Source organism: Oncorhynchus mykiss, chromosome 7 (genome assembly GCF_057628025.1).
Source record: "Oncorhynchus mykiss isolate SJ-2025 chromosome 7, ASM5762802v1, whole genome shotgun sequence".
Taxonomy (NCBI): domain Eukaryota; kingdom Metazoa; phylum Chordata; class Actinopteri; order Salmoniformes; family Salmonidae; genus Oncorhynchus; species Oncorhynchus mykiss.
This window is the reverse complement of record NC_143028.1, coordinates 52,224,527-52,296,615: the sequence shown is the minus strand read 5'-3', so window position 1 is coordinate 52,296,615 and position 72,089 is coordinate 52,224,527. Positions and strand designations below refer to the sequence as shown.

General features: G+C 44.0%; 2 protein-coding genes and 1 long non-coding RNA gene across 3 annotated transcripts; 2 read left to right on the top strand and 1 right to left on the bottom strand.

Moving 5' to 3' along the window:
- Positions 1-44,340: 44,340 nt before the first annotated feature.
- On the bottom strand, positions 44,341-45,174 carry LOC149982586 (uncharacterized). Its single transcript, XR_016497312.1, has 2 exons — positions 44,926-45,174; positions 44,341-44,523 (listed from the first exon to the last, which is right to left on the bottom strand). It is a non-coding gene; the product is annotated as an uncharacterized LOC149982586 (long non-coding RNA).
- A 95-nt stretch (positions 45,175-45,269) lies between these two features.
- LOC110528053 (uncharacterized) lies at positions 45,270-56,305 on the top strand. The gene is made up of 8 exons (XM_021609839.3): positions 45,270-45,631; positions 50,899-50,948; positions 51,048-51,144; positions 51,350-51,396; positions 51,576-51,725; positions 51,810-51,956; positions 52,227-52,385; positions 52,548-56,305. The coding sequence occupies exons 1-8, from the start codon at positions 45,615-45,617 to the stop codon at positions 52,829-52,831; spliced, it is 951 nt and encodes a 316-aa protein (XP_021465514.1). The 5' UTR covers positions 45,270-45,614; the 3' UTR covers positions 52,832-56,305.
- Positions 56,306-61,937: 5,632 nt separating this feature from the next.
- On the top strand, positions 61,938-68,793 carry LOC110528052 (solute carrier family 45 member 3). The gene is made up of 8 exons (XM_021609838.3): positions 61,938-62,168; positions 63,827-64,535; positions 64,717-64,958; positions 65,316-65,428; positions 65,617-66,086; positions 66,271-66,536; positions 66,691-66,963; positions 67,078-68,793. The coding sequence occupies exons 2-8, from the start codon at positions 64,394-64,396 to the stop codon at positions 67,267-67,269; spliced, it is 1,698 nt and encodes a 565-aa protein (XP_021465513.2). The 5' UTR covers positions 61,938-62,168; positions 63,827-64,393; the 3' UTR covers positions 67,270-68,793.
- The last annotated feature ends 3,296 nt before the right edge of the window (positions 68,794-72,089 follow it).

The following is a 72,089-nucleotide window of genomic DNA, read 5'->3' as shown; positions in this document are numbered from 1 at the left end:
ATGTGACGGAGGAGGCATGAAAAGAGCACTTCTCAGCCTTCACAAAAAGACAATTCTCTAAAAGGCGCTGGAGGACACGTCGAACGTGCTGAACATGAATCTGGAGTGACGGTGAAAAAATCAGGATATCGTCAAGGTAAACGAAAACAAAGATGTTCAGCATGTCTCTCAGGACATCATTGACTAATGCCTGAAAGACAGCTGGAGCGTTAGCGAGGCCGAAAGGAAGAACCCGGTATTCAAAGTGCCCTAACGGAGTGTTAAACGCCGTCTTCCACTCGTCCCCCTCCCTGATGCGCACGAGATGGTAAGCGTTACGAAGGTCCAACTTAGTGAAAAACCTGGCTCCCTGCAGGATCTCGAAGGCTGAAGACATAAGAGGAAGCGGATAACGATTCTTCACTGTTATGTCATTCAGCCCTCGATAATCTATGCAGGGGCGCAGGGACCCGTCCTTCTTCTTAACAAAAAAAACCCCCGCTCCGGCGGGAGAGGAGGAGGGGACTATGGTACCGGCGGCAAGAGCTACAGACAAATAATCTTCGAGAGCCTTACGTTCGGGAGCCGACAGAGAGTATAGTCTACCCCGGGGGGGAGTGGTTCCCGGAAGGAGATCAATACTACAATCATACGACCGGTGTGGAGGAAGAGAGGTGGCCCTGGACCGACTGAACACCGTGCGCAGATCGTGATATTCCTCCGGCACCCCTGTCAAATCACCAGGCTCCTCCTGTGAAGAAGAGACAGAGGAAACAGGAGGGATAGCAGACATTAAACATTTCACATGACAAGAGATGTTCCAGGAGAGGATAGAATTACTAGACCAATTAATGGAAGGATTATGACAAACTAGCCAGGGATGGCCCAAAACAACAGGTGTAAAAGGTGAACGAAAAATTTAAAAAGAAATGGTTTCGCTATGATTACCAGAAACAGTGAGGGTTAAAGGTAGCGTCTCACGCTGAATCCTGGGGAGAGGACAACCATCCAGGGCGAACAAGGCCGTGGACTCCCTTAACTGTCTGAGAGGAATGTCATGTTCCAGAGCCCAGGTCTCGTCCATAAAACAGCCCTCCGCCCCAGAGTCTATTAAGGCACTGCAGGAAGCTGACGAACCGGTCCAGCGTAGATGGACCGACAAGGTAGTGCAGGATCTTGAAGGAGAGACAGGAGTAGTAGCGCTCACCAGTAGCCCTCCGCTTACTGATGAGCTCTGGCTTTTACTGGACATGAAGTGACAAAATGACCAGCAGAACCGCAATAGAGACAGAGGCGGTTGGTGATTCTCCGTTCCTTCTCCTTAGTCGAGATGCGGATACCTCCCAGCTGCATAGGCTCAGCACCCGAGCCGGCAGAGGAAGATGGTAGTGATGCGGAGAGGGGGGCAACGGAGAACGCGAGCTCCTTTCCACGAGCTCGGTGACGAAGATCAACCCGTCGCTCAATGCGAATAGCGAGTTCAATCAAGGAATCCACGCTGGAAGGAACCTCCCGGGAGAGAATCTCATCCTTTACCTCTGCGCGGAGACCCTCCAGAAAACGAGCGAGCAAAGCCGGCTCGTTCCAGCCACTGGAGGCAGCAAGAGTGCGAAACTCAATAGAGTAGTCTGTTATGGATCGATTACCTTGACATAGGGAAGACAGGACCCTGGAAGCCTCCTCCCCAAAAACAGATCGATCAAAAACCCGTATCATCTCCTCCTTAAAGTCCTGATACTGGTTAGTACACTCAGCCCTTGCCTCCCAGATTGCCGTGCCCCACTCACGAGCCCGTCCAGTAAGGAGAGATATGACGTAGGCGACACGAGCAGTGCTCCTGGAGTAAGTGTTGGGCTGGAGAGAAAACACAATATCACACTGGGTGAGGAACCAGCGGCATTCAGTGGGCTCCCCAGAGTAACACGGCGGGTTATTGATTCTGGGCTCCGGAGATTCGAAAGCCCTGGAAGTGGCCGGTGGATCGAGGCGGAGATGGTGAACCTGTTCTGTGAGGTTGGAGACTTGGGTGGCCAGGGTCTCAACGGCATGTCGAGCAGCAGACAATTCCTGCTCGTGTCTGCCTAGCATCGCTCGCTGGATCTCGACGGCTGAGTGGAGAGGATCCGAAGTCGCTGGGTCCATTCTTGGTCGGATTCTTCTGTTACGGTGCGTGAATGAGGACCCAAAAGCGAATTAACGTAAACAGAGCTTCTTTAATAACAAAACAAACGTAGGCTCAGATGGACCGGCAGATTCCGACAGGACAGGACAAGGTTGCAGCAAACATGACGATAGTCTGGTTCAGGCATGAATAACACAAACAAGAATCCGACAAAGACAGAAACAAAAACAGAGAGAGATATAGAGGACTAATCAGAGGGAAAAAGGGAACAGGTGGGAAAAGGGGTGACGAGGTAGTTAGGAGGAGACAAGGAACAGCTGGGGGAAAGAGGGGGAGAAAAGGTAACCTAATAACGACCAGCAGAGGGAGACAGGGTGAAGGGAAAGGACAGAAACAAGACACAACATGACAATACATGACATAAACAACCCTTTTCAGATCCTACCAGAGTTTTTCAAGTAGATTTAAGTCAAAACTGTAATTCGGCCACATTCACTGTCTTCTTGGCAACCAACTGAGTGTAGATGCGGCCTTGGGTTTTGGGTTATTGTCCTGCTGAAAGTTGAATTAATCTCCCTGTGTCTGTTGAAAAGCAGACTGAGCCAGGTTTTCTTCTAGGATTTTGTCTGTGTTTAGCTCTATTTCCGTTTCTTTTTTGTCCTGGAAAACTCCCCAATCCTTAACGATTACAAGCATACCCATAACATGATGCAGCCACCGCTATTCTTGTGAAAATAAGGAGAGTGATACCCCAAACATAACTCTTTGTATTCAGTACAAGAAGTGAATCGCTTTGCCACATTTTTTGCATTATTACTTTAGTGCCTTGTTGCAAACAGATTGCATGTTTTGGAATGTGTTTATTCTGTAGAGGCTTCCTTCTTTTCACAATGTTGTTGATCCATCCTCAGTTTTCTTCTATCACAGCCATTAAACTCTGTACCTGTTTTAAAGTCACCATTTCTCTCATGGTGAAATCCCTGAGCGGTTTCCTTCCTCTTCGACAACTGAGGAAGGACGCCTGTCTCTTTGTAGTGACTGGGTGTATTGATACACCATCCAAAGTGTAATTAATAACATAACCATACTCAAAGGGATATTCAATGCCTGTTTTTTTTTACCTCCCTGGTCTTTGTGGTTGAACCTGTGTTTGAAATTCACTGCTCTACTGAGGGAAATACAGTACATCATTGTATATGTGGGGTACAGAGATGAGATAGTCATTCAAAAATCATGTTAAACACTACTATTGCACACAGAGTGCGTCCATGCAACTTATTATGTGACTTGTTAAGCAAATGTTTACTCCTGAACCCATTTAGGATTGCCAAAACAAGGATGGTTGAATACTTACTGACCCTAAAAGTTCTATATAGAACGCTTGTGTAGGGTTATTTGATTAGAACCCTAGGGGTTCTCCTTGACTGAACCAAATGTTGAACCCCTAAGGTTTTTCTTCACTGAACCAACATTGGATCCATATAGAACCCTCTATGATGTAATGTATTAATTATGGCTACTACTAATAAAGAGTAATATCTCTAGCAAAGAACAGAAAAAAATAATAGAAAAAAATAATACCGGCATAGTTTCAAGATTTTATTGTCATTACAGTCACACAAACACAAACACAGTAATGCAAGCATACAGCAGATAACTTACTTTCTTGTGTTCTTATTATTTATATTTCTTGTGTGTTTATGTGTGTGTGTGTGTGTGTGTGTGTGTGTGTGTGTGTGTGTGCGTGCGTGCGTGCGTGCGTGCGTGCGTGAGTGCGTGCGTGCGTGTGTGCGCGCGCGCGCGTGGGGGGGGGTTGTTGTGCTAATCCACTTTGACTGGTTTGTTGGGTTGTTGGTTGCTAATTGGATGCTTGCAGCACCTTTTTTTTGCGCTAGAGATGAAGAGTAGAACTTACAGTTACATACAGTGCCTTGCGAAAGTATTCGGCCCCCTTGAACTTTGCGACCTTTTGCCACATTTCAGGCTTCAAACATAAATATATAAAACTGTATTTTTTTGTGAAGAATCAACAACAAGTGGGACACAATCATGAAGTGGAACGACATTTATTGGATATTTAAAACTTTTTTAACAAATCAAAAACTGAAAAATTGGGCGTGCAAAATTATTCAGCCCCCTTAAGTTAATACTTTGTAGCGCCACCTTTTGCTGCGATTACAGCTGTAAGTCGCTTGGGGTATGTCTCTATCAGTTTTGCACATCAAGAGACTGACATTTTTTCCCATTCCTCCTTGCAAAACAGCTCGAGCTCAGTGAGGTTGGATGGAGAGCATTTGTGAACAGCAGTTTTCAGTTCTTTCCACAGATTCTCGATTGGATTCAGGTCTGGACTTTGACTTGGCCATTCTAACACCTGGATATGTTTATTTTTGAAACATTCCATTGTAGATTTTGCTTTATGTTTTGGATCATTGTCTTGTTGGAAGACAAATCTCCGTCCCAGTCTCAGGTCTTTTGCAGACTCCATCAGGTTTTCTTCCAGAATGGTCCTGTATTTGGCTCCATCCATCTTCCCATCAATTTGAACCATCTTCCCTGTCCCTGTTGAAGAAAAGCAGGCCCAAACCATGATGCTGCCACCACCATGTTTGACAGTGGGGATGGTGTGTTCAGCTGTGTTGCTTTTACGCCAAACATAACGTTTTGCATTGTTGCCAAAAAGTTCAATTTTGGTTTCATCTGACCAGAGCACCTTCTTCCACATGTTTGGTGTGTCTCCCAGGTGGCTTGTGGCAAACTTTAAACTACACTTTTTATGGATATCTTTAAGAAATGGCTTTCTTCTTGCCACTCTTCCATAAAGGCCAGATTTGTGCAATATACGACTGATTGTTGTCCTATGGACAGAGTCTCCCACCTCAGCTGTAGATCTCTGCAGTTCATCCAGAGTGATCATGGGCCTCTTGGCTGCATCTCTGATCAGTCTTCTCCTTGTATGAGCTGAAAGTTTAGAGGGACGGCCAGGTCTTGGTAGATTTGCAGTGGTCTGATACTCCTTCCATTTCAATATTATCGCTTGCACAGTGCTCCTTGGGATGTTTAAAGCTTGGGAAATCTTTTTGTATCCAAATCCGGCTTTAAACTTCTTCACAACAGTATCTTGGACCTGCCTGGTGTGTTCCTTGTTCTTCATGATGCTCTCTGCGCTTTTAACGGACCTCTGAGACTATCACAGTGCAGGTGCATTTATACGGAGACTTGATTACACACAGGTGGATTGTATTTATCATCATTAGTCATTTAGGTCAACATTGGATCATTCAGAGATCCTCACTGAACTTCTGGAGAGAGTTTGCTGCACTGAAAGTAAAGGGGCTGAATCATTTTGCACGCCCAATTTTTCAGTTTTTGATTTGTTAAAAAAGTTTGAAATATCCAATAAATGTCATTCCACTTCATGATTGTGTCCCACTTGTTGTTGATTCTTCACAAAAAAATACTGTTTTATATCTTTATGTTTGAAGCCTGAAATGTGGCAAAAGGTCGCAAAGTTCAAGGGGGCCGAATACTTTCGCAAGGCACTGTATATGAGCATGGGAAGTGTAGATACAGTATAAACTCGGTTCCCATAGCTCAGTTGATAGAATGGTGTTTAAACCTACAAAGTGGTAGTTTTAATCCCTCTTGGGCCACATATACTGAATATATGTTTTAGAGTTGCGATGATTATTCTAAATCCCTGGTGTCTGACTGTCTCTGTGGGAGGCTCTGTGAGCAATAGTCTGTTCTGTAATTCCCCTCTAGTCCCTACAGGCTTTCTTTTGGCATGCTATATAAAAACATGTTATATATAAAAGCTCTCTCCATCATTTTATCTTTTATTCTCAAACATTCATGTTTCTTAACGGAGAACTTTGATGAGATGCTTCAGTTTACTCATAGAGATGTCTATTTGGGAGAATCCACTGGTTTTGTAATCATTAGTTTTAAAGCTAGAATCCTTATTTGAAACAATAATAAAGCCTGCCCCCCTGTTTCGCTAAAAAGCTAAGGGATGGGGCTGGAGAAATATAACCACTCAATCAAAATCATAGACAGAACTATGGATTGCACTGACCATCCATGATATCAAATGTAGCCTAGGCTATACACTGTTCACATTTACAATGTTGACAAAAATTGGAGTAAAACAAGCTTACATTGCAACCATCGATTGCCAGCAGATTATCACCATCAATAAGTGCTAAATTCACCTGCAAAGCAAGATTGGGCTCAATTTGAATTTAAGGCAGTCAATTCAGAAAGTAAACTAAAATTATAATTCAATAATAGAAAAAGTGCATTTATTTTCAACGACTTCTCATTAAACTGAAAAGAAGAAGCTATTTATTCAAAGGTTACATTTCTGAATTGTATATTCAGATCACTTAGTGAATTGACTGCCTTCAATGTGAATCGACTGCCTTCAATTCGAATTGAGCCCAACCCTGCTCCACAACTGATTTCAATTGCATCCACTATTGGTCACCTCATTACCACTCCCTAAAAGCTGATGTTTGTGTTACCTTAGTCCTGCTTGCTACCAAAGTCTTTCAAGATATGTTCGCCCTCTGGTAGGTATTATCATCGGTACAGCATAGTCCTACTTTTTGAGCAGACTAAAGGCGATTCATCTACTTGACAATCATTCCGTACAACTGAAATACAGTATTTCCTTGTTTACCACGGCAAATCTACTGTGGTAATTTAACCGACACATTGTATTAATGGAAAACCAACGTTGCGGTACAGTAGCCTGCTCTTATTATTTGATTTGTTTCCAATTGATATAATTAAATACAACTGTCTTTAAAAGAGTATGGTCTGGTGCAATCATTTCTTATCAAGATCGGGGGTAATATATCCCAGGACCAAATCAAGTCAATCGTGATTGAGTTGTATAATCTATATTTTGTTTAATGAAATATCAATGTCGGCTAATAAAGTTATTTCAAATTACATATATTATTTAACCATTTAAGGTGAAATGTTTGAATGAAATATAGGCCTACTACTACTTCCACACTGAGTGGACAAAATATTAAGAACACCTGCTCTTTCCATGACACAGACTGACCAGGTGAATCCAAGTGAAAGATTTGTTCCCTTATTGTTGTCTCTCGTTAAATTCACTTAAATCAGTGTAGATGAAGGGGAGGTTAAATAATCGTTTTTAAGCCTTGAAATAATTGAGACATAGATTGTGTTTGTGTGCCATTCAGAGGGTGAAAGGACAAGACAAAAGATTTGTGCCTTTGAACAGGGTATCATAGTAGGTGCCAGGCACACCGGTTTGTGTCAAGAACTGCAATGCTACTGCGTTTTTCAAGCTCAATAGTTTCCCGTGTGTATCAAGAATGATCCACCACCCGAAGGACATCCAGCCAACTTGACCAGTGGTGGAAAAAGTACCCAATAGTCATACTTCAGTAAAAGTAAAGATACCTTAATAGAAAATGACTCAAGTAAAAGTGGAAGTCACCCAGTAAAATACTACTTGAGTAAAAGTCCAAGTATTTGGTTTTAAATATACTTATGTATCAAAAGTAAATTCCTAAAATATTTGTTAAAATGTATAATTTCAAATTCCTTACATTAAAGGAAACCAGATGGCAACATTTTGATGTATTTAAAAAAAATTGTATTTAATTCAAATTATTTAGGGTACACTCCAATAATCAGACATAATTTACAAATGAAGCGTGTTTAGTGTGTCCGCCAGATCAGGCAGGATGGATGACCATGGATGTTCTCTTGATAAGTGCGTGAATTGGACCATTTTCCTGTCCTGCTAAGCGTTCAAAATGTAACGAGTACTTTAGGGTGTCAGGGAAAATGTACATTATTGCCTCCCGAGTGACGTATTGGTCTAGGTCACTGCATCGCACTGCTAGAGGCATCACTACTGGCCTGGGTTTGATTTCAGGCTGTTTCACAACTGTCTGTGATCAGGAGTCCCATAGGGCGGCGCACAATTTGCCCAGCGTGGTCCGGGTTATAGGAAAGTTAGGCTGGGGGGGCTTTACTTGGCTCATTGTGTACTAGCGCCTCCTTATGGCGGGCCGGGAACCTACAGGCTGACCTCGGTTGTCAGTTGAACGGTGTTTCCTCCGACACATTGGTGTGGCTGGTTTCTGGGTTAAGCGGGCGGATGTTAAGATGCGTGGTTTGGCAGGTCATGTTTCGGAGGATGCATGACTTGACCTTCGACTCCCGAACCCGTTTATAGTTGTAGTGATGAGACAAGATCGAAATAGGGGTAAAATACAATATATATATTTTTTTTTAAGTACATTATTTTAATTAGGAATGTATTGAAGTAACCGTAAAAGTTGTAAAAAAAAAATGTAAATAGTCAATTAAAGTACAGGTAACCCAAAAAAACACTTAAGTAGTACTTTAAAGCATTTTTACTTAAGTACTTTACACCACTGAACTTGACACAACTGTGGGAAGTATTGGAGTCAACATGGAGTCAACAAGAAAAGCAGCGTTACTCTCGGATCAGCTTTTTCCATGAAAATCTTACCTTAACAATAGAATGATTCCACAATACCAACAATGGATCAGCTTCTAGAGAGATATTATCACCTATGGCTGCAAATATTGAGGCAGCTTATTCCAATGCTTATAAGCATTGTCTATTTTTGACTAGTAAACTGACTTCATCTCCCGCCATCTTGTATTTGGGCACACAGAAACAACTCTGCAGTTCAATTAATTAAGGCATTACTTCCGACTTGGTTAAGTTAAGGTTTGGGATAGGGTTAAAACAGAAACAACTCTAGGATCACGTCCAGGCATTAATTCTGATTGGTTAAACTATGGATTAAGGTTCGGGATAGGGTCAATTAAATGCAGGCATTCATTTTGATTGGTTAAATTAAGGATTAAGGTTTGTGATGGGATGAAAACATGAAAACAACTCTGTGCTTAAGTTTAACGATTAATTAAGACTGGCCTTGTCACTTCATTGTGGATGAATGGTGCAGTGGTCTAAGCAGTAACTCATGGTCTATATACTGGGGTTCAATCCCAGCTATGGGCTATATTTTCTTGTTTTTGCCCCTGGTCGATGGTTTTGACAGTGGCTCCTGATGTCCTGGGGACCTGCAAAAATGGAAACATTTAGACTTGAATCTACAGTTATCTCTCTGAAAAATTCACATCATTGTGCACGCATCATGAAATATATTGAGGCCAAATATTAAAGACAGGATGAAATTAACAAAATACAACCCAAATGATTGAACATGAAATTGATATCCTATACTGTAGTATTTATCTTTTAACGCAGTCATCTCGGTTTTCATTTAATATTTTTATCATTAACTTGTTTGTAACAATTGCAAACACATAGGCAACTTTATATTTGTGGTCAACTTCATTCTAAAGTTATCCGCAATCACAGATAAACATGATTCTAAGATTCAGAAGACGCACTTAGCTGTTCTACGAGTGGTCTGAGACATTGATTAAATAACAAGCGTTTTCAAGTGCAACTTTAGCAACTATGGATTTGGGAAACAGCTCTGAGATGTAACAACGCTGCTATGAAGGTTCTAAAGATGAACGCAGCCTTGTGCTGCTTTTGAGAAACTGGGCCCTGCTGATTATTCTTGTTGGTTTTTGTTTGCAAGCACATTCGCTTTAACACACAGGTGCATGTAATCTCCCGTTAGTGGTGTTTTAAGAAATCCAGTGGTAATGCGTAGCACAGCGCTACATTCTGCCTGTTGTTTGCAATGCACCCTTTAGGTTCTGATGGGGTACGACAGTTGAACTAAGCTCATGAGGCGTTTATTGTCACAGATCCCTCCAGAACTTTCATCACGCACACCTGTCCCCTATTCCCACTGATTAGTACTTGTATATATGTGCCCTTTGGTTTCCATTGGGCTGTTGATTATTGTTACGATGTCCGTTGATGCGTGTGAGTACTTGCGCTGTGTGTTTTGGCTTTCATGCCATTGTGGATTGCATCTCCTCCCGTGGGTTAATCATTGGGCGCTTGTGTTATTTATTCGAGGCACTCCTCACTCTTTTGTCTTGGGTTTCTACCCTGTGTTTTGTATAGTGTTTGTTTGGTCTTCGTCCCCTTGCCTTTACACAGCATGCTGTAATTTGGGTAAGAAATCAAATAATAACTAATACGCATTCCTGCAGCTGTCTCCCGAATCATTCATGCCAGCATGACAGAATAATTGACCATTAAGGGAGACAGCGGGAATGGCCCGTCTGACGTCGCCACAATGGGTCCATCTGACAACACAACTTCAGCAACTGGTCCATCCGACACCGCCGCAACTTTGGCAGCTGCATCGGGCCCTGATCGACTCGCACTGCATTCCTGTGATGGCGTTCCTGTGATTTGGGTGAAATAAAGACCCATATTACACATTCCTGCGCCTGTCTCCTGACTAATTTATGCCAGTGGGATATTTATAAGTTATATTATTCAAGAATCAATGGGTATATACCATTAATTTATAAGTCCAAAAATGATGTAACAACTAAGGATTATAGCTTTAATGACACACACATAACAGAGTTTTAAGTGACACACGCATGTGCACACACACAGACTCTGGTGTAATTGCAACACTCACTATTATAGCAAAGCTGTAGTAGTGAAGCTATTTTCAGAATAACCTTGGGTTTCTGATACACCATTGCCAGTGTGTGAGTTCACTTTCTCTCTAACAGCGGAGGCTGGTGTGAGCTATAGGAGGACGAGCTCATTGTGATGGCTGGAATGGTATAAAAGGAACGGGGTTTCCATATGTTTGATGCATTTGATACCATTCCTTTCATTCCATTCTAGCCATTACAATGAACCCATCCTGCTATAGCTCCTCCCACCAGCCTCCACTGCTCTATAACAAATCTGAAATGGGAGAAGAAATTCCCTGAACAATGCTACCTGGAAGGGAAGAGGTTACACACACACATACACATGTACGTACCCTGCGGGGAGGCTGGGCTGGTGGGATGCCAGTGCAGTGTTGATCTCTCCATTCCTCTCCTCTCTCTCTGTTTTATGATATTTCATTCTAACACCTAACCTCAGCATGAACCTGCAGAGAACCTCAGATTTGACAGCTCACACTCCCTCTGTTCACACACACACGCACAGATAGACATACACACATTCACACAGACACACAAAGACACACCACTCATACACACACACACACCCACCTCTCATCTAACTTGCATACACTCTAACACACGAATGTAACACAACACACACTTATCACAGGAGAGTTTGAGAGGGGACACAGCAGGCCTGTGAAAGCAGGAAGGAAGAGGAGGGAAAGGAGGAGAAAAAAATCTGTCACTGTGACCCTTGATTGTGACGTGTGAGAGTGCAGACATAAAGCCGTTGTCTCTCCGTCTCTCCATCATTCCATCACTCTCTCCACCTCTTCTTGAGGATGATTCGTGCTGGTTTTGAGATGAAGGGGCTCTATGTGTGTACGTTTGTGTGTCTGTCATGAGGCTTGATCAGCAGCATGGAGGCTTGTTCCCACACTTATTTTTATCCCCAGATGAGATAGAAGAGGGGGTAGAGGGTTTGGAGGGGGAATTTGACATAAGCACTATAATGAGCGAACGGCCTATCTGGATTGGAAGTGATGCTCAGTGTTATTTAAAGAATAAAGTGCTCTCATAGAAAGGTTCAGGAGGTTTTGGTGTTCAGTAATTGATGCGCCACCCTGTCTCCAATTAGTGTACCTCAGTGGTGGTTGATGCCAGTACCTGCACTCTCTCTCTCTCTCTCTCTCTCTCTCTCTCTCTCTCTCTCTCTCTCTCTCTCTCTCTCTCTCTCTTGCACTCTCGCTCTCTCTTGCACACTCTCTCTCTCTCTCTCTCCCCTTTATCTCTCTCCCTCTCTCCTACTCACTCTCTCTCTTTGTGCTTCTCTCTTCTCTTTCCCACTCTCTCTCTCCATCTCCCACTCTCCTCCGCCTCTGTCTTTCTTTCTTTCTCCATTCTCAGTGGCGTCGTGTGTTTATTTATTTGTATTTATTTTATTTCACCTTTATTTAACCAGGTAGGCCAGTTGAGAACAAGTTCTGATTTACAACTGTGACCTGGCCAAGATAAAGCAAAGCAATGCGACAAAAACAACAACACAGAGTTACACATGGGATAAACAAACATACAGTCAATAACACAATAAAAAAATCTATATACAGTGTGTGCAAATGTAGTAAGATTAGAGAGGTAAGGCAATAAATAGGCCATAGTGGCAAAATAACTACAATTTAACAATTAAACTCTGGAGTGATAGATGTGCAGATGATGATGATGTGCAAGTAGAGATACTGGGGTGCATAATAGCAAAAAAATAACAATATGGGGATAAGGTAGTTGGGTGGGCTATTTACAGATGGGCTGTGTACAGATGCAGTGATCGGTAAGCTGCTCTGACAGCTGATGCTTATAGTTAGTGAGGGAGATATAAGTCTCCAGCTTCAGTGATTTTTGCAATTGTTCCAGTCATTGGCAGCAGAGAACTGGAAGGAAAGGCGGCCAAAGGGGGTGTTGGCATTGGGGATGACCAGTGAAATATACCTGCTGGAGAGCATGCTATGGGTGGGTGTTACTATGGTGACCAGTGAGCTGAGATAAGGTGGGGCTTTACCTAGCAAAGACTATAGATAACCTGGAGCCAGTGGGTTTGGCGATGAATATGTGGCGAGGGCCAGCCAACGCATACAGGTCGCAGTGGTGGGTGGTGTATGGGGCGTTAGTGACAAAACGGATGGCACTGTGATAGACTACATCCAATTTGCTGAGTAGAGTGTTGGAGGCTATTGTGTAAATGACATCGCCAAAGTCAAGGATCGGTAGGATAGTCAGTTTTACGAGTTTATGTTTGGCAACATGAGTGAAGGAGGCTTTGTTGTAAAAAAGGAAGCCAATTCTAGATTTAATTTTGGATTGGAGATGCTTAATGTGAGTCTGGAAGGAGAGTTTACAATCTAACCAGACACCTAGGTATTTGTAGTTGTCCACAAGTCAGAAACGTCCAGAGTAGTGATGCTAGTCGGGCGGGCGGGCGGGTGCGGGCAGCGGTCGGTTGAAGAGCATGCATTTTGTTTTACTTGCATTTACGAGCAGTTGGAGGCCACGGAAGGAGTGTTGCAAGGCATTAAAGCTCGTCTGGAGGTTTGATAACACAGTGTCCAAAGAGGGGCCAGATGTATACAGAATGGTGTAGTCTGCGTAGAGGTGGATCAGAGAATCACCAGCAGCAAGAGCGACATAATTGATATCAAATCAAATCAAATGTATTTATATAGCCCTTTGTACATCAGCTGATATCTCAAAGTGCTGTACAGAAACCCAGCCTAAAACCCCAAACAGCAAGCAATGCAGGTGTAGAAGCACGGTGGCTAGGACAAACTCCCTAGACAGGCCAAAACCTAGACAGGAAGAAACCTAGAGAGGAACCAGGCTATGTGGGGTGGCCAGTTCTCTTCTGGCTGTGCCGGGTGGAGATTATAACAGAACATGGCCAAGATGTTCAAATGTTCATAAATGACCAGCATGGTCAAATAATAATAATCACAGGCAGAACAGTTGAAACTGGAGGTGGACTGGGGACAGCAAGGAGTCATCATGTCAGGTAGTCCTGAGGCATGGTCCTAGGGCTCAGGTCCTCCGAGAGAGAGAAAGAAAGAGAGAAAGAGAGAATTAAAGAGAGCATACATAAATTCACACAGGACACCCGACACATAAACTACTGCAGCATAAATACTGGAGGCTGAGACAGGAGGGGTCAGGAGACACTGTGGCCCCATCCGATGACACCCCCGGACAGGGCCAAACAGGAAGGATATAACCCCACCCACTTTGCCAAAGCACAGCCCCCACACCACTAGAGGGATATTTTCAACCACCAACTTACCATCCTGAGACAAGGCCGAGTATCTCCCACAAAGATCTCCGCCATGGCACAACCCAAGGGGGGGGGGGCGCCAACCCAGACAGGAAGATCCCATCAGTGACCCAACCCACTCAAGTGACGCACCCCTCCTAGGGACGGTATGAAAGAGCCCTAGTAAGCCAGTGCAGTCTCATTGCTATGATGGTGTCTAAAACCAGACTGAAGCATTTCGTATACATTGTTTGTCTTCAGGAAGGCAGTGAGTTGCTGCGCAACAGCCTTTTCTAAAAATTTCGAGAGGAATGGAAGATTCGATATAGGCCGATAGTTTTTTATATTTTCTGGGTCAAGGTTTGGCTTTTTTCAAGAGAGGCTTTATTACTGCCACTATTAGTGAGTTTGGTAGATAGTTTGGTAGTTTGGATAGAGAGACGTTTATTATGTTCAACATAAGAGGGCCAAGCACAGGAAGCAGCTCTTTCAGTAGTTTAGTTGGAATGGGGTCCAGTATTTAGCTTGAAGGTTTAGAGGCCAAGATTATTTTCATCATTGTGTCAAGAGATATAGTACTAAAACACTTGAGTGTCTCTCTTGATCCTAGGTCCTGGAAGAGTTGTGCAGACTCAGGACAGCTGAGCTTTGAAGGAATACGCAGATTTAAAGAGGAGTCCGTAATTTGCTTTCTAATAATCATGATCTTTTCCTCAAAGAAGTTCATGAATGTATTACTGCTGAAGTGAAAGCCATCCTTTCTTGGGGAATGCTGCTTTTTAGTTAGCTTTGCGATAGTATCAAAAAGGAATTTCGTATTGTTCTTATTTTCCTCAATTAAGTTGGAAAAATAGGATGATCGAGCAGCAGTAAGGGCTCTTCGATACTGCACGGTACTGTCTTTCCAAGCTAGTCGGAAGACTTCCAGTTTGGTGTGGCGCCATTTCCGTTCCAATTTTCTGGAAATTGCTTCAGAGCTCGGGTATTTTCTGTATACTAAGGAGCTACAGTGCCTTGCGAAAGTATTCGGCCCCCTTGAACTTTGCGACCTTTTGCCACATTTCAGGCTTCAAACATAAAGATATAAAACTGTATTTTTTTGTGAAGAATCAACAACAAGTGGGACACAATCATGAAGTGGAACGACATTTATTGTATATTTCAAAAATTTTTAACAAATCAAAAACTGAAAAATTGGGCGTGCAAAATTATTCAGCCCCTTTACTTTCAGTGCAGCAAACTCTCTCCAGAAGTTCAGTGAGGATCTCTGAATGATCCAATGTTGACCTAAATGACTAATGATGATAAATACAATCCACCTGTGTGTAATCAAGTCTCCATATGAATGCACCTGCACTGTGATAGTCTCAGAGGTCCGTTAAAAGCGCAGAGAGCATCATGAAGAACAAGGAACACACCAGGCAGGTCCGAGATACTGTTGTGAAGAAGTTTAAAGCCGGATTTGGATACGAAAAGATTTCCCAAGCTTTAAACATCCCAAGGAGCACTGTGCAAGCGATAATATTGAAATGGAAGGAGTATCAGACCACTGCAAATCTACCAAGACCTGGCCGTCCCTCTAAACTTTCAGCTCATACAAGGAGAAGACTGATCAGAGATGCAGCCAAGAGGCCCATGATCACTCTGGATGATCATGATCTACAGCTGAGGTGGGAGACTCTGTCCATAGGACAACAATCAGTCGTATATTGCACAAATCTGGCCTTTATGGAAGAGTGGCAAGAAGAAAGCCATTTCTTAAAGATATCCATAAAACGTGTTGTCTAAAGTTTGCCACAAGCCACCTGGGAGACACACCAAACATGTGGAAGAAGGTGCTCTGGTCAGATGAAACCAAAATTGAACTTTTTGGCAACAATGCAAAACGTTATGTTTGGCGTAAAAGCAACACAGCTGAACACACCATCCCCACTGTCAAACATGGTGGTGGCAGCATCATGGTTTGGGCCTGCTTTTCTTCAGCAGGGACAGGGAAGATGGTTAAAATTGATGGGAAGATGGATGGAGCCAAATACAGGACCATTCTGGAAGAAAACCTGATGGAGTCTGCAAAAGACCTGAGACTGGGACGGAGATTTGTCTTCCAACAAGACAATGATCCAAAACATAAAGCAAAATCTACAATGGAATGGTTCAAAAATAAACATATCCAGGTGTTAGAATGGCCAAGTCAAAGTCCAGACCTGAATCCAATCGAGAATCTGTGGAAAGAACTGAAAACTGCTGTTCACAAATGCTCTCCATCCAACCTCACTGAGCTCGAGCTGTTTTGCAAGGAGGAATGGGAAAAAATGTCAGTCTCTCGATGTGCAAAACTGATAGAGACATACCCCAAGCGACTTACAGCTGTAATCGCAGCAAAAGGTGGCGCTACAAAGTATTAACTTAAGGGGGCTGAATAATTTTGCACGCCCAATTTTTCCGTTTTTGATTTGTTAAAAAAGTTTGAAATATCCAATAAATGTCGTTCCACTTCATGATTGTGTCCCACTTGTTGTTGATTCTTCACAAAAAAAAGTTTTATATCTTTATGTTTGAAGCCTGAAATGTGGCAAAAGGTCGCAAAGTTCAAGGGGGCCGAATACTTTCGCAAGGCACTGTAGTTTCTTATGAGAAATGTTTTTAGGGGTGCAACTGCATCTAGGGTATTGCGCAAGGTTAAATTGAGTTCCTCAGTTAGGTGGTTAACTGATTTTTGTCCTCTGGCGTCCTTGGGTAGACAGAGGGAGTCTGGAAGGACATCAAGGAATCTTTGTGTTGTCTGTGAATTTATAGCACGACTTTTGATGTTCCTTGGTTGGGGTCTGAGCAGATTATTATTTGTTGCAATTGCAAACGTAATAAAATGGTGGTCCAACAGTCCAGAATTATGAGGAAAAACATTAAGATCCACAACATTTATTCCATGGGACAAAACTAGGTCCAGAGTATGACTGTGACAGTGAGTAGGTCCAGAGGCATGTTGGACAAAACCCACTAAGTCGATGATGGCTCCGAAAGCCTTTTGGAGTGGGTCTGTGGACTTTTCCATGTGAATATTAAAGTCACCAAAGATTAGAATATTATCTGCTATGACTACAAGGTCCGATAGGAATTCAGGGAACTCAATGAGGAACGCTGTATATGGCCCAGGAGGCCTGTAAACAGTAGCTATAAAAAGTGATTGCATAGATTTCATGACTAGAAGCTGAAAATGAGCTCACGATGATATAAACAGAGAAATGAGTCGGCCCGAGAATTGAACCCTGTGGCAACCCCATAAAGACTGCCAGAGGTCCGGACAACAGGCCCTCCGATTTCACACACTGAACTCTATCTGAGAAGTAATGGGTGAACCAGGCAAGGCAGTCATTTGAGAAACCAAGGCTATTGAGTTTGCCGATAAGAATGTGGTGATTAACAGAGTCGAAAGCCTTGGCCAGGTTGATGAAGACGGATGCACAGTGTTGTCTTTTATTGATGGTGGTTATGATATCGTTTAGGTCCTTGAGCGTGGCTGAGGTGCACCCATGACCAGCACAGAAACAGATTGCATGGCGGAGAAGGTACGGTGGGATTCAAAATGGTCGGTGATCTGTTTGTTATCTAAGGCTTCGAAGACTTTAGAAAAGCAGGGCAGGATGGATATAGGTCTGTAATAGTTTGGGTCTAGAGTGTCTCCCCCTTTGAAGAGGGGGATGACCGTATCAGCATTCCAATCTTTAGAATCTCAGACGATACGAAAGAGAGTTTGAACAGGCTAGTAATAGGGGTTGCCACAATTGCGATGGATAATTTTAGAAAGAGAGGGTCCAGATTGTCTAGCCCAGCTGATTTGTAGGGGTCCAGATTTTGCAGCTCTTTCAGAACATCAGCTATCTAGATTTGGGTGAAGGAGAAGCAGGGGGGGGCTTGGGCAAGTTGCTGCAGGGCGTGCAGAGCTGTTGCCCAGGGTAGGGGTAGTTGGGAAGAGGTGCTCTAATTCTCTTTGGACTTTACAGTGTCCCAAAACTTTTTGGAATTAGTGCTACAGGATGCACATTACTGTTTGAAAAAGCTAGCCTTTGCTTTCCTAACTGACTGTGTTTATTGGTTCCTGACTTCCCTGAAAAGATGCATATTGCAGGGGCTATTCGATGCTAATGCAGTACGCCACAGGATGTCTTTGTGCTGGTCAAGGGCAGTCAAGTCAGGAGTGAACCAGGGGCTATATCTGTTCTTAGTTCTACATGAAGTGTTTTAGGGAGTGTTTCACAGTGATGAGGGGTGGTTGTTTGACCGTGGACCCATTACGGACGCAGACAATGAGGCAGTGATCGCTGAGATTCTGGTTGAAGACAGTAGAGGTGTATTTGGCGGGCATGTTGGTCAGGATGATATCTATGAGGGTGCCCATGTTTACGGATTTGGGGTTGTACCTGGTAGGTTCCTTGATAATTTGTGTGAGATTGAGGTCATCTGGCCTAGATCGTAGGAATGGTCTCCGTGTTAAGTTTCGGTCACCTAACAGTACAAACTCTGAAGATAGATGGGGGGAAATCAATTCACATATGGTGTGCAGGGCACAGCTGGGGGCTGAGGGGGGTCTATAATAAGCGGCAATGGTGAGAGACTCATTTCTGGAAAGGTGGATTATTAAAAGTAGAAGCTCGAACTGTTTGGGCACAGACCTGATAGTAAGACAGAACTGTGCATGCTATCTCTGCGGTAGATTGCAACTCCGTCTGTCTTTGTTCTGTTCTGTCTGTCTTTGTGTGTCTGCACCAGACAGAACTGTTTCATTGGTTCCGCTTTGTTGTTTTTGTTATTTCTGTGTTCATTTAACAAATAGACACATACCACGCTGCACCTTGGTCCTCTCCTTCCAACAGCCGTTACAGAACTACCCATCAAAAAAAGACCAAGCAGCGGGGTCACCAGGAGCAGCGTGGAATGGACTCATGGACATGGGAGGACATTCTGGATGGGAAGGGTTCCTACACATGTGAGGAGATCCTGGCTGTAAAGGATCGCCTCCCATGGGAACAGGTGGAGGCAGCCAGGAGAGCGGAGGCAGCAGGTAAAGGGAGCCAGCGCTTTGAGGGAACACGGCTGGCAAGGAAGCCTGAGAGGCAGCCCCTCAAATTTCTCGGGTGGAGCGCACGGGGAGTGTGGGGCTAGAGTGGGCATCGAGCCAGGAATTATGAAGCCGGCTCAGCGCATCTGGTCTCCACTGCGTCTCCTCGGTTCGCCAGCACAGCCCAGTGCGGTCTGTTCCACCCCGCCGCACTTGCCGGGCTACAGGGAGTATCCAGCCAGGACAGGTTGTGCAAGCTCTGTGCTCGAGACCTCCAGTGCGCCTCCACGGTCCGGTCCATCCAGTGCCTCCTCCACGCACCAGGCCTCCTGTGGCTGCCCCACGCACCAGGCTGTCTCTCCATGTGTCCTTCTGTGCTCTTGATCACATCCCACTGAGCACACACTGGTTGAATCAACTTTCTTCCATGTCATCTCAATGAAATTGCATTCAACCAACATGGAATAGAGATTGAAGACTGTACCCAGTGGGATAGCATTGTCTGTGAGTTATTTTTGCTCCCTGAGAGAGAAGAGAGAAAGAGAGAGATAAGGTTGTCCCTCCACCAAGATACTGTCAGTGTTATAAATAGCAGTAATCAATGTCTCAGCTGGCTCTGTCTACAGTCCAAATTGATTTCAGTTCTTATAAGTCTACTCTGGAGCTTTTAGGAGAACCTGCTACTGAGCTGCTGCTATGTGTTGATTTTTTTAAACTAGGCAAGTCCGTTAAGAACAAATTCTTATTTTCAATGACAGCCTAGGAACAGTGGTTTAACTGCCTTGTTCAGGGGCAGAACAACAGATTTTTACCTTGTCAGCCGGGAATTTGATCTTGCAACCTTTCGGTTACAAGTCCAACACTCTAAACACTTAGCCAACCACTCGGGACTGGAGCGCTACGCAATGGGCGACTTTTTGTTCCAATCCAGCACTTGATTCCCCTGATTCACCTGATTCACCTGATTCACCTGATTCACCTCATTCAGCAAGGCCAGCAGAGCAATTGATAACTGGTTGATACTGAACCTAACGCTATGTCCTGTCATTATTCTGTTTCCAACTTCAACAAAATAGTATCTGATTTTTCACTCTGACCACAGAAGTGAGATGCATCCACTTTTCCTGATTTCTCTTTTTCTTTCAGTATCTAAGTCTGTGTGGGAGCTTATAACATACAACACAATACTGTAGAGGTGACTTGCCAAAATATATTTTTATACGCCGTATAAAGGGGCGAAGTGGTCTAAGACACTGCAACTCAGTGCTAAAGGTGTCGCTACAGACACCCTGGCTCAAATCCCGTGATTGGGAGTCCCATAGGGCGGCGCGCAATTGGCCCAGTGTATTCCAGGGTAGGCCGTCATTGTAAATAAGAATGTGTTCTTAACTCACTTGCCTAGTTAAATAAAGGTTAAAATAATAATAACAAATAATTCGATGTGTTAGACTGTTTTCCCACCTAACACATTCCAGACTATCAAAAAAGTGACACGGAACCTCTTTGTCTCTGAGAATTACAAAGTGTCATGAAAATAATTTTCTACAATGTGCTCCATAAATAGCGAAAGAAGAGGGAAAGAGAGAGAAGGGGGACAAGAGAGAGAAAGAGGGAAAGAGGGAAGGAGAGGATTGGGGGCAATATGCTGCAATAAAAATGATGTATGAGACGTCACTCAGCGATTGGTTCGATACATCACTCTCTGAGCAAAACACACACACACACACACACACACACACACACACGCATAGAGAGTTATAATGAACTACACGGTAGAGTCCTATCTGCCTATAATAGATCTGCAGATAAAATAAGGGCTGTTCCTCTATGCAAATACAGGCAAGCAGACTTTCTTTATTGCACTATATTAGCTCCATGAGAAAACTCCCTCAGTGCACGCTACACACACACACACACATGCACGCACACACACAATAGTGCTATTTCTCAAACTACTCCAAGCAGTAGAAGCAGAGATGCCTGTAGTGTGAGTTCCAGCACACTGAACATGCCATAACTGAATCTGATCGCTACATTGATGGATGTATCTTGTTATTTAAAGCTAGCTGACGGAACTTGTTCTTCATTAACGTTTCCTGCTTTTGAAGCAGAAGTATGACTTCAACGTTATTAAATGATGGACAGTGTGTCATGTTGACTTGTAATTCCTTTTGGTTTCTACATGACTTCATAATCACAAAAACATTTTGTGACATAGCGAAGGTATGACAGCTGTTCTGACAGGACTTTTTTCTGTACTGAGCAAATGAGAATGTTTCATCTTTTAAATTTCCCCACTCCTCACACTCTCCAATTGAGTAACTGTCAAACCTTCCACATACAATCTATGTGAACTGAAGAGTTTGAGTGCTGTCTCTGTGCATGTGTTTCTACTAAACGCAACACACACACACACACACACACACACACACACACACACAGGGCATTACATTTTTGAGGATTGTTTGTTTTTCTCTGCAATGCTACTAGCCACTTTTATCAAGTTGTCTTTAACCAGCCCAGATAGGTTCCCAACCTCCCAACCTCATAACTAGCTACCAAGAAGCTATTTCAGGGTATCAGTCAAGTTAGAGTAGCTAGCTTGTCTAATTATCTTAGCTGGAATACCTGCTGGCAAGTTTGGTAGACTTTTGAAAAGCAAGCAATAGCTAAATGTACTGAATAAGATCCACATTCTGTTCAATATTTTACCCAGATTTCAGCAGAGATGCAGAGAAGCATATTTAGTTTCTTAAAAAAAAAAGGATCACCAGTCAGGAGGATACAGACAGCTCAAGAGGTAGATATGCTTAGATATGCAGAAAAATATACATATTTTTTTAAATAGAATTAAGCATAATGATTATGGCTCTAGATTGCAGGAAAAAGCTGTTGCAAAATTCTCCAAGTTACGGACAGGGGGCATAGCCCCCCTATGAAACACCCCTCAGCTATCCTCACTTACTTTGTGCCCCCTTGTCACACCCTGACCATAGTTTGTTTTGTATGTTTCTATGTTTTGGTTGGTCAGGGTGTGATCTGAGTGGGCATTCTATGTTACATGTCTAGTTTGTCCAGTTCTATGTTCGGCCTGATATGGTTCTCAATCAGAGGCAGGTGTTCGTCATTGTCTCTGATTGGGAACCATATTTAGGTAGCCTGGTTTTCACTGTGTGTTTGTGGGTGATTGTTCCTGTCTATGTGTTTTCACCAGATAGGGCTGTTTAGGTTTTCGTTGCGTTCTTTATTTTGTAGTGTTTGTATTGATTCGTGGTTTACGTTTGGTTATTAAAACATGGATCGCAATCTATACGCTGCATTTTGGTCCGACTCTCCTTCTCACCTAGAAAACCGTTACAGAATCACCCACCACAAAAGGACCAAGTGGCGTGTCAACAGGCAGGAGCAGCGTAAAGAGGAATGGACATGGGAGGACGTTTTGGATGGCAAGGGTTGTTACACTTGGGAGGAGAAACTAGCTGGAAGAGATCGCCTCCCATGGGAACAGGTGGAGGCACTTAGGAGAGCAGAGGCAGCCGGAGAGAGGAGCCGGCGATATGAGGGAACACGGCTGGCAAGGAAGCCCGAGAGGCAGCCCCAAAAATTTATTGGGGGGGGGGGCTAACAGGGAGTATGGCTACGCCTGCATAGCCCAGTGCGGGCTATTCCACCTCGCCGCACTGGCAGGGCGACCGTGAGCATTCAACCAGGTAAGGTTGGGCAGGCCCGGTGCTCAAGAGCTCCAGTGCGCCTGCACGGTCCGGTCTTTCCAGTACCACCTCCACACCCCAGCCCTCCGGTAGCAGCTCCCCGCACCAGGCTTCCTGTGCGTGTCCTTGGCCCAGTACCACCAGTGCCAGCACCACGCATCAGGCCTACAGTGCGCCTCGCCTGTCTAGCGCTGCTGGAGCCTTCCTCCTCTCCAGCGCTGTCGGAGTCTCCTGCCTGTTTAGCGCTGTCAGAGCTTTCCGCCTCTACAGCGCTGCCGGAGTCTCCCGTCTGTTCAGAACTGCCAGTCTGCAAGGAGCTGCCAGTCTGCAAGGAGCTGCCAGTCTGCAAGGAGCTGCCAGTCTGCAAGGAGCTGCCAGTCTGCATAGAGCTGCCAGTCTGCATAGAGCTGCCAGTCTGCATAGAGCTGCCAGTCTGCATAGAGCTGCCAGTCTGCATAGAGCCGCCAGTCAGCATGGAGCAGCCAGAGCCGCCAGTCTGCATGGAGCAGCCAGAGCCGCCAGTCTGCATGGAGCAGCCAGAGCCGCCAGTCTGCATGGAGCAGCCAGAGCCGCCAGTCTGCATGGAGCAGCCAGAGCCGCCAGTCAGCATGGAGCAGCCAGAGCCGCCAGTCAGCATGGAGCAGCCAGAGCCGCCAGTCAGCATGGAGCAGCCAGAGCCGCCAGTCAGCATGGAGCAGCCAGAGCCGCCAGTCAGCATGGAGCAGCCAGAGCCGCCAGTCAGCATGGAGCAGCCAGAGCCGCCAGTCAGCATGGAGCAGCCAGAGCCGCCAGTCAGCATGGAGCAGCCAGAGCCGCCAGTCAGCATGGAGCAGCCAGAGCCGCCAGTCAGCATGGAGCAGCCAGTCAGCATGGAGCAGCCAGAGCTGCCAGTCAGCATGGAGCAGCCAGAGCTGCCAGTCAACCAGACTCTTCCAGATCTGCCAGTCAACCAGACTCTTCCAGATCTGCCAGTCTACCAGACTCTTCCAGATCTGCCAGTCATACAGACTCTTCCAGATCTGCCAGTCAGCCAGACTCTTCCAGATCTGCCAGTCAGCCAGACTCTTCCAGATCTGCCAGTCAGCCAGACTCTTCCAGATCTGCCAGACAACCAGACTCTTCCAGATCTGCCAGTCAGCCAGACTCTTCCAGATCTGCCAGTCAGCCGGGATCTGCCAGAACTGCCAGTCGGCCAGGATCCGCCAGTCAGCCAGGATCTGCCAGATCTGCCAGTCAGCCAGGATCTGCCAGTCAGCCAGATCTGCTAGATCCAACTACCTGCCTGGGCTTCCTCTCAGTCCCGAGCTACCCATCAGTCCCGAGCTGCCCCTCTGTCCCGAGCTGCCCCTCTGTCCCGAGCTGCCCCTCTGTCCCGAGCTGCCCCTCTGTCCCGAGCTGCCCCTCTGTCCCGAGCTGTCATTAAGGAGGGTAACCTATCTAGGGACGCTAAGGAGGTGGACTAAGACTATTATGGAGTGAGGTCCACGTCCAGCGCCAGAGCCGCCACCACGGACAGATGCCCACCCAGACCCTCCCTTATAGGTTCAGGTTTTGCGGCCGGAGTCCGCACCTTGGGGGGGGGGGTACTGTCACACCCTGACCATAGTTTGCTTTGTATGTTTCTATGTTTTGGTTGGTCAGGGTGTGATCTGAGTGGGCATTCTATGTTACATGTCTAGTTTGTCCAGTTCTATGTTCGGCCTGATATGGTTCTCAATCAGAGGCAGGTGTTCGTTATTGTCTCTGATTGGGAACCATATTTTGGTAGCCTGGTTTTCACTGTGTGTTTGTGGGTGATTGTTCCTGTCTGTGTTTTCACCAGATAGGGCTGTTTAGGTTTTCGTTACGTTCTTTATTTTGTAGTGTTTGTATTGATTCGTGTTTTACGTTTGGTTATTAAAACATGGATCGCAATCTACACGCTGCATTTTGGTCCGACTCTCCTTCTCACCTAGAAAACCGTTACACCCCTTAGTATTTTGGCGTTCATGATGCCCCTGCACACACACACACCATCACACAGTCTAGGTATGCAAGAGACATAATGACAGTGTAACTGCCTAGGTAAACATGCAGAGCAGCTTGATACAGGGCACACACACTCACACAGACTGTCTCTTTAGACATTACTGACTGAGTCTATTTTAGGCAACAAAAAAAAGCTTGAGAGAGAGGAGTTATCCCTTCTTCTTTCCTCCTCACCTCACCCTCTTTAAGACACACAAACACAAGTACACAAACTCACACCGGGATGATGAAATCTGTGGAGGAGGCCATTTATAATTACACACACTGCAGGACAGTGGAGATGGATTGTATCTGAGTCTGTGTGACTCCACAGACACACACACACACAGAGAGAGAGAGCGAGACCTACAGTACAGTGCCTTGCGAAAGTATTCGGCCCCCTTGAACTTTGCGACCTTTTGCCACATTTCAGGCTTCAAGCATGAAGATATAACTGTATTTTTTTGTGAAGAATCAACAAGTGGGACACAATCATGAAGTGGAACGACATTTATTGGATATTTCAAACTTTTTTAACAAATCAAAAACTGAAAAATTGGGCGTGCAAAATTATTCAGCCCCTTTACTTTCAGTGCAGCAAACTCTCTCCAGAAGTTCAGTGAGGATCTCTGAATGATCCAATGTTGACCTAAATGACTATTGATGATAAATACAATCCACCTGTGTGTAATCAAGTCTCCGTATAAATGCACCTGCACTGTGATAGTCTCAGAGATCCGTTAAAAGCGCAGAGAGCATCATGAAGAACAAGGAACACACCAGGCAGGTCCGAGATACTGTTGTGAAGAAGTTTAAAGCCGGATTTGGATACAAAAAGATTTCCCAAGCTTTAAACATCCCAAGGAGCACTGTGCAAGCGATAATATTGAAATGGAAGGAGTATCAGACCACTGCAAATCTACCAAGACCTGGCCGTCCCTCTAAACTTTCAGCTCATACAAGGAGAAGACTGATCAGAGATGCAGCCAAGAGGCCCATGATCACTCTGGATGAACTGCAGAGATCTACAGCTGAGGTGGGAGACTCTGTCCATAGGACAACAATCAGTCATATATTGCACAAATCTGGCCTTTATGGAAGAGTGGCAAGAAGAAAGCCATTTCTTAAAGATATCCATAAAAAGTGTTGTTTAAAGTTTGCCACAAGCCACCTGGGAGACACACCAAACATGTGGAAGAAGGTGCTCTGGTCAGATGAAACCAAAATTGAACTTTTTGGCAATAATGCAAAACGTTATGTTTGGCTTAAAAGCAACACAGCTGAACACACCATCCCCACTGTCAAACATGGTGGTGGCAGCATCATGGTTTGGGCCTGCTTTTCTTCAGCAGGGACAGGGAAGATGGTTAAAATTGATGGGAAGATGGATGGAGCCAAATACAGGACCATTCTGGAAGAAAACCTGATGGAGTCTGCAAAAGACCTGAGACTGGGACGGAGATTTGTCTTCCAACAAGACAATGATCCAAAACATAAAGCAAAATCTACAATGGAATGGTTCAAAAATAAACATATCCAGGTGTTAGAATGGCCAAGTCAAAGTCCAGACCTGAATCCAATCGAGAATCTGTGGAAAGAACTGAAAACTGCTGTTCACAAATGCTCTCCATCCAACCTCACTGAGCTCGAGCTGTTTTGCAAGGAGGAATGGGAAAAAATGTCAGTCTCTCGATGTGCAAAACTGATAGAGACATACCCCAAGCGACTTACAGCTGTAATCACAGCAAAAGGTGGCGCTACAAAGTATTAACTTAAGGGGGCTGAATAATTTTGCACGCCCAATTTTTCCGTTTTTGATTTGTTAAAAAAGTTTGAAATATCCAATAAATGTCGTTCCACTTCATGATTGTGTCCCACTTGTTGTTGATTATTCACAAAAAAATACAGTTTTATATCTTTATGTTTGAAGCCTGAAATGTGGCAAAAGGTCGCAAAGTTCAAGGGGGCCGAATACTTTCGCAAGGCACTGTACATACAGTAGGTGTCTGGGATCCATACTCATCCCCCAGGAGTGAGCAGATGCATGGTACAAGGATATCAGCCAGGATGCACTCACCCTATACATATCCATGGCTTGCTATGGTATACATATCTGTATAGGGATATGAGACACAGTATTCTTATATAGGACACACTGATTTAGACAGTTATACTGTCCTTTTTACATATTTTTTACCCTAGCTCTAGTGTGCTACAGTAGCTGACTGTCAAACTGTGTGAGTTTGTGTAAGGGTAAATGTGACATCTTTGCTAACTCAGTCTTTGAACAGTGAGTCAGCCAGGAAAGAGCTTGGGGCTAACTCTGAACACCAGATTATAGAAAGGATTTTAATTCCTCTTTGTATCTGTTTCCTATTCTATGTTTTGCTAATACAGTGAAAACTTCCTCTATCCCCTTTTAAGTAGATATTGAATAATCATCCTGACCAAGGCACAGCAGTCCAAGTCAGTCAGAAAGGGGTAATGATCCTTTAGTTGCAGTGAACAACTCCAAGGATGACACCTAGTGGCACCAGGGACCACTACACTACACAAACAACATCCCCTCCTCCATCTCACATGCTACCCAAATACACTGAGTGTACAAAACATTAGGAACACCTTCCTAATATTGAATTGCAACCCTTTAACCCTCAGAACAGCCGCAATTCAGCGGCGCATGGACTACAAGGTGTCGAAAGCGTTCCACCGGAATGCTGGCCCATGCTGCCTCCGATGCTTCCCACAAATGTGTAAAGTTGGCTGGATGTCCTTTGAGTGGTGGACCATTCTTGATACACACTGGAAACTGCAGTTCTTGAGACACTCAAACCGGTACGCCTGGCACCTACTATCATATCCCGTTCAAGGCGGGTCACCCAACCGTGACTGTTCTTCTCTTCTCTTCTTCTCTCCTTACTGCCAAAGCAAAATCTCTCTCCTCTGTTCTCATCCACCTAGAGCTATTCGCTGCCTTTGACACTGTGAACCATCCAATCCTCCTCTCCACCCTCTCAGAGCTGGGCGTCTCATGTTCAGCACACTCTTGGATTGCGTCCTACCTGGCAGGCCGCTGCTACCAGGTGACTTGGAGAGGATCTGTGTCAGTATCACGTACTCTCATGACTGGTGTTCCCCAGGGCTCGGTTCTAGGCCCTCTCCTCTCTATACACCAAATCACTTGGCTCTGTCATATCATCACATGGTCTCTACTATCATTGCTTTGCGGTTGACACTCAACTACTTTTCTCGTTCCCCCTTTCTGACACCCAGATGGTGGCCCGCATGCCTGGCAGCTATCTCAACTTGGGTGTCGGCCACCTCCTCAAGCTCAACCTCGACAAGGCCGAGCTGCTCTTCCTCCCCGGGTAGGCCTGCCTCTCCATCACGGTTGAAAACTCCACGGTGTCCCCCTTCCAGAGTGCAAAGAACCTTGGCGTGACCCTGGACAAGACCTTGTTGTTCTCTGCAAACATCAAAGCAGTGACTCACTCCTGAAGGTCCAAGCTCTACAACATCCATAGTATACAACCCTATCTCACACAGGAAGTGGTGCAGGTCCTAATCTAGGCACTTGTCATCTTCCGTCTGGACTACTGCAACTCATTTTTGGCTGGGCTCCCGGCTTGTGCCATCAAACCCCCGCAACTTATCCAGAACAGCCCGCCTGGGGTTCAACCTTCCCAAGTTCTCAGATGTCACCCCACTCCTCCACACACTACTGGCTTCTAGTTGAAGCTCGCATCCACTACAAGACTATGGAACTGCCTATGGAACTGCCCCTCCCTACCTTCAGGCTATGCTCAAACCCTACACCCCAGCCAGTTAAATAAATGTTTAAAAAAATAATAAACCTGTGCACTCCGTTCAGCCACCTCTGATCTCTTAGCTATCCCACCCATATGGGAGGGTCTGCTCCCGCTCAGCCCAGCTCTTCTCTGTCCTGGCACCCCAATGGTGGAACCAGCTTCCCTGCCCATCTTCCGAAAACATCTGAAACCCTACCTCTTCAAAGAGTATCTTAAATAAGCCCACAGCACCACCCTCGCACCCACTTCTCACCCCTTTGGAATGGCTTCGATAGCAACAGTGAAACTATGTATTTGTTAAGTGATAGCACATTGGTTATGACAGCACATTGGTAGTAGTCAGTAACAATTATCAAAGCTAAGCAGGGTTGCGTTAGGTTAAAACCCTCAAAGGGATAGCTGTAGATAGATCAACTCTCCAGTAGGAGGGTCTGCCCAGTCTATAATTTTTTTCTGATATTGGATGTAATATTGAAGATATGACATAGCTTGAAAATTGGTTACCATAATTACATAATCCTGTGGTTTAAATTTCACCCTCAAAATACAAATGTTTACAAATCCAATGTATTGGTGCCGGAACGGATGTCTGCCGTTTTACTTGTTCCTAACCAGCTGTGCTATTTTGTAAAACATTTTGCGTAGTTTGCAACTTAATTTTAAACTTATTCTGTACATAATGTTGCTGCTGCTGTCACTTATGCCTGAAAATAACTTCTGGACATCAGAACAGAGATTACTCACATCGAACTGGACAAAGATTTTTTCTTTAACAACTTCTACCCCCAACTTCTTTAACAACTTTTTTTCGCTGCTGCTACTCTCTGTTTATTATCATGCATAGTCAGTAACCGGTAGTAACCGGTAGCCCCGCACATAGAGTAACCGGTAGCCCCGCACATTTACTTTATTTTTTCTCCTTAATTATTTGTTATATTTAAAAAATTGTTGGTAAAGGGCTTGTAAGTAAGCATTTCACCTGTTGTATTCGGCACATGAGACAAATAACATTTTATTTTATTTTTATTTATTTTCCAAGTAGATTCCATGTCACAATTTGTTGACAAATTACATTGAATCAATGTTGATTCAACCAGTTTGTGCTCAGCAGGTGGGATTTATGGATGGGTGAATTAGCAGCATTTAGGGGAAAAGAGAGAAATGAGATCCATTATCCATCTATGATGGCCCCCCACTGAGGATTGCTGATGCATTGTTTGTTTAGTTAACAGGATTCGTGTTAGTCTGAATCGTTAATGTATCAAAGCTGTATAGTTGAAGGGTGTAACGATTCTCTTCTTGTGAAGTAGAGGCGGACCAAAGCACAGCGTGGTGGTTGTTCATTGTATTTATTGACGACACTATACATGAACAAACTAACGGAAAAAAACAAGAAACGTGAGAACTCAAAACAGCCCTGTCTGGTGCAAACACAAAAACAGGAACAATCACCCACAAACACACAGTGAAACCCAGGCTACCTAAATATGGTTCCCAATCAGAGACAATGACGAACACCTGCCTCTGATTGAGAACCATATCAGGCCGAACATAGAACTAGACCAAAACATAGAAAAACAAACATAGACTGCCCACCCAACTCACGCCCTGACCATACTAAATAAATACAAAAACAAAGGAAATAGAGGTCAGAACGTGACAGTACCCCCCCCCAAAGGTGCGGACTCCGGCCGCAAAACCTTGACCTATAGGGGAGGGTCTGGGTGGGCGTCTGTCCGCGGTGGCGGCTCTGGCGCGGGACGCGGACCCCACTTCGCCATTGTCTCAGTCCGCCTTATTGTCCGCCTCCGTGGCTTACTCACCATGCCCACCCCTCTCAATGACCCCACTGGACAGAGGGGCTGCTTGGGACAGAGGGGCAGCTTCTCGGGACAGAGGGACAGCTGCTCGGGACAGAGGGACAGCTGCTCGGGACAGAGGGACAGCTGCTCGGGACAGAGGGACAGCTGCTCGGGACAGAGGGACAGCTGCTCGGGACAGAGGGACAGCTGCTCCGGGCGGAGGGGCTCTAGCGGCCCCTGGCTGACTGGCGGCACTGGCGGCCCCTGGTTGACTGGCGGCGCTGGCGCTGGGCTGACTGGCGGCACTGGCGGCCCCTGGTTGACTGGCGGCACTGGCGGCCCCTGGCTGACTGGCGGCCCCTGGCTGACTGGCGGCACTGGCGGCCCCTGGCTGACGGGCGGCATTGGCGGCTCCTGGCAGACGGGCGGCACTGGCGGCGCTGGGCAGACGGGCGGCGCTGGGCAGACGGGCGGCGCTGGCGGCGCTGGGCAGACGGGCGGCGCTGGGCAGACGGGCGGCGCTGGCGGCGCCGGGCAGACGGGAAGCTCCGGCGGCGCCGGGCAGACGGGAAGCTCCGATGGCGCCGGGCAGACGCGAAGCTCCGACAGAGGCGCCGGGCAGACGGGAAGCTCCGGCAGAGGCGCCGGACAGGCGGGAGGCTCCGGCAGAGGCGCCGGACAGGCGGGAGGCTCCGGCAGAGGCGCCGGACAGGCGGGAGGCTCCGGCAGAGGCGCCGGACAGGCGGGAGGCTCCGGCAGAGGCGCCGGACAGGCGGGAGGCTCCGGCAGAGGCGCCGGACAGGCGGGAGGCTCCGGCAGAGGCGCCGGACAGGCGGGAGGCTCCGGCAGCGGCGCCGGACAGGCGGGAGGCTCCGGCAGAGGCGCCGGACAGGCGGGAGGCTCCGGCAGAGGCGCCGGACAGGCGGGAGGCTCCGGCAGAGGCGCCGGACAGGCGGGAGGCTCCGGCAGCGCTGGAGAGGAGGAAGGCTCTGGACGGATGGGCCGGAGAGACAGCCTGGTACGGGGAGCTGCCACCGGAGGGCTGGGGTGTGGAGGTGGTGACGGATAGACCGGGCCGTGCAGGCGCACTGGAGCTCTTGAGCACCGAGCCTGCCCAACCTTACCCGGTTGAATGGTCCCGGTCGCCCTGCCAGTGCGGCGAGGTGGAATAGCCCGCACTGGGCTATGCAGGCGAACCGGGGACACCGTGCGCAAGGCTGGTGCCATGTAAGCCGGCCCAAGGAGACGCACTGGAGACCAGATGCGTAGAGCCGGCTTCATGGCACTTGGCTCGATGCCCACTCTAGCCCGGCCGATACGCGGAGCTGGAATGTACCGCACCGGGCTGTGCACCCGCACTGGGGACACCGTGCGCTCCACAGCATAACACGGTGCCTGCCCGGTCTCTCTAGCCCCCCGGTAACCACAGGAAGTTGGCTCAGGTCTCCTACCTGGCGTAGCCATACTCCCTGTTAGCCCCCCCCCCCAAGAAATTTTTGGGGCTGACTCCCGGGCTTCCATCCACGACGCCGCGCTGCCTCCTCGTACCAGCGCCTCTCCGCTTTCGCCGCCTCCCGTTCTTCCTTGGGGCGGCGATATTCTCCTGGCTGAGCCCAAGGTCCTTTACCGTCTAATTCGTCCTCCCATGTCCATACCTCCTCGCGCTGCTCCTGCTGCTGCTTTCTCCTTTGCCCATTACCACACCGCTTGGTCCTGTTGTGGTGGGTGATTCTGTAACGATTCTCTTCTTGTGAAGTAGAGGCGGACCAAAGCGCAGCGTGGTGGTTGTTCATTGTATTTATTGACGACACTATACATGAACAAACTAACGGAAAAAAACAAGAAACGTGAGAACTCAAAACAGCCCTGTCTGGTGCAAACACAAAAACAGGAACAATCACCCACAAACACACAGTGAAACCCAGGCTACCTAAATATGGTTCCCAATCAGAGACAATGACGAACACCTGCCTCTGATTGAGAACCATATCAGGCCGAACATAGAACTAGACCAAAACATAGAAAAACAAACATAGACTGCCCACCCAACTCACGCCCTGACCATACTAAATAAATACAAAAACAAAGGAAATAGAGGTCAGAACGTGACAAAGGGTCCCCCTCCTCTCCATCTCCTCCCGCTGTACTCTCTCTCTCTCTCTCTCTCTCTCTCTCTCTCTCTCTCTCTCTACTGTCTATTCCCCTTCTTCTTCCCCAGTTCACTATAGATTATGCTTTTATCTTTTTAAGCGCTGTTCTGTTTTTAACACTCAACACTGTTTTTAACAAAGACCATACTTGTGTGGTTATTGAATGTTATTTAAAGTTTCTCAATAAAGAACTGTTGAAATGGAGTTCAGTGTTTTATCCCAAACCTCTATACATCCATAAGGACATGGGTTAGCTTCCCACTGTCATAAATCAAGATCAATCGGAACACTCAACAACAGACAGCGTTATGTGGTTGGTTCTCCTGATGGGAATTTTTCTGCTGATGAGTATTTTTCGAGGGGGGGGTGTGGTACTTTGCTCCCCGCTCTGCTGACTATTATTTTCCATCGCTCATGCAGGAATAATAAAGGCCTAGTGCACTAATTTGGTGACATAAAAAATATATATATATATTATTTATCTTTGTATTGTAATTTAGGCGGTGCTGCAGCCCCCTCAGCACCCCTACTTCCCCTGGCCACGACCCCATTTTGATATTAAAAACAAATTCTGACCCCACCATGTAAAAATAACTATGCAATACCTTTTGATTTTAGTCACTTCAAACCATACTTTCTTCAGATTTAAATACTATTTTTTTTAATTGGAGCTATGACAGTCTATTACAAATCAGTCTGACAATACTTTTGAAAGTATTTCAATCTGAAGGAAGTATGGTTTTAAGTGACTGAAATTATTGGGAATTTTCCATTACATGTGTGCACATTATACATCTTAGAGTAAGTAGTAAGCAGAATAAGTGCAGTCTATATGTGTGTCTAGGTCATTGGGCTAAGGAAGCCATTACCTAGTCCAGTGAGGTTCATTAGACGTGCATTAGGAGCATAGGTTTGTATTACTTAAGCACCATTAGACATGCACCTGCCTTGGGAGTGTGCATGTCTGTTTATTTTTGTACCCTTGCTATGGCCTGTTTACTGTTGCTATGGTTACACCACCAATGGAATCTATGCCCTAATGTGAAACCAAACTAAAAATTGGTGCAAGACAAAAAGATAATGGTGGCTAAATGCCAGAGAAGATGAATCAATAACATAAAGAGGAGTTACTGTGTGTGTGATGTAAGGATGAAAACTGTATAAAAAGTGTGTTCCGAGGCTGGAGAGGCAGTTGCTTCATGTTACTTTGTAATAAAGTCTATTTGAACTCACAAACGCCGGTATTTGGGAAATATTATTGACTGAATATTTCCACGACAAAATCAGAATCAGAAAGGTATTGGGAAGTTCAGAAGATCATTTTGTATGATCTTCTGAGATGTTCTTTTTCCCTCAGTCTGATTTAGTGCCTGGTCTTTTCCACTCTGTTCTAATAGGCCCTGTGCAACTTGTGGACATTATAAAGGGAAACAGAACACACATGCGTATTCCTGAGAGTCCTATCTTTCAGTGATGAGGTCATAATATTTTGTAGCTTAAACCATTCAACAGATAGAGCCATATCTGTAGGAAGAAAACAGAAACCACTCTGTTTAATACAACCGCTTCTAGCAGCTACCTGAGGTTTCTGACGTAACAAGGGTCTATGAACCAAGCACGACCCCATTTTTTGCGACCCCATTTTTAAATCAAGTGTTCCCTTAGTTTGGGATACGAAGGTACAAAGGAACAGGTTTATAGAAGCTGAAGCTACTCTTCAATACACATCTGCTGTTGAGATTTGAACCTGTGTTAGAGAGACACCGTGTCCTCTCTTTTATCCCAAAACAGACACACTTCCTCTCCCTCTCTCTCTCTCCACCTGCCCCTCTTTGATCCGCCCCTGCAGATGCGCGGGAAAGATGACAGCTCCTCAACAATCTGGGGCGATGGAGAAGAGAGAAGAGGGAGACGAGAGTATATGGAAACAGAAGAGAGAGGGGAAAGAGGAGAGGGGGAAGAGAGATATTTTGAGGTGCTTATCATAAGGTGAGACGTGTGGCATCAAACAGTGCTGGAGCTGGGTTAAACGCAACACATCCTCCAGAATACACAGGCACACACATACCTAACCACCCACGCACCCTACCGCGTACACAGACACACACACATTCCTCTACAACAGTGGTCACCAACCTTTTCTGAGTCAAGATTACTGTCAAAACGCAAACCGAGATCTAAAGTTCATATTTTCATTAAATATTATTTAAAACGTAAGCCTATGCAACATTAAAACCCTTTCTTGCAGTCAAATTACCGAATCGCCATCTAGCGGCCTCATGGATGGAATATTGTTCATATTTTTCATAATTTCATAATGAATCAACATATTGCTTTTCTACGACAAACATTTTTGTTATGTGTCATTTTTCTGTGATGCATATAAAGTGTAATATTGGGATGCAAAATCAAAATTGAATACATTTCAACTCAATATCTGACATGGTGCCTTTTTTTCCGTCCTTAACCATGTGTGTGAGGTGTATACTTTGTTTCAAAATGGATCTGTTTAAGACTACCAAGAAACACTGTGTGACACTGATTTACTGCCCAATGCAGTTGAATGTTAACCAACTAAAACAGTTCTGTAGGAATGAGGTTTGTGCAGTAGGCTATAGGCCCAATACATTGTCACTGCATATTGGCTATGCTTGAATTGCCCTGCCAATGATGTTCTTCTACAGCCATTTTGAAAGTATATTTAATAAGTGTTTGGTATATGATCACAGTGGTAATAGATACATTTTTTTATTACTTGTGTGGCACAGCTGACTGAGCATAATAATTTGCTTTTTAGTTTTTTTTATTGGACTAATGGTCTTGGAGGCTGCCATTTTATGGACTCCTAATCAACTGTGCTATTTTGTTTGTTTTTTTGCATTGTTTGTAACTCATTTTGTACATAATGTTGCTGCTACCATCTTTTATGACCGAAAAGAGCTTCTGGACATCAGAACAGCGATTACTCACCTCAAACTGGACAAAGATGTTTTATTTATTGAGCGACGCAAAGGATATACCACTTCGTCGAGACAAGGCCTAAATCCCCATAATCCGCATGAAGAATAGACGGAGAAAAAGGGGGCTGAGGGCGGGGCGCCTTGTAAGAACTCGCAGACTAGTAGGCAAACCACCACTACCCTCCGCATTATTGGCCAACATGTAATCATTGGTAAACAAACTGGATGATCTACGATTAAGAATATCCTACCAACGGGACATAAAAAACTGTAATATCTTATGTTTCACCGAAACGTGGATAAACGACGACACGGATAATATAGAGTTGGCTGGCTTTAACCTGTTGTGACAACGTAGGCAAACTTAAGTCCGTTTTACCTCGTTTCTATCAGCATGTCACATGTGCAACCAAAGGAAATAAAACTTAAGACCACCATTACTCCACACACAGAGACACATACAAAGCTCTCCCTCACCCTCCATTTGGCAAATCTGAACATAATTATATCCTCTTGATTCCTGCTTACAAGCAAAAACTAAAGCAGGAAGTACCAGTGACTAGCTCGATACGGAAGTGGTCAGATCACGTGGATGCTACGCTACAGGACTGTTTTGCTAGCACAGACTGGAATAAGTTCCGGGATTCATCCAAGGGCATTGAGGAGTACACCACCTCAGTCAACGGCTTTATCAATAAGTGTATCAACGACGTCATCTCCACAGTGACCATACATACATATGCCACCAGAAGGTGGTCCCTGACTAGTCTCTCAAAGCACTTCATGATGACGGAAGTGAGTGCTACGGGGCGGTAGTCGTTTAGTTCAGTTACCTTAGCTTTCTTGGGAACAGGGACCATGGTGGCCCTCTTGAAGCATGTGGGAACAGCAGACTGGGATAAGGATTGATTGAATATGTCCGTAAACACACCAGCCAGCTGGTCTGCGCATGCTCTGAGGGCGCGGCTGGGGATGCCGTCTGGGCCTGCAGCCTTGCGAGGGTTAACACGTTTAAATGTTTTACTCACGTTGGCTGCAGTGAAGGAGAGTCTGCAGGTTTTGGTTGCAGGCCGTGTCAGTGGCACTGTATTGTCCTCAAAGCGGGCAAAAAAAGTTATTTAGTCTGCCTGGGAGCAAGACATCCTGGTCCGTGACGGGGCTGGTTTTCTTTTTGTAATCCGTGATTGACTGTAGACCCTGCCACATACCTCTTGTGTCTGAGCCGTTGAATTGTGACTCTACTTTGTCTCTATACTGACGCTTAGCTTGTTTGATTGCCTTGCGGAGGGAATAGCTACACTGTTTGTATTCGGTCATGTTTCAGGTCACCTGGTTAATAGCAGTGGTTTGCGCTTTCAGTTTCACGCAAATGCTGCCATCAATCCACGGTTTCTGGTTTGGGAATATTTTAATCGTTTTAATCGTTGCTATGGGAATGACATCTTCAATGCACTTTCTAATGAACTCGCTCACCGAATCAGCGTATTTGTTAATGTTGTTGTTGGAAGCAATGCTGGTCATTTATGAACATTTGAACATCTTTTTTTTATTTATTTTTTTTATTTTACCCCTTTTTCTCCCCAATTTCGTGGTATCCAATTGTTGTAGTAGCTACTATCTTGTCTCATTGCTACAACTCCCGTACGGGCTCGGGAGAGACAAAGGCTGAATGTCATGCGTCCTCCGATACACAACCCAACCAGCAGTACTGCTTCTTAACACAGCGCGCATCCAACCCGGAAGCCAGCCGCACCAATGTGTCGGAGGCTACACCGTTCACCTGGCAACCTTGGCTAGCGCGCACTGCGCCCGACCCGCCACAGGAGTCGCTGGTGCGCGATAAGACAAGGAGATCCCTACCGACCAATCCCTCCCTAATCCGGACGACACTAGGCCAGTTGTGCGTCGCCCCACGGACCTCCCGGTCGCGGCCGGTTACGACAGAGCCATGGCACAGAGTCCCTGGGCCCTTAACCACTGCGCCACCCGGGAGGCCTCGAACATTTGAACATCTTGGCCATGTTCTGTTATAATCTCCACCCGGCACCCCACATAGCCTGGTTCCTCTCTAGGTTTCTTCCTAGGTTTTGGCCTTTCTAGGGAGTTTTTCCTAGCCACCGTGCTTCTACACCTGCATTGCTTGCTGTTTGGGGTTTTAGGCTGGGTTTCTGTAGAGCACTTTGAGATATCAGCTGATGTACGAAGGGCTATATAAATACATTTGATATATTTTTTTTTTTAGGCAGTCTTGTTTTCAGATTAGCCTTGTTAAAATCCCCAGCTACAGTGAATGCAGCCTCAGGATATGTGGTTTCCAGTTTGCAAAGAGTCAAATAAAGTTTATTCAGGGCCATCGATGTGTCTGCTTGGGGGGGAATATATATGGCTGTGATTATAATCGAAGAGAATTCCCTTGGTAGATAATGCGGTCAACATTTGATTGTGAGGAATTCTAAATCAGGTGAACAGAAGGACTTGAGTTCCTGTATGTTGTTGTGATCACACCACGTCTCGTTAACCATAAGGCATACGCCCCCGCCCCTCTTCTTACAGAAAGATGTTTGTTTCTGTTGGCGCGATGTGTGAAGAAACCAGCTGGCTGTACCGATTCCGTTAGCGTTTCCGTGAAGCACAGAACGTTACAGTCTCTGATGTCCCTCTGGAGACTGTAACGTTCTTTGCTTCACGGAAACAAGGCTCACTCGCCTTGTGTTATGATATATGTATGAAAATACCCTCAACTGACCTTTTGTACTGTTGCATCATATGAAACCTTTTATATCAAATATAAAATGCTGGACTATAGAGCCAAATTTAAAAAATGTTGCTTCACTCCAAATAAATACTGAATGGAGTGTACACATCCATTCTCTACAGAAAGTGAATGGGCCTCATCCTCATACTGGAGTCAAACTCACACAGTGATTCATTAGAAAAGTTTTTTGAAAGTTTAACAAAGGACATCACATGCTATACTGAACAAAAATATAAACGCAACATGCATCAATTTCAAAGATTTTACTGAGTTACAGTTCCTATAAGTAAATCAGTATATAAAAAAAATTAGAGGAGAAATGCTCACTATAAACAAATTTGTGCACAAAATTGTAGAGAAATAGGATTTTTGTGCGTATGGAACACTTCTGGGATATTTTATTTCAGCTCATGAAACATGGGACCAACACTTTACATGTTGTGTTTACATTTTTGTCCAGTATATTTATTATTGGTACTAGAATATGAATGGAAGGGTTAAATGGAGAGCTGGTGACATGATGAGTATAGCAATTCTCAGCAGGGGATGCAATCCCTGTCATAACACTGGTAAGCTGAATTCATAAAACTGCAGAGTTCTCATTGTGACAGAAACAAACACACAGACTCTATCTCTGTCTCTGTCTCGCTCTCTTCGTGTCCCTCGCTCCCCCACTATCTCTTCTGAAGTAGGGTCCACTCGTCCAATAAACCCCCCAGAGCAACTAATTTAGAGAAAGAACTGAGAAAGTAAGGGATGAAACAGAAAAAGCAAGGGATAAAAAAATGACTTCTCTGCCAGAAGAAATGACATACAGTTTACGTCGGAAGTTTACATACACCTTAGCCAAATACATTTAAACTCAGATTTTCACAATTTCTGTCATTTAAACTTAGTACAAATTCCCTGTTTTAGGTCAGTTAGGATCACCACTTTATTTTAAGAATCTGAAATGTCTGAATAATAGTAGAGAGAATGATTTATTTCAGCTTTTATTTCATTCATCACATTCCCAGTGGGTCAGAAGTTTACATGCACTCAATTAGTATTTGGTAGCATTGCCTTTAAATTGTTTAACTTGGGTCAAACGTTTCGGGGAGCCTTCCACAAGCGTCCCACAATAAGTTGGGTAAATTTTGACCCATTCCTCCTGACAGAGCTGGTGTAACTGAGTCAGGTTTGTAGGCCTCCTTGCTCGCAAACAATTTTTCAGTTCTGCCCACACATTTTCTATAGGATTGAGGTCAAAGCTCAATGTGATGGCGACTCCAATACCTTGAAATTGTTGTCCTTAAGCCATTTTGCCATAACTTTGGAAGTAGGCTTGGGGTCGTTGTCCATTTGAAAGACCCATTTGCAACCAAGCTTTAACTTCCTGAAAGATGTCTTGAGATGTTGCTTCAACATATCCACATAATTTTCCTGCCTCATTATGCAATCTTTTTTCTGAAGTGCACCAGTCCCTCCTACAGCAAAGCACCCCCACACCATGATGCTGCCACCCCCGTGCTTCACGGTTGGGATGGTGTTCTTCGGCTTGCCGGCCTACCCCTTTTTCTTCCAAACATAACAATGGTCATTATGGCCAAACAGGTCTATTTTTGTTTCATCAGACCAGAGGACATTTCTCCAAAAAGTACGATCTTTGACCCCATGTGCAGTTGCAAACCGTAGTCTGGCTTTTTTAAGGGCGGTTTTGGAGCAGTGGCTTCTTCCTTGCTGAGCGGCCTTTCAGGTAATGTCGATATAGGACTCGTTTAAATGAGGATATAGACACTTTTGTACCTGTTTCCTCCAGCATCTTCACAAGGTCCTTTGCTGTTATTCTGGGATTGATTTGCACTTTTTTCACCAAAATACATTTATCTCTAGGAGACAGAACGCATCTCCTTCCTGAGCGGTATGACGGATGAGTGGTCCCATGGTGTTTATACGTGCATACTTTTGTTTGTACAGATGAACGTGGTACCTTCAGGCGTTTGGAAATTGCTCCCAAGGATGAACATGACTTGTGGAGGTCTTGGCTGATTTCTTTTGATTTTCCCGTGATGTCAAGCAAAGAGGCACTGAGTTTGAAGGTAGGCCTTGAAATACATCCACAGGTACACCTCCAATTGAATCAAATTATGTAATTTAGCCTATCAGAAGCTTCTAAAGCCATGACATATTTTTCTGGAATTTTCCAAGCTGTTTAAAGGACCAGTCAACTTAGTGTATGTAAACTACTGACCCACTGGAATTGTGATACAGTGAAATAATCTGTCTGTAAACAATTATTGGAAAAATCTATTGTGTCATGCACAAAGTAGATGTCCTTAGCGACTTTCCAAAACTATAGTTTGTTAACAAGAAATGTGTGACTCCAACCTAAGTGTATGTAAACTTCTGACTTCAACTGTAAGTCTTTAAATAGCAAATTCATTCATGGAAATTAATTTAGCCCTGAGCATTTTCTTTCTTTCATTCTCTCTCTCTCTCTCTCTCTCTCTCGCTCTCTCTCTTTCTAACTCTACCAGGAGGACACAGACATAAGCTTTTGAAAGACAAGTTGAAGCTTATCAACAGATAACCCTGATTTTATTTATTTATTTAACCTTTATTTAACTAGGCAAGTCAGTTAAGAACAAATTCTTATTAACAATGACGGCCTACCAGAAAGCAAAATGCCTCCTGCAGGGATGGGGCTGAGATTAAAAATAAAATTAATGTACAATATAAGACAAAACACACATCACGACAAGACCACACTACAAAAAGAGAGACCTAGGATGACAACATGGCAGCAACACATGAAAACACAGCATGATAGGAACACAACATGACAACAACATGGTAGCATTACAACATAGCAGCAGCGCAACATGGTAGCAGCACAAAACATGGTGCAAAAATGATTGGGCACAGATAACCCAGAATCTTCTCAGATCAGCTATCATGTGAGTCAGGCTTCACAGTAGGCTATGCCCTCGTGTAATTTCAGTGTGATTTCATTGTTATGTGCGTTCATCTTGAAAAAAGAACATTCACGTACAAGATCGGACAGTTTCTATGGATGGTTTGTAATATCATTCTCTAACCAGTAGATAGCAGTACAACACCGGCAGATGTATTACTGATCCAGCAACTGCTGTGGCTGGCCTGGTTCTATTTCTGCCCCTAGCCACTTTACATAGCTCTTAGTCCAGGGGTAGGAAATTCCTGGTGTTGGGAACTGGCTTTCATCCATTAATGTCACAAATTGCCACAGTTCCCTGGCCTAAATTTGTAACTGATTTGAGGCAGAAGGAATGTGAGGGTATTAGTGCATCGTGAAATGGAGTAGCTGTTCCCTGTAGTTCAAGAATTCATAAAGGCTGAAGTTTGAAATGGCTCTGGATGCAAGGCATGATGGCAGAGAGGATCAACTACTTTTTCTATGTACCTGAGGTTTACAGAAAGCTGAAACAATGAAATATCTCTGCTCTGGCATGTTGGGTAAATGACAAAATGTTTATTTTTTTGGCAACCTTGGAAACAACCTTTAGCAACCTTACACCCCAAAATCAATGTTTATTTTTCCCCCTGAGAAATCAGAAGACCTTTAGAAAGATTGGCATCTAATTCCATCAATTTTAGGTAAGCTTAAACTCAGATGCTGGATCATTGCGGAATGGACAAAAAGCATAATAAGGTGATGATGTCGAGGGGAGAAACTATCTCACCTGGTTACCATGGAAACATGTCTTCTCCTTATTCCAGTATCATCCCTAAACCCAGAGAGACAGAGGTCCATCTGATCTCACACAGAAGACAGACAGCATACATTTTTTAAGCTGCTTCACCTGATACATTTACAACCCAGAGGTAGCATGCACACACCTTCCATACACACCACACAATGCTTCTGACTACTCTGAAACACCCCTCAATGTTTGTCATGTATAAGTTAATTCATTGTTTATTCAATACTATGTTTAAATCCCTGTGTTTCAACATTATTTTCTACAACTGTATCTTGATCATGGATCTATTCTTCACTGTTACTCAGTGCACTACATATAGCAGTTATAATAATATTGGTCATCCCTGCAACAGTGTCGCCCAGTTCTAAGCTCTACACAACTTCAAACTCTTATTGAAAACATTTCACACACACACACACACACACAGACACACACACACTGCTCGTTGACAACACTTCCCTTTCCAAACCAGCACTGAACATAATCTACAATTTGAGCAAATCCCTACTCTTCGGTACTACACGTGTACTACACTTTAAATTAGATCAGCTTCAAAATGTTATCACACAGAGGGAATGTGCTGTTGGAACTACGCAAGAACTATGTACAGTTTCTTATTTGGTGAATTATAGTAGTTGTATCAAAAGCTCAAATAAAGATGTTTGACCCTTGGGACCAGCTTGGAAGGATTCACTTCCCTTTTTGGCAATGTACTATATTCATATTATTTTTCCAGGTCCTGTGTTACATCTAGCTGTGGGTAATGTATTGCTATTTGACATAATTCATAGCATATCTCAGATTCATCCATGACTGGTGCACAACAATGATTGACACCAGAGGTTAGAGAAATTAAAGGTGAGAGAGCAGAGGTCCATTTGCCCTTATAATGGTATGACTTTACAACAAATCAAATCAAATCAAAGTGTCTTGGTCAAGTATAAAGTTTAGCAGATGTTGTAGCGGGTCCTGCTAAATGCATGTTACTTGCTCCTAATGGTAAAGTAAAATGGCTGGCCCTCTATTCTTCCACTGATTCCTGGGGCTGTTATTGGGAACATTCGTGCTCAACAATTGAGCTTATTCATTTTACACACAAGCAAAATTCAACCAAATCTGGCATGGGACAAATCAAATAGAACAACTAGGTCTGTGTTTAGTGATGTGGAACGTAAAAGATGCAGATAGAAATAGAATGAATGGAGCTGACATGATTCCCTATTCTATGAGAAATACCCATATTTGTTCTACATCTGAATGACATTGTGCAATGTTACATCCCCCTGAACAGGTCCTTGACCCTGAGTTATCGAAACCTCTACTACATAGCCCTTTGTGACATTCCCACTGGACACAAAATTATTAAATCAACATTGTTTCTATGCAATTGGTCAATGTCAACGTATTGTGATGTGGAATCTATGTGGAAAATACATTTGATTTGAAAAATGTCCTCAACTGTTGTTTTGAGGGTAAAATTTAAACCATAGGATTACGTCATCATGGTAACCAATTTTCAGCATAGACAAACCTTGTATAAAATATGCTGAATTTGTACCTTTGAAACAACGTCAGATTGTACGGCAATTGCACTAGCGCTAGTTAGCAACTTCCTTCAAACTGCACGCAGAGACATAAATACTGCATCTCATAGTTCATCTTACTCTGGGGAAGTAGATAAAGGGCCTTATTGACAAAATCCCGAAGTATACCTTTAAGGCTGTCTTAGAAACTAATGTAACAGTATTTATTTAACCTTAAAATGAGTAGCAAATCATTGGCCACATTTTGAGGATACTGGAAAAATAAATAACTTCTTATGTAATCATAGATAGTGTGCATGTTCAGGGTCGCAGGGGTGTGAAAATCTTCACAATTGCTATAATAATCTGCACAGAATCTCAAATGGCATTGAGAACCTGCACCATGTACTTTAATAATCTCAATTGCAATCCAGGCCATTTGGTTGAGCTATAATTTGAAGCACAGTGACAACACATTAAATTGTTGTATAAATTAACAAAATATCTGACATTATACTCCCATCTGAACTTTGGTGTGCTTTTAAATGGTTGAAAGCACAGTGGTAACACATTTTGCTGACAACTAAACCAAAAATCCGACATAGATTTTCCATTCCAATTTGTGTGTGCTGTTAGATGGTTCAAAGCATAGCGATAACACATTGGGAATTCAACAAACTTTAGGCAGTTTTTTTGAGTGGGTAAAAATAAGTTGAAATCTCATTGATCAACCTATCTACCAAATATTACCCAATTCTCCACATTGAAAAAACGTGGTGTGCCCATTGGGTTGTTAGTGATGGACATCGGTTATTTAAAATCCCCTTTTCCCAGAAAACAACTCTCAGTCCATTCTACTTGTGCATCCTCCGTGGAGTTCTCTTTATTCAAATTCTAAATGTTCTCTATTGAAATACATTATCATTTCTAGTGCTCTGTGGCTGTGTAGCGGAGGCTAAATGCAGGTAATGGAGGCCTTCAAGCAATTAGTGGATTCATGTCCTTGGAGATCCACAATAATTCCAGCTCCTCACTTTGCTATGGAGGGAGAAAAACATATACGTGAAATAGATACTACACATATTCTAACAATCAAACAGTCTCAGCACAATCCTCTCATTCATCACGAGACAATCTCTTCAAATGTCAAGGATATTTGTCAACAAAAGCTATGAATAAAGACAGTATCAGAATACCCCCCTCCAAGCTGTATTGTCATCAGTATAAAATTAACGCATTTATTGTAGGGACAGTCCATGTCCCTCACCTTCAAATACTGACATGGAAAAGCTATACTGTTGATGTAGCCTAAAACCTGATGTATATTTTTCTGTTTCAAATTCTTTGCATTTAACATCAGATAGTTGTTTGGAAATTCTGATACTGGCGAGGAGGGTATTACTCTGCACTATTTTTCAAACAGTAGAACCAAATTTATACCTGACTGTCTTCTGTGCAATTAAGCTTACTATTTAGTGCCTGGGGATACAGTGTCAGCACCCCAAGCCCTCCTCAGTGGAAAATAAAATAATTACAAATGCATAGCCTTCTATAGACACTCATGTAACTAACTACATGCTGGCAGGCCGCGCATATCTCCCAATAGAAAGTTACATTGTGGTCATTTCGAACACAAATTCGGGCAACTTGCATCCACACTGAGGGCCTCTTTTTGTTTTCTTAGCAGTGCATTCTCAACCTATCTTTGAAAGGGGGGAGGGTAAATGGGTTGAACCACTAGGTTTGATGAGCAACTTAAACATCCAACCAAAAAGTAAATTATCATTCAAACTGCCCAATGGAAGCTTTGGAGTGTTGATGCTCTCCTCTCAGCGGCGACGATGGGCGGTCTTTTATGCCAAGGGCCACTAGGTTAGGTTGCGCATAGGCTGCAGTTTCAGTTTGTTTTATTCACCATTTTGAGTAGCTGAAGGTAAAAAATTAAACTAAAATCGCGTTTGGAAGACAAATCGTTGCCTTAGATTTAGTTTTACGCTGTAGCCGGGGCGTTGGAGTTGGAAGGTCTCGTTGCGCCCTTTGGAGTTGCAGAGCGGGACGATTTTGTTTTTATTTTTCTAGATTTCCTTTCCCCTTTCTTACATTCTTAACCTCTACAGTATTTCTGCAAAATGTCAAGACCAGTGAGGTAGGTTTTTCCTAATATGTCCTCCGCTGAGGCTGCACGGTGTGCACGTTGCCTTTCGCAGGCAACACGCACGTCGCTACCATGTTGTGCATTTTAGTCACCGTTGCGTTTATTTGATTAAACATTTATGTAAATGTTTTTTTTCTTCTTGTCGTGCACGCACTTGATAGCATGATTCCTTACTATGTGGAATGTTCGCCATGGTTAGGTTGAAATGTCTGTATTGCGCGTACCTTGGCGTGTGTGCGTGCATCTGGTGCAAATCATGCCTAAAAAACGATCCAACGCGAACATCATTTGGTGCACTAACCATATGTTTTGTCTGATTTACCATTGTTTTATATGTCCCTGGACTGTGGCATGGCCTGGTATTTTGCGTGAAAGGGGAAGGAGACAGACTGGGGAATATGGCTACCCATTCATCCACGGGAGACTCTGAAAAGCTTATAAAAACCAGGGCTAGAGGTAGACATCAGCTCATGGGATGTGCTATTGTTAGCGCGCAGCCTTGCGACGTCTGCACTAACTCCATTTAAAATGCAATTGTCGTATATTTTGATAGTCTTTATTACTAGGGAACAATTACATTTAAAAAGGCCGAAGACAGCCCTGTTGGTTTTCAGTGAAAACGCGGTAGGAGAAGGAGAGAGCGGAGGAACTACATTTTCACTGATGGCAGTAAATGAACACTGGAAGTGTGTCAGAGGGGGCGGAGTGGCTTTAGAAGTCACCACACCCCCCATGCCTAGCTCTTCACTGCCTGAAAAGACCGAAAGGGTCGCATTTGAGCGAATAAAAAAATTCGTCTTTGTATCTCAAGAAAACCACCAACAAATGGACGATACTTGTTGATACAATGTAGCATGCTATCGGAAACGAAGCACGCGCCAGCCGAATGTTGCAACACTGTAACCGCAAAGAGCCGATTTAACTCAACGGTTTATGATGATTTGTGCGGCGACTAGTGTGGACGGCAGAGGTCACATAAAATTACGTTTTAATATATATAAAATACATATTTCAGGCCCCAATTACACTGAACAATGTCGTGTGTAACTGCGGGCTATTTTGGGTGCTGAAATCAGTCGTTTGTACATTTGTGACACCGGTCCAGTCTGCCCACACTAGTCGCCGCTCAATTCAGTCGTAAATCGTGGAGTTTATTTGGTTTCCACAAACAATGAAACCGATATTGCGCCCACTGATATGCAAAAAAAAAAGTAGCAATGTGGCGTCGCAGGCAACCCAGGCTCTATTCCTTCCAGGTAATTCGCGGGTCCCAGTCCCTCGATATTTTGTCTCATTACGGTCACTGTTCTAGTGGTGGTCAGCTTTCGGCCTGTCTGTCTGTTGCAAGGTGGCGACAGGGCCTGGCCTTACAATCTAACCGCTTGTAGAATTACTTATTGCCCTGAGTACTCTTCCTCGCTCCCGTTAGCTAATTTAACCATGTGTGGGACTGTTAGCCTATACTACTACAATAAGGGTGCTTCCAGTCACTATTGTGTGTTGGGAGGTCAGGGTGGCAACAAAATATTAAGCATGGCCTGTGGTCAGCAGTGCAGATGCAAAACTTTGGTTTTAGAAGTGGGGGGTATAACCTGACAGGGGTCCTCCCTCAGAATGTTCTTGGGCATCTAAGACCATCTATGACCATTTTGCAGTCACTTTAATTGTAATTAAGCGTATAATATGTTTCTGAACACTTCAACATGAATGTGGATTCTACCATGATTACAGATAATCTGAGTGGTGCAGCTGTCTAAGGCACTGCATCTCAGTGCAAGAGGTGTCACTACAGTCCCTGGTTCGAATCCAGGCTGTCACATCTGGCCATGATTGGGATTCCCATAGGGTGGTGCACAATTGGCCCAGCGCTGTCTGGGGTAGGCCGTTATTGTAAATAAGAATTTGTTCTTAACTGACTTGCCTAGTTAAATAAAGGTTACATTTATTTATTTTTAATACCTCCTGTAGAGCTGTTTTTCTCACCATCACAATAACAGGGGAGGTTAGAATTTGAAGGGGTATGATATTTGTGCATCTAACTTTCTCACTAATTATCATTCACAATTCATTCAGGATTACCGGGTAATCATGGTAGCATCCACATTCGTGTAGAAGTGTTTAGGAACATTCTATTCTTATTTACAATAGACATGACTCCAAAATGACTACATTATTTACCATTCATTTCAATTGGGCACAAAATAATCTGAAACAACCAAAAACAAACAGCAAATGCATCCAACAAATGTGTGGAGTCTCAAGCTTGATGTAGTCATTGTGTGCTATGAATGTGGGACCAAATACTTTTTACTACTTTTAATACACATACAAGTGAATTTGGCCCAATACTTTTGGTCCCTTAAAATGGGTGGGGACTATGTACAACAAGTGCTCTAATTTCTAAAGGGTCTCCCAATACAGATGAAAATACACCCTCAAATTAAAGCGAACAGTCTGCACTTAAACGTCATTGTTTGATTTCAAATCCAGACTTGGGAGTATAGAGCCAAAAGAAGAAAAAATGATTAGCTGTCCCAATAATTGAGGGTACTGTAATTCATTATAGGCCTAATAGTACTGTAGAGCTGTTTTTACTTGTGCACACTATATAGCTGGATTGCCCTGTCCTGCCCCTAGGGATCCACCACCCTGCAGCGCCCCAACTCAGCACACCCCACTCAGCTATAGGATCTTAGTGAAACATTCATTAACCAACAGTACGGCAAACCCCCAGGGCCATGACTGGGCAGCCCAGCAGTTAGGGATTGCCTGAATAGGTATCTCCACTTAAGTGGGCATGTTTTCTAAATGGACTCCTTTTGTTGTACAGTATTTCATATAAGGCATCCAGAACTTATGAAAGTTGCACAGTATACCTTTAATCTTGTAATGAATCAAATCTAGTGATACATGACATTTCTGCCATCCATTGTGGGAGGATAACCAACCTTCCAATTAATGGTAATGAATTTCTGAGCCACTATAAATGCTAGATTACACTTCTGATAAGTCTCCAGTATCATCATTTCCAAGCAAACAAAAATGGCGGGAAGGGAGAATCTGTAAACATGCTGAATTCAGCAATCCTTCACAAGAGCATAACATATGCAGATATGTCCCCTTTTTGTGTTTTACACCTCCAGCAGAGGAATTACGTTTGAGTCCATGATATTCAGTTTCATTGGCATATATGAATCAAGTCCAATTTTATTGGTCACATGCGCTGAATACAACAGGTAGACCTGTTGGCCTGTAGACCTTACAGTAAAATGTTTACTTACGAGCCCTTAACCAACAATGCAGTTTTAAGAAAAATACAAACAACAAAAAATAAATAAAAGTAAAAAAAATATTAAAGAGCTGCAGTAAAATACCAATGCCCAGGCTTTATACAGGGGGTACCGGTTAGTCGAGGTAATGGATGGTCTTATAAGCTCAGATATAAATGACTGCAGTTTATGAACATAACTGGGCATTCCAACATGTCTGTATCCATTCATTATCATTAATAGTGTCTTCCTCACATTGTTGTTTTGTGTCATTGGAAAAAGCCTATCAACCATTGAAACAGTTTGGAAATCAACTTTTGTCAGACTGCCTGAAACTATTTTAAATATTTAAATCTTCTGGCTTGTCCAGTGTTAGACGCAAAGAGAGAATAAAGTGGCGGGGTGGTCTAAGGAACTGCATCTCAGTGCTAGAGGCGTCACTACAGACACCCTGGTTCGAATTCAGGCTGTATCACAACTGGCCATGATTGGGAGTCCCATAGGGTGGCGCACAATTTGCCCAGCGTTGTCAGGGTTTAGCCGGGGTAGGCCGTCATTGTACATAAGAATTTGTTCTTAACTGACTTGCCTAGTTAAATGGAAATGTAACCTGCAAAAGTTTGCCTCGGCGCAGTTTGACTGGTTACCTGACCCTGCTGTTTCTAATAAAACCTCACACTGCTCTGTCAAATGTCAGAATGTCGGTCTTCAATCATTTGGCTGCAGGTTTCATTGTTTGATTCAGGTCTAGTGTGATTGAGGCAAAAATAATAGCTAAAGTTAGTGAGCTAGCTCGCTAACATTAGCCAACTTTTGTCTAGCTCTAATGGTACACCAGCTGGTGAAAACTAGCCAAGTTAATTTACTTCTGTTGAAACAAAAACAAAAATTTACATGCACAGCTAGCTACATCAGTCAAATAAAAGTAGCCAGTTTTTGTTCTGCTTGCTTTTACAAGTCAGAGAAAACACACACAGACAACAGCTGCCATTCACACATTCTGTGGTGTCCATCTTAAATCCAGGCAGCTCATACTGCCAAACAGCCTATCCGACCACTCTTAAGGCACAGATGTCACTTTTTGTATCACAGTGCAATGATAAAACTGTGTGGGGGGGGAGGGGGGCAGCAAACATTTAATTTCAGTGTGCGTGCGTGCGTTCAACCATTCCACTTATCCACATTCCCAAACGAGCCCTTGAAACTGGAGAAGTGGGACACCAGTTTACTAAAACTCCCTGTCTGTGTGAGGGAGCTTGATTATTAAAACGCATGCAACACATGCTGCTGATACATGGTTGACCGCTGAGTGTGGTAGAATAGAGGGAGCTGAGATTTGATAACCCTGTTGCTCCTGAAATCTTTGGCTGCATTCTGACACATATTATCCTCTTACTGGAGATAAGAACCGTATAGAGTTGGGCATTTTATATGAACCGGATTGGGTTCATAGTGTTATGTTTGTCTAATCTCTCATCTGAAGACTTCTGTTTGTTTCTAGGGCCAGTGCCGATCACACAATCAGTGGGATAGCATGGTCTTGAGTCACCACCACAAGATATTATCAGGCCAATATTCCAGCTTGCAGGGTATTGTTCAGAGCAGCATGATTTTGTGAAAAGCGTATTTGTGAATTAGTAGAAATAGGTAGGCCTACATAGCTAACATTATATAATTGGGCCCATCTGGACTCACATAAAGCATTGGACATTCAAAAGACATGTATCTTTAATCTACCCTGTGTGTTGAGATTGGTGCAGATTAATAGCCACCTTAGATTATTAATTTGTACCCTTTAGCCTTAGTGTGTCCTCTGTGAGGAGAGGGCTGAGTAAGATGACTGGGTCACTCTGACAGCATGTAACCTGTACGGTAGGGAACGGCTGTGATGATGATTATTCCTGCATGTTTTGTCCTACAACGACAGTCTTCCTAACTGACTAGAAACAGGAAAGGGAATTTCTGATTGGCTGTTTGTTTACTTCACAGGAACAAGAAGGTGGTGAATTACTCCCAATTCCAAGAGTCTGATGATGCAGGTGGGAGGGCAAGAGTGTGTGTGTGTGTGTGTGCAACTGCAACCCCTCTCCCCTGTAGCTAAACTGTGAGTGTGTAACCCCCTTTCCCTTCCCTTGTAGATGAGGAGTATGGGAGGAACTCAGACAAGCCTAAGAAGCCTCGTGCGGCTCCTCGTGAGGTGAAGCGCAAGCGGTCAAAGAACTCTCAGGAGGACAGGTAAGTCCAGAGAACAGCAGCACAAGGCTGAATCCTAACTCGCACTTCAGTGAACATCTCACGTTGTCGTCAAGCATTATTTCGAAATACGAGTTGAGGGCTCAACTCAAGATTAAGCGGTTCTATAATATCCGGCCTTGATGTGTAGAGGAACTGTATCTGCCTCCTTTGGTGCTTGTTGCTCAGTTGTTGTTTTTGGTTTCAGTGAGGATTCTGATGAAAAACTCTCAAAATCCCAAAATGATTCAGCAGGTAAGCCATTCTGGGTGATTAACAATATTATGTTTGTTAAATCTTCATTTCTGATAAATGTATGACGCTAAGGTTATATGGGTTTGGGTCTAACTCAGTGTGTGGGCTATTGAAAGGGGACTAGGGATAGGAGATGTTTTGGGACCGTGCTAGTGGTGAATGTTTCTGTTTGGGTGCAGATGACTTTGGCAGTGAGGAAGGCAACGACTTTGGAGAGGAGGATGACGAGGATGGAGGGAGTGACTTTGAAGCTAAACGAGGGAAAAAGGGAAAAACAGCCAAGGTGGCAAAGCCCACTAAGAGGACACCCAAGAGAAAACGGCCTGCAGGTAAGACTCATGCACTGAGGTGTGTGTGTGTGTACCAGTTATAATGACTGTGTTATAACCTGACCTACGTCTTTCTGTGTGTAGATGACAGTGATGAGGAGGTGAGCCGTAAGGTGCGTACGGTGCGCCAGGCTGCCACCAAGGCCGTGTCCAAACAGAGAGAGATCCTGCTGGGAGACGGGGGCAGCGAGGACGAGGAACGTGAAGACAAAGAGGAGGCCTTCCCAGACCGTAAGTCAACCACTACACTATAGTCCTACTGACACAACCACAAAAATGTACACTGAAACTTTAAGTTATCCACACAGCACTGAGCAGGCCTACATGGATCGTAAGTCAACCACTCTGTATTACATTGAGCGTATATCAACCACAGTGCTTTACAAACTATAAATAAACCACATGAATGACTTTCATGGAGCGTAAATTAAACCAATATGGAAAGCGACATTTGTCAGGTGAAATGACCAATAATCACTAGCTAGTCCCCCTCTCCTCTAGCTGATGAGTCGGGCAGTGATGAAGACTTCATGGTTGAGGATGATGATGATAGTGACTACGGCCGCTCCAAGAGCAAGAGGAGCAGCAAGAAGGTGATCAGACGGAGCAGGCCGGAGAGGAAGGAGAAGAAATCCCCCAAACCAAGACTAAAGGCCACCGGTAGGACTGCTCACTATGAATCAATCACCCATATCCTTCAGAACTAAAAGCATAGGTTGTTGTACAGGCTGTTTTTCGATAAAGTTTTTGTATTCTCCCAGCCTCAACATAATTGAATGAATGTGTATCCCTAACTGTGTGTGTGCGCCTCTCCTCTCCCAGTGACCCCGAGCCCAATGAAAGGAAAGGGTAAAGGTCGCTCAAGCGCCGCCAAGGCCCCGGAGAAGAGCTCGCCCAAAGAGGAGGAAGAGGAGGAGCCAGAGAGCCCTCTGGAAGAGGAGGAAGAAGAAGAGGAGGAGGAGGTGGTGAAGAAAGACTCCTCCCCCGCTCCCAAGAAAACTAAGGAGGTACCTGGGAAGGAGAAGAAGGAAAAGGAAGACGCAGAGGAGGAGGAGGAGGAAGAAGAGGACGGTTCGGAAGAGGACGCGCCCTCTGGGGAAGACTAGCCCCACAGAAGTTCCACCTCTCTCCCCTTCCACATCCTTCTCTCTTAACCTTACGTTTTTTGTTTTGTTTCTCTTGGTTTAGAGGGTTTTATTTCGGTTTCCGTGGTGGCCTGGCTCAATGGTTTGAACCTCGTGGTGTTGTTGTTTAGTGTTAGTTTTTATCTTCCCCTAATGAATGACTGACTGACTGACTTAGGACAATGTCTGTGCATGAGAACATGTATACCACCATATGGCTGTGAGGGATGGAAGGAAAGAACATGTGAGATTTGACTCTCTGTCCCATCCACTCCATCACTGTCCACTCTGCTCAGCTACACCTCCACTGGCTCACCTTTCCTCGCATTTCTCATCTCCTTCTCTGCAGTGACTGCATTAGTCTTTCCTATACAAGTCTGTGTGAATATCAGAAAACAGTTTCTTTCGGCTTTGTTAGTTTGCCTTTCTGAGAGCTCAGTGCTAGTATGGATCCGTCCTCGACAGTCGCTTGGTGTGTAGAGTCATTAGTTTTCTCTCTGCAGGTGTGTGTGTGCAAGTGGGCCTTCTATAAAAAATACACTTTCTACAGCCATTTTCTTTCTACTCCTGTCTCCGTCCCCTTCTCCTCAAGTAATCTCTGGTCTGACATGACTGGATAGGTGCAAGCAATGTAGTGTAACCCTTGCTTTTGCCTATCCAGTAGTGTTAGATCAGGGATTACTAACTGAGCCCTGGGTTTGTTCAGTCAGTCTGGGTTAGGGTCTCCCTCTCCATCCTGGTTTGTCAGTGGACTGCTGGTGTTCAATCAAAGCACTTTATTCACTGTGCAACAGAACCCATTGGTTCAGTCGGAACCCACCGCTGACGAATCAGAGAGGGCCACACTGGAGACTCTTGAGGGAGGATATGATGTCTGTGTTTCCTGTCTATTTCCCTGTATCTAGATTGCCCTCACTGAGGTACTCGGCCAACTAACCCCATAGCACTGTGCAGACAGACACTGTGCTTTTGAAACTCTCTCAAACACAACACGTTTTAGCAGGAAGGTTTTATGGTTGTTATTTTAATGTTAATTTAGTTGAATTAATGCTCTGTTATATTTCCCCCTACTCTGAGGTTATGCCCTGGTCCTGTGTCAAGGACCGTCAGTTTAACACATACACAAAGCTTGTTTTGTTATTGAATATGTAACGGTTCAGTAATGTGCTAGAAGGAACAGAGTTGAAGATCACTGCTTTGCAGTAGCAGTGTGTTATTGTGCTTTAGACAGAGTGAGGGCTCTGAGCTTCTGCTATGAGCTGTAAACGGTTAATGATGTGGTGATTGAGGGGGTCATGGAAGCAGATCCTGGATCAACCCTCAGAGACCCTCTTCTTCGTGTGTCTTTACCGTGTGCTGGTATTACTACAGTGCAAGGGTGTGATGGAGCACACGCTTAAGGGGTTTGGTGTTTCCTCACCCTTAGCCCTCTACCTTTTGGTTTGTGGTTCAGAGATGTTAGATGCTTTGAATGCCTCTGCTGGGCATGATACATACACACAGAACATCCTCTCTTGTTCAACCCTTTGTGCCAGGCATCCCGAAGCTTTTTTAAATTGACTTGAGAGTGGGGGTTTTTTTGAGTCCCCAAATTGATTTTTTTTTTTTTTTTTTTTTTTTGGTTTGCTCTACTTCTCTATTCAGATTTTTTTGTAATGTTTGTTTTTTAAGAAAAGAAATAAAATTTATCTTGATTTTAAAGAAAAGTTGACCCTATCCATCTGTTTTTCTGCTGTGTTATAACTGTCTGGGAGAGCAGACCCAGCAATCCCTCCTTTCTGTTCCACTCACTTCCTTTCTCTCATTCTATTCTCATCTCCTGCTCCTTCACTCAGTTCATACTCACTCCCTCTTTCACAGAAGCTTGATGCCAGCTAATGTTTTGCTCCACACCTCTGCTCTCCTCCACAACCAAGAAACACTAGCTGTATTTCCCCTACTCTGCCCTGCAGAGATCTGATATGACTGGATAGGTGACAACAATATGAAGGAATATAGGTCAAACCACTGCTTATGCCTTCCTTGTTGTTTCTGATCTGCAAATGGTGCAGAGGTGAGAGACAGCATGAAATGAGTGCTGTTTTTCAACTCCTCCCTGGGTTGAAAAACTTTTGAGCCAAACCTATGGTATCAAAAAGTGTTCTTGGTCTATATGGATTCATTATTGTTTTAGCTGAGAATGAACTCTACCAGTTATTAAAACGAGTTTGGATGCTTAAAGATTGAATCTGTTTCTTCTTGCCTTATTTTCCCTTGGTCCTGCTGAACTAGAGGAGGCACTGTATGGTGTGATACATGTGGATTGGAGGGGATTTTATTGTGTTTAGGGTGAATACTAAACCAATCCCTAGCCCCCTAATCCTCAGACAATCCTGTAGATCTGAAATGATTCCACCCAGTCTGCAGTACTGCCTAGGGCATTAGGGGTCACTTTGAACTTCAGCAAATGACTGCTCTGCCTCTTTGGTGATGACCAACCGAAGCCATAGATCTGACATAGAAAAAGATGAGGGGGGGTGTCTGACATGTAATCAAATAAAATACCTAGCTGACCAAGATCGACGCTTTCATACCAGGGGAGGACTGTATGTATATATTTTGTTAGCCTATCCTTCAGGCCCAATGATGTGTTCTGACCAATACCAAATCACTCAAGACCCCAAGACTGCAAACACATGCCCTAGAAGCTGTTTGAGCAGACCCAAACTGACCCTGGTTCTGGTGCACTTTCACTGTTACCCTCCTGACTGCAGTGGATACGTTTATTTGCCTAATTCCAAACTGACCCCTAGCCCTTTGACCATATTGAGTATACCTATTCAATCCTTTTCTACATAAAGGCCTTGGGGTTAGGAGTTCATTTAGTGTGGTCATCTTAGTATAGGGCTTCTATCATATTCCTGAATGTCACTGAATGCTTGTACTGTATGGGGTTTCTGTGTTCAGGCAGCAGGGGCTCCAACACAGGAATATGAGATCCATACTGCTGGGCTTTTTTATGCTCGATAACCGAATGACTGTCACTGGTGTCCCAGGTCTGAATCAGGCCCTTAGTAGAGGGGAAAGATGAAAACAAGCAGTGCTCTGGACCTCCAGGCCCAGATTTGAATCCCCCTGTTTAACATGAAGACATGGATTTGCTCTTACTTTCCTATGCTTTCTTCAGTATCCCTGCATTTCTATTTCTTTTCATTAATATTTTCTATTTAGCTTACATTTACATTGCTAGTACAATTTAAGCAAAATTGTGATTCTTACAGGTGATAGCGCCGAGAAGCTTTTGTCAGTGGTGTGGAAAGGGAACGTTGAACTGTTGAATCTTTTGCATGTTGTGGAAAAGTGAGCAGTGATGATGATGAAGAAAACAATATTGTGGTCTTACAAAATATTAATGACAACAATGATGTTGACGATGTTTTGGTTTCCCGGCTTCTAATAAAGGCAACCTACTTTTTATATGGATTTAACTAGTTGTTTTCTGATGTCGACCTCTGTGTTTTATGTGTGAGTGATGTGGGGCTCATACAGTCATAATACCCACAAAACCTAGCGGTCAAACAAGGAAATGGTTCCAATCATTTTTCCACCATTCATTTTTCCCATAGGGGATTTTAGAAATACTTACAATAAGGCCTGTGTTTTGTGTAGGCTTACCCTGGTGTGACATTTTGATAACCATGTACATGTCTCACGGACAAGGTGACTTTTAGTAATATATTTGCCTGTATTTACCCGACACAAATTAAATGCTAATTAGCTGCTAATGTGGCTATCATAAAGAACTACAAATGTCATGATGATCTGGACGAGACTGCCAAATCGAGCCAAAGGTAAGATTCTCTGGATTAACTATTTTATTTTCGCTAAATTTAGTAATTAATACATTTTGCTACATTTCTTTAAATGGACTATTCTGTGAAATGCCTTATGGAACTTTTACATTGAAACAATACCTCTTTGCAAAGGTCTCAGCTAGAGATGCTGTGCTGGAGGGAGCTTGCTGGGATTTGTAGTCTTGCATGCCTACTTTTATGCTAATTAGAATGTTTGAATCTGAGAGTAAATAGTGCCGAATATTTTCATAAAAGTCACCTTGTCTGAGAGATTTACACGGTTATCAAAACATCACACCATGGTAAGCCTACAGGAAACACTGCCCTTATTTAAATGTTTTCTAAATGCCCTATAGGATAAATGAATGGTGGAAAAACGATTGGAACCATTTCCCTGTTTGACCGCTAGGTTTTATGGGTATTATGAACCTTCACTGCAGGGTTCTATTCCAGGGGACTTTTCCTCCAAGGGCCCAACCTCGGAACTAGACACTGTTAGCCACAAAGTGGCACTGTTTCCATACAGTCTGTGGGTGCATCACAGTAATCTAGTCTAGTGGCCTCATCCCCTTCTTTAACACTCATTTGTAGTCACAGAATAGGTAAAAACAATATGGTAGATTCCCACTGGAAATATCACCTGTCTAGTCATCAGTACAGATGAAGGGAAGGAGAGGAGACAAGAAGAGCAAACCACTGTTGAGTAGACTATTGAGATGCACCCTATCAATAGACTAGAATCCTCTATGCCCTGCCAATCTGAATCATTCAACTTGATTGAACAATAATGAAACACAAACATCTGATTGGCAGCTGCAAATTCGTTGGTGGACATTTCACATCAATAGGACTGGACATAAAGAGGGCATTCCACTATACAGAAGCTCTGCCTTTGGAGACAATGTACCGGTATGTCAATCATTCTGTTATCATGGCCTATCAATATCAAATGGTTTGTGCATATTGATATGGAAAGTATTTTGTTATCTAACTTACTTTTCCCCCCCAATGCAATTGCAGTAGACAGTCAGGCAGACTGTTACATATTAATTTGACTCAGCTACAAAACTTGGAAACATCTCCAAGTACGCACACTGTCTCCACGACCTCTGCAGAATGAAGCTGCAGGTTCAACCACTGGAGTTTAAAAGGTACAGTAACCTTAAACGCATCTCTAATGTTGTAGAGTTTGATGCGGTGTGGATATACTGCACTTCAGTCAGTCAGTTAACCTAGAGCTCAAACAGTCTATTATCATTTTACTGGCAGCGATTTTGTTCTCATTAGTTTTGATGTATTGTTTGCGATCTTGGTTTATTAGGCACGGTTTTATAATGCTTTAGCCTATACACTGTCGAAAACATTAAGAACATCCCACTTTTGTAGGCCCGTGGACCTTATTTTTTTAGGGGAGGGGGACTCAGTTGTGTTCTCAACTTACTGTTGAGAGCTAGAATAATAGAATATACAAGGTGCAATTTCAAAAATGTGGTTGTACATCAGAAGTCACTCAATTAGTCCATGTCAGCAGAACATTTTTAGATTGGTAACATTTTTTTTACTGGATGTGGGTACGCAGACCCACGAGCCACTGTGGCCCCTCAGGATGAGTTGTGTTTTTTTGTTGCACCCACCCCCATCAAAGTTGCCCTCCCCTTCATCTACACTGATTGAAGTGGATTTAACAAATTACATCAATAAGGGATCATAGCTTTTACCTGGATTCACCTGGTCAGTCTGTCACGCGAAGAGCAGTATATGAGAGCAGTGTATAATGTCTTGACATTACGATTTCCAGAATGAGCTCTTGGCTGTGAATGAGGAACTAAAAACAGGTGTTTTATAACAACTTTGTGAGCAGACAATTTGGGCTAGTATTCAAAATGAATGTGAGTTGTGCTCATTTCACACACAGGCTACAGAAAGTAGGCTATACAGTGCCTTGCGAAAGTATTCGGCCCCCTTGAACTTTGCGACCTTTTGCCACATTTCAGGCTTCAAACATAAAGATATAAAACTGTATTGTTTTGTGAAGAATCAACAACAAGTGGGACACAATCATGAAGTGGAACGACATTTATTGGATATTTCAAACTTTTTTAACAAATCAAAAACTGAAAAATTGAGCGTGCAAAATTATTCAGCCCCCTTAAGTTAATACTTTGTAGCGCCACCTTTTGCTTTGATTACAGCTGTAAGTCGCTTGGGGTATGTCTCTATCAGTTTTGCACATCGAGAGACTGAAATGTTTTCCCATTCCTACTTGCAAAACAGCTCGAGCTCAGTGAGGTTGGATGGAGAGCATTTGTGAACAGCAGTTTTCAGTTCTTTCCACAGATTCTCGATTGGATTCAGGTCTGGACTTTGACTTGGCCATTCTAACACCTGGATATGTTTATTTTTGAACCATTCCATTGTAGATTTTGCTTTATGTTTTGGATCATTGTCTTGATGGAAGACAAATCTCAGGTTTTCTTCCAGAATGGTCCTGTATTTGGCTCCATCCATCTTCCCATCAATTTTAACCATCTTCCCTGTCCCTGCTGAAGAAAAGCAGGCCCAAACCATGATGCTGCCACCACCATGTTTGACAGTGGGGATGGTGTGTTCAGGGTGATGAGCTGTGTTGCTTTTACGCCAAACATAACGTTTTGCATTGTTGCCAAAAAGTTCAATTTTGGTTTCATCTGACCAGAGCATCTTCTTCCACATGTTTGGTGTGTCTCCCAGGTGGCTTGTGGCAAACTTTAAACAACACTTTTTATGGATATCTTTAAGAAATGGCTTTCTTCTTGCCACTCTTCCATAAAGGCCAGATGTGTGCAATATACGACTGATTGTTGTCCTATGGACAGAGTCTCCCACCTCAGCTGTAGATCTCTGCAGTTCATCCAGAGTGATCATGGGCCTCTTGGCTGCATCTCTGATCAGTCTTCTCCTTGTATGAGCTGAAAGTTTAGAGGGACGGCCAGGTCTTGGTAGATTTGCAGTGGTCTGATACTCCTTCCATTTCAATATTATCGCTTGCACAGTGCTCCTTGGGATGTTTCAAGCTTGGGAAATCTTTTTGTATCCAAATCCGGCTTTAAACTTCTTCACAACAGTATCTCGGACCTGCCTGGTGTGTTCCTTGTTCTTCATGATGCTCTCTGCGCTTTTAACGGACCTCTGAGACTATCACAGTGCAGGTGCATTTATACGGAGACTTGATTACACACAGGTGGATTGTATTTATCATCATTAGTCATTTAGGTCAACATTGGATCATTCAGAGATCCTCACTGAACTTCTGGAGAGAGTTTGCTGCACTTTCAGCTGCACTGAAAGCTGAATAATTTTGCACGCCCAATTTTTCAGTTTTTGATTTGTTAAAAAGGTTTGAAATATCCAATAAATGTCGTTCCACTTCATTATTGTGTCCCACTTGTTGTTGATTCTTCACAAAAAAATACAGTTTTATATCTTTATGTTTGAAGCCTGAAATGTGGCAAAAGGTCGCAAAGTTCAAGGGGGCCGAATACTTTCGCAAGGCACTGTAACTACAGTCATGTGGACTATTATAGGCTGTACAATTTTTCCATATGAATGTTGGCAAATTTCAGTCTGTCTTGATTTAATGGTATTTGTAGCTAGTGTAACAGTATAGCTTCCGTCCCTCTCCTCGCCCCAAGCTGGGCTCGAACCAGGGACCTGGTTCTGCACACATCAACTGACACCCACGAACCACCGTTACCCATCACTCCACAAAAGCTGCTGCCCTTGCAGAGCAGGGGGAACCACTACTTCAAGGTCTCAGTGCAATTGATGTCACCGGTTGAAACGCTATTAGCGCGCACCATCGCTAACTAGCTAGCCATTTCACATCGGTTACACTCACCCCCCTTTTGATCTCCTCCTTTTCCGCAGCAACCATTGATCCGGGTCAACAGCATCAATGTAACAGTATCACTTTAGTCCGTCCCTCGCCCATACTCTATTAGCGTGCACCATCGCTAACTAGCTAGCCATTTCACATTGGTTACACTAGAGAGTGCCAGACCTCTGTCCTTTCTCATATAGCCAGAATGTCACAACTCAGAAGATGCACTTTGGACTACAGTGGTGTATCTAAACACTTCACTGCACATTGGGGGCTGATATACTGGCCTACGTTCACACTGATGAAACCTCAGGGTGCTGTGAACAAGACTTATCCCTCTTTCCTTTTTGTGTGGATGGGGTAAACACACACACGCAGACATGAAGAAGCCTGCTTTGCTACACCCATGGTTCCAGTTAACTGACTTTGTTTGTTTGTGTGACTGACCTCATGTGCTGTTTCCCCTTCTCCTCTTTAACACTGTAAATGCCTAATTCAGCACTTTTAATTGCTGGCGTATGAACACTTTGATGTGTTTTTCTCCTTCAAAGTGCTTGTTTCAGCTTGAGCACTGTCATGATTTGCCCTACTACATGACTCATTTCTCTGCTCATGTTAAGCATTTCTTGATTATCCTGACATGAACATTATTCATGTCCATCTGGGATTTCTGTGCCAGTCAAAGGTAGTTGTGGCTCAGAGCTGTGTTTCTTTTGTAACATAATAACTATTAAATCCCTCTCATTTTGGATTTATTGAAGCAGTGACCTCCGACTGACTGTCCTAGTGGTTTAGGTTACTTACCTGTTGTTGTCACTGATACGCTTCGCTGGCAGGTGTGGGACCGGGATGTGATTCTCAGCTTTATGGCTGCCTCAGTAAACATTCACTCCTGGCATGCTGTGTAGTGACTGACTGACAACTGCTTTACCTCTCTGCTGGGATATAATCAGGTCTTTAAACTGAGAGTCAGACACAAAGAGTCTGTCTGTTTTTACAACAGTGGTCACCAACCCTGGTCCTGGAGAGCTACAGGGTGTGTAGGCCGTTGTTACAGCCTAGCACTAGTCAAACAATCATTATGACCTTGATTCTTTGAGTCAATTGTGTTGGGCTGGAACAGAAGTTGTGTTGGGCTGGAACAGAAGTCTGCACACCCTAAAGCTCTCCAGGACTAGGGTTGGAAACCATTGTCCTAAGCAATGTGTTCCTAGGAGTATGTGTCCTGAGAAGTGTGTTTTCTACTATTAGTGACAGCCGCTGTTCTGCTTTTGGCTGACACTGACTTGGTGGTTAGCCCAGCCCCTACAAGTCAATTCTCCAGGATATGTAATGGGAATGCTGATATTCCAGTTCCCAACCTGAGCCTGAGCCTGGCACTCCTGACAGCTCCCACGTCAGCTGAAGACAGGTGTGTTACAGGTGTGTTACCTCACCACAGGTGCGACACACATCACAACAGGTGTGTTACCTAGGTCAATTTCTGATTACGCCTATAATTGCGTGGCTTATCGGAAACGACACGCACACACACACAGGACTTACTTCCTTCTGAGAGTTGACAGACATAGGCACATGAGGAGTGGACAGAAACAGCTCTACGAGTGACCCAGAGGAACGTTAGACTGTGAGTTTTGTAGTGATGGATTAGGCCATACTTAACAGAATTGAAGAAGTGTTAGCTATAAAATGTCTTTATTCATTTAATCATTTAAGTGTGGGAATTAGAAATGTCAAGATGTTTTTTAATAAATAATTGATTTACCTGTATAAAAATAATGAAATGACAGAGAGCTTACTGTGAAATCTTATTATATATACGCTACCGTTTAAAAGTTTGGGGTCACTTAGAAAACATAGAAAATGTTTTTGAGAGTAAAGCAAAACATTTTGTCCATTTAAAATAGCATCAAATTGATCAGTGTAGACATTGTTCATGTTGTAAATGATTATTGTAGCTGGAAACGGCTGATTTTTTATGGAATATCTACATAGGCTTATACAGGGGGCCATTATCGGCAACCATCACTCCTGTGTTCCAACGTGCCGTTGGACATGACAGGACTATGTATATTCCTCATTTAATTTGTCAAGTTGTCTCAATTGTGATGCCAAGTCTTTATATGTCAGTTTCTTGTTCCTGATATAAGTCCGATAGCTTTATCTAGGCACAGTACACTAGGTATCCACGTATTGTGTCAGGGTTTGATTGCATTGTGTGTGAGGTGAGCTGGCAGCCAGGCTGAAAGAGGAGGACACACCTCAGTGTACACACTGTAGGATATCTCACACAAACAATCTTATCTCTGTGAAATGTCAACGGCGCATTGAGCATACCTGCAAGCTTTTTATTTTCAAAGCGTTTTATATTTAATTCAGCTTGTGTCATGCTGATTTAGCTTTTTTGTGACCCTCAGAAACAACTTTGCAGATGACCATGTAAAACCCTTAAATGTTACTTTGAAAAAGCAGCACCGCACTGTCAACAGGGCTCCCGAGGGCCCCCCGAGTGGCGCAGCGGTCTAAGACATTTTAGTGCAAGAGGCATCACTGCAGTCCCTGGTTCGAGCTCAGTGCTTATTATTGAAAAAATCTAAATCTGACTTTTGGCATATAATGTTAATGATATGTTAGAGAAAGGCCATACTGAATGAATCAGAACATGAAGCATCCTATTTGTCTTGGTAAAATGCATTTTATAACATAAGGAAGTGAAATTTAATCTACTGATGAAATGACTGAGCTGATCCACAGAAGTATCTCACACACACACACACACACATGTGACGCTCCCACATTGGATCAACTGTGAATCCTGTCCCTCAGTTCTTTAAAGCAGACATTTCTATCTGCACAATGTGTTGAATGTTAATGGTCGGATGACTGAAGGTACATAAAACTGGCAGGGTGTATGTACACAGTGATTTATTTGATTCCTTCCTGGAAAGGTACAGTATATTCCAGCTCACCTGAAGTGTCTTATTTGAATATATCACATCTTGGAATCTTAATCAATCGTTTTCCATCCTGTTTTCCCTGCGAGTTACAGGATGAGGCAGATAGATAAATGGAACCCTGCTTTCCCCCCTCTTCTCTGTCATAAGTGATAACCCATCTAAAGCCCACCAATGAGTCCCAAGTCCAGGCCCACCAGTAGGGAAACACATGTATAAATGATTGTAGAAATCATTTGGAAGCTTGTTGCGTCCAGTATGACTTATGATATTTTATCCTTTATCATGTTGTGACTATTCATGTTAGCCTGTTTTCCCTTACTTCTCTCAGGGCCCATGTTTCCATATGTGGATTTCTCTGTCGATTGGCAGAGTTGAGTTAACTACACCTACACTCACCAGGCATGACCACAAGACTGGAACCCTTTATCTTCACTGACCCTTCTCTACTACCTCCATAGGACAGAGAGAAATAGACGGAGCTAGACATACAACTCTCCCACTATCTGTCTGCCAGAAGTGCAATGTGAGTACAGACAACACTATACATGGGGAAGCCATCCAGTCAGCTATCTTGTCTGTTATCCACTATCTTGAGTAAAGAGACATTGGGACCTCCGGACAGCAGCATGGGACACAAACACCAGCCTCCTTTCACTCTGCCCCACATACTCATTTACATACGCAGGTCACTCAAGGACTACCCCCTGTAAGCCTAGACCCTTAGATTACATGGATAGAGAAGAGCATTCTGTCCTGTCCACACAGTCACTATAAACTCCTGTATCACAGTTGTCTCAGAAACTGTGTGGGAGAGAGACAGAAAGTAGGGAATAGACCAGAGAGCGAGATAGATAGATAGATATAGAGGTATAGACAGAGGAAGCATCTTTGAGTCATGCAGGGCCGTGTGTGTCAGCTGTTGCTGGTGAATGCTTTGACCTGTGGTCTGGAGGTGTGTATGGCTGCAGGGACCTTCTACATCCCCCCTCTACTGCTGCAGGCCGGCATGGAGGAACGCTACATGACCATGGTGCTGGGTGAGGCAACACTCTATGACCATATTGTCATTCTTGAATGGCTGTAGTGTGAACACTGTATGACCATGGTTTGAATAAATTATTTGTTCTTCAGCTCTGAAGTAGATCTCCTTCTCTTCCTTCCTGTTCTCTCTCTCTCTCTCTCTCTCTCTCTCTCTCTCTCTCTCTCTCTCTCTCTCAGGAGTGGGTCCAGTTCTGGGTTTGATCTTCGTGCCCATGATCGGCTTGTATAGTGACTCGTGGCGTGGACGTTTCGGTCGGCGGCGGCCATTCATCTGGCTCCTTTGTGTGGGGATTCTGCTGGGCCTGCAGGTGATGCCCCAGGCCTCTCACCTAGCTGCCTTGCTCTACCCACAGCACCCCCGCTGGCTGGAGAGGGTCCTGCTGGCAGGGTCAGCCTGTCTGCTGGAGTTCTCTGGGCAGGTAGAGCAGAAAATATATTGTTAAATAGTATAAATACACTAGTTCTGTATCTGGGTTAGGCCATTATTGTAAATATAAATTTGTTCTTAACTGACTTGCCTAGTTAAAAAAAGGTTAAATAAAAAAACAAATCTGATTGAGTTGGAGTGAAGTAGTTTATGGGCTTGTAATTGCTGTAGTTTACCTGAATTTTGCTTAGATAGCATTGTGATATAGATGTTTCTGACTATATTTGAATTCTTTATTTGAATTCAAACTGTCTTTTTTGCTCCTTACTGTGTGTGTGTGTGTGTGTGTGACTGCGTGCGTGCGTGCGTGCGGTGTTTATAGAAGCTAAATGACTGTTGTGATCCACAGGCCTGTTTCACTCCACTGGAAGCTCTGATCTCAGACCAGTTTCCAGGAGAGGAGGAGAGCAGAAGGGCCTTCTCTGTCTACTCACTGATGATCAGCCTGGGAGGATGCCTGGGGTAAGGGACCTCTCTGTCTCTATCTATTGCTCTCACTCGCTCTCTCTCTCTATTCCCTAAAGATCAGCCCCAGGTGCTGCCTGGGGCAGGGTAACTCTCTCCATCTCTCTGAGATAGTGAATTGGACAGAGATCATATCATAACAGAGACCAAGTCCTCCTGTGATATCCCTCTCTGTCTCATCCTAGGTACCTGCTGCCAGCCCTGGACTGGAGCCATGCCCCGACAGCAGCCTACCTGGGCGGCCAGGAGGCCTTCATCTATGCCCTGCTCACCCTCATCTTCCTCACCTGCCTCCTCAGCACAGTCTTCATCTCAGAGGAAAGATACACCAGAGGGGGAGAGACAACTAGGAAGGATCTTAGTGTTAGCTCCGGCCTGAGCCGATACTGTGCACACTCCTTGCTGCCGCGGCCTCAGTGTGTGCGGCTGGCGGTGGGGCGGAGTGTGTCGCTGTGTGTGTCGGCGCTGCCACGCATGTACAGTGTGTGTATGCACGTGCCGGCAGTCATACGCAGGCTGTTTGTAGCCGAACTGTTCAGCTGGATGGCTCTGATGAGCTTCATGCTGTTCTACACAGACTTTATGGGAGTGGGGCTGTACCGGGGAGTACCCAACGCTACACCTGGAACACAGGAGAGACTACGATACGATGAAGGTAGGATGGACAGACTTTTACTTGATTATTATCTTTTCATTCACCGCAATGTTTGCAGCAAATTTGTCTTCTCCTTTTTTCCTTTTCACTCCTTATCTTAAACCCTTTTAACATTTTCATATTAGATTGTCAATGCATCCATTTCAATACACTCATACACCTACTTTCCCCCGTATCTCCCCAGGTGTGCGCATGGCGAGTGTGGGTCTATTCCTGCTGTGCCTGACCTCAGTGGTCTGCTCCATCCTGATGGAGCATTGGATAGTGTTGCTAGGCACCCGAGCTGTGTATGTTAGCAGTGTGGTCCTGCTAGCGTTAGCTACAGCTGTGATGAGTTTCTCAAAGAGTGTAGTGATGATCACTGTCATGGCCGCAGCTACTGGATATACCTTCTGTGTGCTGCAGGTCCTGCCCTACACCCTGCTGTGTCTGTACCACTCTGACAGACAGGTGAGACAGATTACCACTACATGTTCTGACGGGGAAGTGATCACAGTAGATAAACCCAATCCCACCCTCTTCTCTCTATCGCTCTCTCTTCTCCATCTCTCTGTCTTTTACTCCCATCTCTCTCTCTCTTTCTTTCTTTCTTTCTTCCTTTCAGGTCTTCTTCTCCAGTTCCAAATCCAGACCTTCTCACCCAGGAGATAGTGATGACCACATTCACTCCAAGCCCCTTGTTCCCCCTGACTCCGTCCACATCCATGGCAACAGGTATCCAGAGGGGGTCAATCTCCCCGGGGCTCCCCTTCTCTCTTCCTCCTCCACCTCCCCCCACGTGTCCCTTCCCCTGGAGAGAGGAGAGCCCATACCCCTGCCTCAGAGAGGGATGTGTCTAGACATGGCTATCCTAGACAGTGCCTACCTGCTTTCACAGGTAAACACTAAAGCTAGGTTCTACAGGTTAGACCAGTTGACCAGTGAACAGACGAGTGTGTGTTATTTGCCTCAACAATAATGGTTATTCTATTGTGCTCTGTTCTCTGGCCAGGTGCTGCCTGCTCTGTGTCTGGGCTCCATAGTGCAGCAGTCTCACAGTGTCAGTGCCTATATGGCCTCAGCCTGCTCCCTCAGCATCATGGCCATGCTCTGCTCCACCTGTGTCATCTTCACACGCAGTGACCTCCACAAGCTCACAGGGTCAAAGGACAGCGCTCCAACACTGACGGGGCTAAAGAGTTAACCCATTGTGGATGTATCTGTGTTGTGAAATTGCAGATTGGAGATTCTATTGGATTTTGTCTGTCCATTATCATCGAATGGAATCCGGAATCCTGTAGAATCCGGTATGGAATCCTGTAGATTGCAAAATATGCCATCTGACTCCTCAAATGCATCAGGGGTTAAAGAACCAAGGGTGGATGATTGCAGTCCTGATATCAGCACCTCTAAGACTGACTGAAAGGACAGGTACTTCTTGTTTAGTGTGCTGGCACAACCAAGAGAGTAGGTCAATCCTGGGAAACACTGTAATGGACAGTAAAATAGTTTTCCTTCCTAGATTGGTCACCACAGATGCTTCAAGATATCAGGGGGAATACTGAGACAGGCTACTATTCCTCTGACACAATAAAGGAGGATAAAGTGATACTGCTTATTGCCATGTCTGAAATGTATTATGTTTGCTATTGGTTACTGCAATCTAACATGTTTCAAAGTACACTTTGTTCACTGCTATAACTAAAATGTTGCATGATTGCTATCTAAGGCCATGAAAGTATTCTGAAGTCTGTTGTGCATTTGTGTACAGTAAGTTTACTAGATGTATATATGGACATATGTATTTATGTGAGCCCCAGGGCCAGAGGGAAAGTTGGGGTATGACTCCCACTCTGCTATTTGCATTGGGGTTGAGGGGTAAGGAGGAGAGGTGATGTGTTTTTGTGTGTGTTTTCCCCCCCATGTTTCCATTGTAATGACAAATCCTAGTGTGTGTGTGTTTGGGGGGTCAGGGGACTCCTCTCAGTGTGTCTGATCCAATGACGTATATAAATCCTCGACTGACGATGCTATGTATTGGCCATTGAGAGGCTTTGAAGCCAGTAGGCCATATTGGCATTCCCCAGTAGGAGCAGTCCTCCATAGAGATGAATGGAATTCTACAGTATTTCAATTAAATGTTTCAAGGACAAAATTACATTACATTTAAGTATTTTGTTGTCGTACTGGGGACAGTAATATTAGTACCAAAAAAAACTTTACGGTAAATGTTTTATATATTTTTTCATTTTTTATCTTTGTTTAATGCACATAATATATTTAAAAGTATGCATTCAGGTGTCTGTAATAGAATAAACATGTCAATTGAGGAGTGCCATGATGGCTGCCCGGTGGCTTCTATACAGCACCAGGGTTTTTAAACATCATTGGTCTGATCTGATCCTGCTGTGCTCTGTTGCTAGGGAAGCTATCTGGATCCACTCTCATAAGGAGTGCCATATGTAACACAGTACAGTTAAATACAGTACAATATGAAGATAGGCTAAAACTGCTTCTCTAATAGAAATCACCAATCACACTTGTGGGTGACTTTGGCTAGCGTAAAAACAAGTCATCGGGTCTAACGGTTGTCTCGCACCAAACTGTTTGTCACTTTCATGAGGTTGGAGGAATAACGTGTAACTATTTAAGACATTGGCTCGACTCTGTTGTGGCTTTAGATTTTTTTTTAAATGAACAACTAAGAAATTACCTCTACCTTTTCAAACCCCTGCCTAGTCTCTTGTCTGTTTTGCAAGTGTTCCCGGAAGTCTCTTGATGTTGAGCTTCTGGGTTTAAAATCTCTGTGGTACAGTACTAGCAGAGACTCCTCTTCAATCTCACTTGTCTGTCATGTACAGTTGAAGTCGGAAATTTACATACACCTTATCCAAATACATTTAAACTCAGTTTTTCACAATTCCTGACATTTAATCCTAGAAAAAAATACCTGTCTTAGGTCAGTCACCACTTTATTTTAAGAATGTGAAATGTCAGAATAATAGTAGAGATTGATTTATTTCAGCTTCTATTTCTTTCATCACATTCCCAGTGGGTCAGAAGTTTACATACACTGTAACGGCCGTTGGTGGAAGAAGGTGAGGACCAAGGTGCAGCGTGGTACAGTATGTGTCCATATTTATTCAAATGAACACGGAAATAACAAAAATATCAAAGAGAAATGACCGAAAACAGAAAATAATCACCCACCAAACACAATAGAAAACAGGCTACCTAAATATGGTTCTCAATCAGGGACAACGATTGACAGCTGCCTCTGATTGAGAACCATACCAGGCCAAACACAGAAATAGCAAACCATAGAAAAACTAACATAGACAACCCACTCAACTCACGCCCTGACCATACTAAAACAAAGACATAACAAAAGAACTAAGGTCAGAACGTGACAGAACGTGACCCCCCCCCGCGCAAAGGTGCGGACTCCGGCCGCAAAACCTGAACCTATAGGGGAGGGTCTGGGTGGGTGTCTGTCCGCGGTGGCGGCTCTGGCGCGGGACGTGGACCCCACTCCACCATAGTCTTTCTCCGCCTCTTTACCCGCCTCCGTGGCCTCTTAAGAGTGGCGACCCTCGCCGCCGACCTCGGACTGGGGACCCAAGCCACGGGTCCCGACTGGACGGGAGACTCCGGCAGCACCGGACAGGCGGGAGACTCCGGCAGCTCCGGAGAGAAGGGCAATTCCGGCAGCTCCTGGCTGACTGACGGCTCTGGCAGTTCCTGGCTGACGGGAGACTCTGGCAGCTCCTGGCTGACGGGAGACTGGCAGCTCCGGACAGACGGGAGACTCTGGCAGCTCCGGACAGACGGAAGACTCTGGCAGCTCCGGACAGACGGGAGCTCCGTAAAGATTTTCTACTGAGTTAGGCCTCTCTTCCTTTTCCTCTCTGCTGTCATTCAGAAACTCATTCCAGAGTCTGCCCGCCAGCTGGAAATCTTTGCCAATGGGTGTACGTGTGTGTGTAGGTTACCTGCCACCCCCATCTGAAGCATAGGTTACTGTAGCCTACTGATGACATTACAAGTGTAGACAAAATCAGAAATTAGGGAAAGATGTTTAAATAGAATGGATTGACCTTATCGACGCTAGGTAAGGATACTATAGGTATCATGTTTCATATTCGATTTTTTAACTACAAAAATATATATTTTTTTATTCTAGTGCTGCTCTGCACACACAAGCTTCCCAGCTAGCACAGAACGTTATTGTAGCATTACCTAAAGGTTCTTCTTTGCATTTTTGAAAAATAAGCCCCCCAACAATAAACCAAAATTCTGGGAAAGTTATTTTTACTAAGAACCAAAGGAGAAACTTAAGGGAATGTTGCTTTTTTTTTTTGAATGTTAGTAACAAATTGTTTTCTGAGAAAGTTCAAATAACCTCATTAAATAACGTTATTATTTTGGTGAATTAGAACTTTTATGTAGGTCAAATGGGATTTGTGGTTCCCGTTTGGTCTTTGGAAGAAAAAAAGTTCTGGGAACGTTCTGGGAATGTTCCGTATCGAAGTTCCATTGGATCAAACTGCTGAAAGAGGAGATAAAGTGTGTGGAGGTGAGTGTCCAGCTAGTTTTTTATTTCCCCCCCCCCCCCCAAAAAAAAAACATGATTTGAACTCTACTTTACAATTTATTTACAATACAAACGGTCATGTGACACCTTGGTCACCATAGCAAATGTTGACGGTTGGGGAAATGGCTGCTAGGCAGTTGAGCTTGTTTCAAGTACTGCTAATATTAGTATTTGTACAGATAAGGAGTCAGAGAAACATACAAATCTACCACGTGTTTATATTAACATGTTAGGGGATAATACAGTTATTTTTGAACGTGTATGTAGATTTCTTTTTTTTATGCATAAGTTAGCTAGCTTAGCTAGCATGTTCTCCAGCTGCATTGGCTGCTAGCTAGGTCTGACCATAAAACTATTTTCAAAACTTATTTCCATGGAGAGTGACAATTGAGGTCTGATAAACCTCTTGCTATGTCATAAAGTGGGTTATAATTTGAGTATTTTGAAATGGATGGCAATAGATTTGACCTGTTGTTTGACTAGGCTACATGGCTAGTACCTGACGATGGTAACCAAGTCACATGACCCATCATGTAAATACAGTGCATTTGGAGAGTATTCAGACCCCTTGATTTTTTCCACATTTTGTAACGTTACAGCCTTATTCTAAAATGTATTACATTGTTTTTTCCCCTTATTAATCTACATACAATACCCCATAGTGAGAAAAGCAAAAATAAGTTTTATACATTTTGCCAATTTATTATAAAATAAAACTGAAATTTGTTCCTACAATCCGGTCTCTATAACTACCCTTATGTATGTTTTCTACAGAAGAGTGCCAACTTAACTTTTAAAAAGTTAATACAAATCAAATCTAATGGATTTGTCGCATGCGCCGAATACAACAAGTGTGTAGATTGTACCGTAAAATGCTTACTTATGAGCCCATTCCCGGCAATGCAGTTAAAAAGTAAGAAAATTAACAATAAATATTAAGTAAAATAGTTACACAATAAAATAACAATAACAAGGCTATATACAGGCTATATACAAGGAGTACCGGTAATGAGTTAGTGTACTGAAGTAAGAGGTACTTGTGTTCATTTATTGAGGTAATATGTACATGTAGGTTTGGTTAGGTGATTGAAGTACTATGGACATCTAGCTATGGGTAAAAAGCAGAATGTCTGGGTAGCCGTTTGATTAACTGCTTGGCAGTTTTATGGCTTTGGGGTAGAATCTGTTCAAAAGCACTTAGGTCCCAGATTTGGCACTCGGGTACCAGTACCGCTTATACCGCTGATTGAGTGTAGTCTGGCCCAGGAGTGTGAAGGTGAACGGAAAGGCACTGGAGTGACGACCCGCCCTTGCTGTCTCTGCCTGGCCAGTTCCCCTCTCGCCACAGGGATTCTCTGCCTCTAACACTAATACAGAGTCTGAGTCACTGATTTACTGGTGCTCTTCCATGCTGTCCCCAGGAGGGGTGC

Coding starts and splice junctions, on each gene's coding strand:
- LOC110528053 (XM_021609839.3), top strand. Junction 51,145..51,349: donor AAGAACTCTCAGGAGGACAG/GTAAGTCCAGAG, acceptor TTTTGGTTTCAG/TGAGGATTCTGATGAAAAAC. Junction 51,397..51,575: donor ATCCCAAAATGATTCAGCAG/GTAAGCCATTCT, acceptor GTTTGGGTGCAG/ATGACTTTGGCAGTGAGGAA.
- LOC110528052 (XM_021609838.3), top strand. CDS start 64,394: ATGCAGGGCCGTGTGTGTCAGCTGTTGCTGGTGAATGCTTTGACCTGT. Junction 66,087..66,270: donor GAGACTACGATACGATGAAG/GTAGGATGGACA, acceptor GTATCTCCCCAG/GTGTGCGCATGGCGAGTGTG. Junction 66,537..66,690: donor TGTACCACTCTGACAGACAG/GTGAGACAGATT, acceptor TCTTCCTTTCAG/GTCTTCTTCTCCAGTTCCAA.